Below are 72,089 nucleotides of genomic sequence, written 5' to 3'. Positions count from 1 at the left end.
GACCAATTGGATCCGAATCCCTAGCAGCGAGGCCCAGGCATCCATACATTTATATCAGTCTCTACTGGGGAATCTAATACATGGTGAACATTGAAAACCACTGGCTGTGCTGGTCTCTAAAGTAGTTCCAGCTCTGTTTTTAGGATTTGATTACAACAAGCCCAGTGCTCTTTCCACAATGTTTTGCACATTTTACTTTTAGGAAACTGAGTATCTCACACCAAAATAGAGCAGACCCCAGGAATAATCATCCTAAATCTTTTGCCTTCCAGCGTATCCAAGTTTCACAAGAGAAAACCTTTTATCCCTGTTCTTAAGGCAGAAGGAGTGACTTTACATTGTCCCAATGCTACTCTTGGGGGGCTGCCCATGTACCCAGAATTAACTGACATGAAGTCCATTCTTCATACTGACCAAAATGAGGAATGAAAGAGGGACAGGAAAAGTCTTTCTCTGACTTACAAAGGAAAGGAAGCACAGCTCTTCTGAAATATAGTGATGGACACTCCACAGCAATCCAGTCCATCTATTAGTTTAACTTATTATCATGTGCCAGGAACCGTGCGAGGCATTGGGGATCCAATCATGGCTCAAACACATGCTTCCTTGCCCTCGTGGCATGTCAGCCTAACGAGGGAGAGTTTTACAAACACTTTGAATGAAAAGATCTAAGTTCTATCAGAGAGTAATAGGCTGTAGGAGGCCAGGGAGGGGACTGGATTATGGGGGGCGAGGACCATCCCTCTGATGAAATGACTCCGGTGCTGCTTGATGAGTTACTAGGACCAGGTCAGGGCTAGAATGGAGCCACCAACACTCTTCTACGTTTTTTCTCAAGTCAAAGACAATTTCTTTTTCTCCATTTAAAGAGGAGATCAGACAACCAGATGGGCATTTGCTCAACTGGTTTGCTATTTATACTTTGAAACATATTGAGAAATACTGAATCCACTACAGAAGGCAAAACATACAACATTTGGCAAAACCAGTCTCTTGAGGAAATTTCTCAGGAAGTGCTGGGGCCCATCTTTCTTGAACTATATCTGGTTAATAGGACTAGATTTGTGCTTTCCTAGACAGCTCTCTCCAACCATTTGTGAAACAAGGCACAGAATAAATAAAGATATTTATCTCTAGTTTACCACCTCCTGCCTCATAAGAGAAAGCCTGTCTTACGTGTTCATCCTTGAATTGGTCAAATTTCTCTCCTTCAGCACATGGGAGATGAGATCTCAGGCACTATTTCCTGTGTTTCGATTTTCAGTTTGATGATGCCTACTCTGGAGGTGATCTTTCACTTAAACAACACTGTCCCACTGGAGCTACCTATTTCTGTGGCTTTTCCACACCCAGTTGAAAGGGTAAGAGTGGGCCCATCAACCCGGAATTAGCTGCAGTGCCATCCCTAAAAGACAAGCCCAAAGTGGAGGTCATTGATTCACTTCCTACCCATGTCCTTTGGGCAGCAGACCCCAAGGACTTCAAGGATTTCACTGGATGTGACACTGCTATCAGGAGCTCTGGACAGCAGGGCCTACCTGTGGTTGGTTGTAGCCTGACACCAGTGCTTAGAACCAGGAATTCCAGCTCAAGTACAAGCTTTTTCATGTACTAGCCTTGTGACCATGGACAATTCATTTTTCTGGGCCACAGTTTTCTCATCTATAAAATGGTGGCAATGACTCCACCTACATTAGCAAGGTGTCAGAATATTAAAGGAGCCAGTTTCAGATTATCATAAGCCATGACACACTTTACAAATAGAAGGCAGGGTTATCATGATAGCCTTCTATTTATTTCTTCCCTATTCCCCACCCTTTGATTTTGCAATTTGCCCCCGTCAGGCCAACCTGTCTAGACGCCCTGTCCCTGCCAACATTCTATAAATCTTTTCCCAGAAGCACATTTTCTCCACTATCAGATTGCTCTTGCCCAGGTCTGAATTCTTTTCATCATCATTAATTTGAGGACTTGGTCCGCAAAGGTTTTGTTTTGTTTTGAAAAGAAGAGAAACCAGAAAATCATAGCAAACCCTGGGAAAGAGGTGAAACTAAGGACAGGTGGAAGGGAAGAGTCTTTGAAATAGTAATTAGGGAGGCAAAGAAGTACTGGGTAAATGTCAAGTCTACTGGTGCACACATATAACATAAAGCCAAACTGATGCACTTTAAAAAAATGTCAAAGTTGACCATGGTTGCTTGTTTGTTTAATTTTTAATTTACAAAGAGTAAAATCCCTCTTCCTGGCATACAGTTCCAAGGGTTTTGACACATGCACTACCATGGCACCCAGAGTACAGAGTTCATCACTCCAAAAGGAGTCTCTCTTGCTTCTCCTTTACAGTCTGCTCCTCCCCTGACCTTTAACCCCTGTCAACCACTGAGCCAGCTCTATGTTGCTACTAGAATTTTAAAACGGGAAATGAAAATCTCCCATCTGGTCTGTAAATGTAGTTTCCTTCCTATCTCAGCATCGCCCTTGGTCTGGAGTTTTGTTGTACTGTAGCTCATAGTAATAAAGTTCAAAGAAGAGCTATTGTTTTCTAAGCATCCCTATCATTGTTTTGGCAAATACTCTCCTGTCTGGGTGCCAGAGAAAGGTCCTGGGGGTGGGGATATATTGTGTTTGCAAAAATGAACACGATCTCATAGAAAGGCCATTTTCAGCACAGAAATTGCAACCCTGGTATAAAATTAGAATTGCTTCTCAAGGAGAAACAGCCTTTATTAAAGTAAGTACAAATTCTTTCTGGAGAATCCCAGGTTTGATATAACTTTTAATTAAGTTTCTCAAAAGCTGGAGCTCATTTATTCTTCCCTCTGTCTGCCACCTAGCAGCAGTATGCAGGGCCCCGTATTCACTGAGACCTTGCTTTGAATTCTAATTCCAATTTGAGTTTTCATATATAATTTTGGCTCATTCCATGAGTTTTCTAAAATCATTTGTTTGAATATCATCAATATCTCCCTCCACTTTCACTATGGAAATCTCTCTGGATTTGGCTATTAAGGAGTTTGAGCTATCTGTTCTCAATACTGGATTGCCATGAGTGTTTTAGAGCCAAATTAAACAAAACGAATTCCCTAAACAAATTAAATTCCAATGTGCATTCATTTCTTACCCCGACTAGAGATAAAAAGGTGATAAAATGACTTTAGAAAAATGATTCTAACAGCAATATTATGAAAAACAGGTGAGCTTTTTGTTGTTTATCTGAGGAGTGAAAGGGCCAAATACTGCAAATACTGTGAAGTTTTAACCAACTTTGAAATTCCAAAGAGAGCTTCCTTTGGCATCCAAAGTTAAAAGCAGACTATGTAATACACAGCAGGCATGTGTGGGAGGCAAAACTCACTCTGCCTTTTTTTTTTTTTTTTTTTTTTTTTGGTGGCATGACATTCCAGAGGCAAGAGAGCTCACATACTTATTCAGAATTCCCAAAAGCAAATTTTCAAAACTTAACAAGTCAATGCCACATACCTTCACCATCCTTGACCCAATCTGTATTTCATTTCTGCTAGAACTGGATCAATGGAAGTATTTATTTGCACTAGGCAAATAGAGAAGAAGTTTTGTAGGCACTTTGTACATATCATGCCTCCTTCTTTAACCCTGTGTTTATTGGCTGCAAGTTTCACTTGACTGCACAAAATGGATTCACAATTGATAACTCTGAAACATAAGGGCAATTGTGTTTATGGAAGACCATCTTCTAGCTACTGAAACTGGCTGACACCCCCTGTATAATGTCTGATTATAGAACATGCTGGGAAAGGAGCTTATTCTTCAGGTCCTATAGGTATCCATGAAAACTCTTAGAGGCCTAAATAGGAAATAATAAAACAAACATTGACACATATGCTTTTTGTTTTTAATTAGCCATACTGATAAACAGATCTTAATTATTTTCCACTGCCTGAGAGCATATGGGTAATTAGTATGATTTCCTTCTGTTTTCCAAAGAGTGCATTCTGATGGTACAATCTGTGCTTAAAAATGGAAAATAGCTTTGGATTTAGAGAAGGGGTGGTACCATAGAATCAGAGAATGAGGTATACAGAGTGCCAAATTTCTGAGAAGTGGCATCCTGCTTCCAACCGGAAATACTAGCCACATCTCTGAATACCAGGTTTAAACTCAAGTATCCTTAGAATTTTAGAACTGGAAGTGAGATGGTGGGATCTAGTTCTTCACATTTGAAGAAACTGAACTCACACTGAGTTAAGTACTTACCCAAAGTCACACAGGGAGCTAGGGAGTAGAACAGAAGAAGAACCAGGGTATCACACACTACTCCACTTAGTAACTTCCTCTGACTGTCTGAGACAGGGACCTCCTGACTTTGCCCGTGGCTAACTCTGCAACTTTCAGAGGCTAGAGGAGTCCCAGGTGCCCACTGATGGTTCTTCCTCATGAATTTAATGAACTCTGATGAATTCCGAAGAGATAATTTCCCAGCAAATACCTTCCTCATAAACAAAGCCAATCTTCCTGATGTCCTAAGGGAGTTAATGATCATAGTCAATCGTCTCCACTCTTTAAGATTTCAATAATACAGCCTTCTTTTGACCCTATAGCTATCATATTAACTATAATAATATCATATAATATGCAACATGCAATAATATCATAATAGCTATAATAATATCATAACACAGTGAAAATACCTTTATTTTCACTATTTTACTGTGATTTCCTGGCATTCATTGAGCATTTAATATGTTCTAGGTGTTTTGCTTTACACTTTAATACTTTTTTAATTTAATTCTCACAACAAATCAGCATAGTAAGCACTTGTGCTAGTCACTGGCTGCTATCAGATCCACTTTTGGTCCTTCTCCTGCTCTGTTCAGTATTACAGGGTGCTGAATCTTGCAAGTTAAATCACCCATGCTTTCTTGCCAACTTAGCTTTCACTCAGCTTTAGTAAAGAGGGACACTGGCAAAGATGAGAGCATAAGAAGAGGGAAGATGCTGGGTATTTCTGTCCATTTCCTTTGGTTTCAGGCAGCATCTCCAAGAGTAGCTGTGTCTTGTCCATTGTTCTAGCTCTTACTGGGTAGCCCAGGCTCCAGAGCTTTGGTAACACATGTCCTCCCTTTATTCCTCCAGCCCTACAGGTGGTGGGAGCTTCCTGATAGGTTGCCTCAACATCTCTGTTTGCCTTTTCAGCTCTTTCAAGACCTTTTAAATTGGTTGACAATATTAAAAATTCCCTCTGAACCAGCTCACAAGAATTCTGCAATTTGGACTGAAACCTGGCTAATAGAGTATTATTGTCCTCATCCTATAAATGAAGAAACTGAAGGTTAGAGAAATCTGTCTCACTCCAGAGAGATTACTATGGTTTAAATACTATGCCGGACATTTTATACACAAAATATTACGCGGTAATATTTTAATATTACCTCACAAAAATATTTAATCCTCACAAAAATATTATGAGGTAATATTATTATTCCTATTTCACAGATTAAAAAAATGAGGCTCAAGGAACATAAATTACCTATCCAATGTCATACTAGTTAGTGGCAGACCCAGGGTAATGCTGAGATCAGTTTCTAGATCATAGTAAGAGGATAACCAATTAATTAAGACATGTTGGAATAGGGTACCACTTCTTCCAGAATTTGAGTGGTCAAACTCTTTAGCAAGGTCATGCTAGAAAGTTGAAAAAGGAGGCCTTTGTCACATTGCCATAGCTCAGCTGTTTTACCAGAAGGCTCAGGGCCACCCAGCAGCTTTGCAAATAATCACAGGGCTAAAAGCATCTGTGTACTGCTGTTTAACAATCTGCCCTCCAGGAAAAATTAAAAAGTCCTGATTCATAGTGTTTGCCCATCTCCATAGTGTAAATATTCTCACCACGGCTGATTTTAAGCTATTGATATGATATCAACCAGCTCCCAGAATTCCTGAAACTCCACCATACTACTGGCTAAAGGTCTAAAAGGCACATGATTGGGGTGCCTGGGTGGCTCAGTCAGTTAACTGTCCGACTTTGGTTCAGGTCCTGAACTTGCAGTTTATGAGTTTGAGCCCTGCGCTGGGTTCCATACAGACAGCTCAGAGTCTGGAGCCTGCTTTGCATTCTGTGTCTCCCTCTCTCTCTGCCCCTCCCCCACTCACACTGTCTGTCTGTCTGTCTCTCTCAAAAATAAAGATTTTTTTAAAAAGGCACATGGCTAGTTTTTGTTGACGTGATTATATTAAATAAATACATTTTTAGATTAAGGATTTAAAAACTGTAAGTTGATGAATTTCTGTTTTTCAAAAGACATCATCAAAAAATGAACAGCATGCCACAACCTGGAAGATATTACATATATGTATGTATATATATGTATATAATGTGTACATATGTATACATACTCACACGTATATGACAGGACTCATCTAGAATATATAAAGAAATCTTATATAAATCAATAAGAAAAGAAACAAACAATACAGGCTTTTAAAATGGACAAAAGACTTTAACAGACCCCTCATGAAAGACTACACACTTTTTATGGCCCACAAGTATTTGAAAAAACACTCAAAGTCACTAATCGGTTGAAAATGAAAATTGAAACTACAAAGACATACTGCCATATACGCCCAGAAGGGATGAAACAAAAGTGATTGGCAGTATCAAGAATTGATGAGGATGTGGCACCTAATATCTTTATATTTTGCTAGTGATTGTGGACATTTGCAGATCTTTTTGCAATATCTTCTAAAGCTAAATATTTGTTTATCCTATGACATAATTTCACTCATGGCAACAAAAACGAGTGCGGCAAAAGACATGTATAAGAATGTTTCCATCAGGTTTATTTATAATAGCCCCAAACAGAAATGGCCCAAGTGTCCATTAAGAGAAAAATAGATAAAAAATAACACATTATAATAATATTCAACAATAAAAAGAATTAACTGCTGATGCCCCACCCCCCCAAAATTATGGGAATATCTCAAAAATATTATGAAGAGAAAGAAACCAGACATAAAATTATACATTCTGTGTGCCCCTTTTATAGGAAGTTAAGAACAGGAAAAAGTAATCTATGGGGATAAAAATCAGAATGGTCGTTATCTGAAGGGGGGGGCTGTATTATTAATTGCAGACATAAATTAGTCTTCTAGGGTGTATCACATATAAACCTTCCTCAAGCTGTACACTTGAGATTTGTGTACTTTATTATATATAAATTGTGCTTTGATTCTTTTTAAGTAATATCTGAGCCTCATAGGCATGTGCATCCTTTTAGTCTCTGGATCATGTACAGGCAAGGCTTCTCAGATGGGACAATGTTTTAACCCATCATATACTTGAACAAATGCCTCTGTACCAAATCCCAGAGTAGTCTGTTTACCATTAACACTCTCTTTATAAAAATTTTCTTACATGAACCCTTAACCTTCACAGACCCCTAATTCAACACTAGACTTATAGTCACTGAGACAGTAACTGAGATGATCTGTATAATGGGCTCAGGCAAAGGTTGTTTGATGAATTGCATTCTTTTATGTTTGTTTTGTTTTCATAATTTCCCAGTTCCTGATAATATATCAGGTTCTAAATATTTACCGTCTTCTATCTTTGGAAGGGGATCTAGACCTTTCCAGGTTACTTTAAATTTTTGGATTATTAAATAGGAACTAAGTTCTCTATTTCTTTTTTGTCTTGTCTCATTACTTTATTCCTACCCTTAAACATTTCTTAAGTCTCTAGAATATCATTGGTTACTCTTCTATATTTTTTACTTTCTGTCTACTCATCCACCCTCTTACCTCCCAAGTAATTATTCCCCAAATATTTATTCTGCATTATTTCATTTGGTTTGTCTTCTCTCTTATTGGGTATTTTGGACCTTTTTAATTTTTCTGTTCTAAGTTAATTAAAACAAAAGCATAAACTCCAGGCTAAAAAAGAGCAATTGAAACAACTATGCCATTAAAAACAAGACATAATGGCATTATTACCAGTTGTGTGAGTTTAAGAAACTTCCATTGATAAAATGTGGCCAGGGATATTTCACATAAAGTCAAGGGGCTGCTTACCCAGAGATTATCTTCAGGTTATCATTTACGATTCATTGATAGTCTTTGTATACGGTGGCTCCGCTAGCTATGAATACATCTAATTTTAGTTTCATAAGCCCAAAGTAATTTATCTTTTTTAAAAGATGAAGACTAATCAGAACTTCAAGGAACCTTAAAGGTCATCTAGTCTACCTTCTTTCCCCATATTTATATATAGTAGGGGTGGTAGGGGATGGGGGAGGAAGTTTAAAGCAGTTACATCATTTACCTGATGTTATTTACCTAGTAAGAGGCTAAGCTTGTATATAGTACTCAAGTTTCTTGCTTCTTAGCTTATTTCTACCCTTACGAGAAACTTAGCTAAATGTCCTGTTAAAAGTAAGATTCTGATATCTATCATCTGTGCCTGATGTTACCAATCAAATTGAGCTCTAATATTTTATGTACTATGATTTCAAACCTCCCTTCAAGACCACAGTTGGGCTAAACTGCTTGTTAAATTTCAAGTAAACTAGCACATCAAATAAGCCAACCAATTTGTATAAAATACCTTCCTCCTCCATGTTTGTCAACAGAAAATAAAGTGGGACTCTTGTAACTATTTGATTAAGATAATTTAATAATATTGTCATTATCATTTACATATATGTTATGCTATGGGGCATATAGCTAAGGATAAGAATAAGGCCAATAAAAACAGTGTTCAAAAGACTACAGACCAGAGTGGAGACTGCTGAAGAATGTTACGTACCATAAAATGGGTCCTTGGGATTTTGCTATCGTTTATTCCTCTTTTGTTCATTTGTTTGTTTTTGGCATAGCACATTCAAAGCAATAAGAATAAAAGGAAATTTTAAAAAAAAAGCAGAATCATACCTATAAATAGAGAATAAATTGATGATTGCCGGAAGGGAGCGGGATGGAGGTCGAAAAAAAGTGGGTGAAGGGGAGGGGAGATACAGGCTTCTAGTCATGGCAAGAATAAGTCACGGGAATAAAATGCACATTGTTAAGAATATAGTTAATAATGCTGTAATAGTGATACATCAGGACAGACGGCAGCTACACTTGTGAACACAGCGTAATGTATAAACTTTTCAATTCACTATGTTGTACACCTAAAACTAATGAGACATTGTGTGTCAACTATACTCAAATAAAAAATAAAAAAATAAATTTAAAAAAGAATAGGGGTGCCTGGTAGTTCAGTCGATTGAGTGTCCGACTCTTGATTTCTGTTCAGGTCATGATCTCATGGTTTGTGAGTTTGAGTCCTGACTCAGGCTCTTTGCTGACAGTGCAGAGACTGCTCGGGATTCTCTCTTTCTCCCTCTTTCTTTCTCTGCCCCTTCCTCACATGCTCTCTCTCTCTCTCTCTCTCTCTCTCAAAATAAACAAATAAATTGTGTTTGTTAAGAATAAACAAGGGAAATCCTTTCCTTTATGACCTAGCATGGACATTATTATATTAATAGGTGATAGGAAGAATACAGAATCGCTCCACTTTTTGTTGGTTCCAGAGTTTTCTAATATGGAAAATAATCTTCATGTTGATAAGGTACAGAGTGATAAGAAGTAGTATGATACAATTTTTAAAAATAGTCCATGGAGTTAAACAACATGAATTTGAATCCAGATTCTTCTCTCACGAGATATATGATCTTGTACAATGTATTTGTTCTGAGTCTTGCTTGATGATATCAATAGTTCCATTCCCAGAGGATTAGGTGTATAATGAGATAATGTGTGAAAGGTACTTTGACACAGAAACAGCTTAATATATGGTAAGTAATAGAGGACAGAAACCCCAATAGGTAAGAGAACATCTGAGAATTCTAATTAAGACAATCTTTCACAGCCTAGAAGAATCACATCACAATATACCAAAATAATTTATAAGAGCAATGATGTTATTGCCAGTAAACTTTGAGAAGTCATGGCAAATGACAGATGTGCCAGACAGTTGCTCCCATTTTCAAAAACGAGGGGGAAAGAGGGCTCTTAAAATTTAGTTAATTCCTACCAGCCAGCTAAATGTTTAATCCCCAGGGACATTACAGATGTGTTTTGGATTATGAAACAGATATTCTATTTGCAATTTTATTTTTTTAATGTTTATTCACTTTTGAGAGAGAGAGAGAGAGAGAGAGAGAGCACGCGCAAGCGCGCGCGCTCGCTCAAGAGTGGGGGAGGGGCAGAAAGAGAGGAGGACAGAGGATCCAAGCAGGCTCTGAGCTGTCAGCACAGAGCCCAATGTGGGGCTCAAACTCCGTGAGATCATGACTTGAGCAGAAGTCGGAAGCTTAACAGACTGAGCCACCCAGGCACCCCTCTATTTGCAATTTTAAAAGGAAGCTGTGATTGCTAAAACCAGCGTTCAGTTAAGTGCAAGTCATGCTGAAAGCAACAAGATTTCCCTTTTTTGAAGAGGCTGAAAGATTAATCAGGGAAATGCCAAAATGCCATAGACATGGTGTATCTGCATTTTAACAGGGCATGTGGCAAAGGTTTTATAAACCTTTCTTATGTTAATGTGAATTATGACTGTCCAGAGGAATCTGTTGAACTCGGGGCTTTTTTTGTTTTTGGGGGTTTTTTTTGGAAAGCAGTAGTAACATCTGAAAGAACTCGGATTGGACAGAACATGGTTGGGAAATATTAGTCTAATCTGTACTTCTTAGGCAACTTTTGGGAGACTGTGTTTATTTCCAAACACCATTTTTTAAAAAAAATATTTATTTATTGGGGGGGGGGGCAGAGACAGAGAAAGAGGATTTAAAGAAGTATCTGCGCTGACAGCCCGGTGCAGGGCTTGAACTCACGAACCCTGAGACCATGACAGAAGTCAAATGCTTAACCTCTTAACTAACTGAGCTACCCAGGCGCCCCCCACAACACCAATTTTTTAAAGAAAACCTGACAAATTCGTTTGTCCAAAGGGGGAAACTAGCATAATGGATTATATAAAGCTATACTGGAAAGGAATGATTAGCAACTGTTATGGACCAAGTATTTGTGTACCCATCAAATCACATGTTGAAAGCTTAAGCCCCAATGTTATAGTATTAGGAGGTGGGGGTCTTTGAAAGGTGATTAGTTCATGAGTGTGGGACCCTCATGAGTAGGATTAGTGCTCTTAGAAAAGAGATTCCAGGGAGCTTTCTTGTCCCTTTTAACATGTGAAAAGGCAGTGAGAAGATGACTATGCAAAGAAATGGGTCTTCCCCAGACACCCAGTCTGCCAGCACCTTGATCTTGGCCTTCCCAGGCTGTAGAATTCTGAGAAACAAATGCTCGTTGTTTAAGCCACTTAGTGTATGGCATTTTTGTGATAGCAGCCCAAATGGACTAAGAATTATGGAACTACGAAACAGACACCTTTGAGAGTAGGGCTATCCTATGAGCCAATTTTTCAATAAGTGTTATATGAGGAAGAAACTAGAATCCTTCCATTCAGTTTAAGCAGTACCCTGTATAAGTTACAGGGAGGCAGATTTGGGCTGAACATAGTTTGTGAGAGCACCGGTTAGGGATTTGAAATATTAGAATTACTTTCCCAGTCCTGACCCTTCCTTGCTAAGCATGCTTGAGCAAAGGACGCAACCTCTCAGAATCTCAGTTTTCTCATCTGTAAGATAGGCAAGCCCACAGAGGTGCTTCAAAGTTTAAAATCCTATACTAAGTTAGAAAAGATCCATATAATTCCTGGCACATAATAAGAACTTGATAAATGGAATCATAGTTGTATTTTAACAGAGTCCCCCAATAATGTAAAGGATGAAGAGTATCTGAAGGTGGAGAGTAGCTCAATAGTGAAAATGATAAAGTACAATTTTAGTCATTTAAAATAACTGAAAGCTTACTGTGGGCAGCACACATCATGGAGAGTTGTGACTCAATTCCTGTCTCTATTAGCTAGCAATCACATAGGGACTAGCAGGGGGGACGAGGCAAGTATGTTAGTAAACCCTAACATAAGGACAAATGCCATCAAAGTTGTAAGAGGCTGAAAGTTAAGAGCACAACTGCTAATCCTTTTGGGGGGAATATGGAAGGCTTCATGGAAGTGGTAGCCTATGAAGAGTAGGAATATTTTCAGTGGGTGGGGTAAGAGGAGGAACTGAAGGAGGGGCCGTTATGTGGAGAGGGGTAGGAAGGAAAGCACAGGGATACATCCAGAGAAGCAGCACAGTTGGAAGGGACACACTGGCAAGTCGAAAAGAAAATGAAACAGAAGTCTGGATGATTTGGGGGAGGGGGAGAGGGTGGTGGGCAAAGAGTGAGTCTTGGACTTAACTTGGGGTATGGTGGAGAGACAGTACACATTTTGCAGGGAGAGGAGTGACTTTATCATTACTGTGCTTTAAAAAACTGAATTTGGCAGTGGCAATAAAATTGGCGAGGATCTGTGTGACTCCTAAGGCACAAAGGCCAGGAAGAAAATAGCAGAGTAGGTCAACAACAACAGCAACCAGAATCTCAAGTAGGATAGAGGCCCTGAGAATGGGGAGGAAATCCTTAATGAAACATAAATGAAGGGCTGACTGTTGGAGAAAATTTGACAAGGGACGCAGGTGATGGTCTCAGGTGAAGAATGAGTTTTAATTAAAAGCAGGTTTTAGTAGGCACTTTTGAAGTTAAGGTCAATGACATTTCTTCACAGCTGAATACACCCTTACTAAATATTTGTTTAGTAGATGAATATGTAAATGAATGATTTGGATTGAGTGCTTAAGAAAAGAGCAGAGGTGGTAATGAAGAACTAGAAGCTTGTGAGAGTCAGTTTGAGGAAGACAGGGCTGGTTGGATAGACTGACAGTTGAGTAGCGTATATTTGTATGTGTGTAGCCCTAGTTGCTAAGTTAGCGCCTGGTGGTCAAATCCAGCCCAGCAACTTGTTTTTGTGCAGCCCATGAGCTAAGAATAACTTACATCTTTCCATGACTGGAAAAAATCCAAAGAAGAGTAATATTTCATGACATGTGAAAATGACATGAAACTCAATTTCAGTGTTTTTGTTTGTTTGTTTGTTTTGTTTCTCATCCAGAAGGGACCAGCTTGCATTTTATGGGAGCAATAACAATGTGCTAAGCATAACGTACTTGTTATCCACATAATTCTCACTAAAACCCTATCAGATTTTAATTCATTGTTCCCAGTTTACTGATGAGCAAACAGAAACTTGTCTTTCAGCCAAGGATACATAGTTACACACTACACCCACATGAATCTGCTTTTCCGGGTTTCCTACTTTCTCCTAGGATAAAAGCACAGTTCTAAAAGTAGTGAGACCATGAGTGCTTATAAAAGAGGGTTTGTTGAATGCTTGAAGGGCAGTTTTGGAGCTGAATCAGAGCAGAGGAATGGCTTAGGCAGATACATTTCTAAGAGAGGCATATGAATTCACTCATTAATTCTTACAACTCTTCCATGAGTTGGATACTATTATTAACATCCTGTGCTGGAGAAGGAGTGGTCTTCTTCAACACCACTTCCCAAACAAAGCTCTGGCACATGAACACTCTAACACTGTGGGTCTCTGATATGTACACCACTAGGCTGCGAGAGGTTCATCTAACCCTAAGTATCTAAAATCTCATGTTCAGAAGAATTTAGGGAATGACTTTTATGGACTTGGCTTTTATCCCTTCTCCTGCATTTTATGCCCTAAGACTACTCTCCTTCCCCTGATTCTTCCCCATACTCCAGCAGGCTTCTCACACCTTCCAATTAATAATTTCCAGGTCCCTCCAGGATGGTTTCTGCTAAGGAGACTTCCTGAATCACAACAAACCAGCATTTGAAGAAACGCAGTGGAGGAGTGTAAAAAGTTCATGTTCTGAGAAGGGTGAAGGCAAGAAATTCTCCTGTAGAAAGCATGGAGGCGGACATCCATCTTCTGTCAAAGATTTCAGCAGGGGTATATTTCTGAAAGTGGTTTGTAGCCTTGTAACTGGCTGTTTACCCTGTGTTTGTCGCCTTTGGCCCTTAAAGCAGCCACTGTCCCACTTGGAATTCACTCCTGGCAAAGGCTGACAAAACAGGAAGTGATTAGAATGGGATCAGTTTTTATGACTTTCTGAACTTCAGACGTTTAAAAACAAGTTGTAACAGTGAATTTATTGCTTTGCTTTACCACCTCCATTTCTTATAAAGGAACACTGCAGGGGTTAAAGTATCAGCTCAAAGTCCTGGACAAATAACTGACGTAAGAATGTGATTTGCACACCAGCCTTCGTTGCATGTTAAAACTCAAAGCAGGCTTTTCTGGCATGGGGCGGGGGGGGGGGGGGGGGGGGCGGGGGGGAAGTGGTGCGAGAAGTGGGGGTAGGAATTGGTGGGGGTGAGTAGAGAGACAAGGAACTGGGAAGAGGAGGGGAAGTTAAAGCTTCTCCTCCTTTTCTGCCTTCCATCAGAAACCAAACATGGCATCTTCCATGAGGAGCCTGTTTTCTGACCACAGCAGATACGTTGAATCTTTCCGGAGGTTTCTCAGCAGTTCCACGGAACACCAGTGCATGCAGGAATTCATGGACCAGAAGCTGCCAGGCATAATAGCAAGGTAACAAAAAAGGACGTTTTTGTCAGAGCCAAGCCTCGGGCTCTTTCTATGCGGTGATAGATGGGTCGAGCCCAGCCCTGCAGGCTGGGCGAGGGGATAAGAAGGAGCTACTGATAGCAGCTGCCGCCTGGCGCTCCTCGCCCCCCTGGCGCCCCTTCTCCTGCGGCGCTTTAGTTAGACGCTCGCTTTCAACGTTCACAGGCTCTGATTTGTGCAGTGTTTCCAGCCGAGCCGAGATAAGCGTTAACCATTTGAAGGCACATATCCATATGTTCATTTGGGAAAAGATACGATCTTTGAGCTCAGATTTTTCAGCCCTCCTCCAGATTTTACGTGTCTCAAAAAAAAAAAAAAATCCCAAACGGAGAGTCTAGTATTCTTTTCATTAGAATCAAATATAAATAATTACCAACTCCTGTTTGCCCCTGAGGATTGAGTGAGTGCTTCTCAGTTCTCCTAATGTCCATTTAAATTCACTTCTGCACTCATTATTATAGTTATCACTCCAAAAAAATTGTCTTTTCCTTTCAATTTAATATTAGCAATGTGGTTCTTAAAAAAAAAAAAAAAGCATTTTTCCATTTTCAGTGAAACTCACTAGTTCCTATCCTTCTTGCAGACTTCTTTTTTTGGTGATTAATGTGTTCAATTTGTGCCAGAGCTGATAAGCATTACGAGAGTAAAAGATTCCACATGCCAAAGATAATCAAATCACCTATCTGGAGGTGGATTGCTGTAACTTACTCTGCTTCAGGAAATAATGATAGAAAACTGGGAAGAAATGACTGACTGTGGATCCAATTTACAACAGCAACAGAAACTGATATTTTATCTTTTGCTGGATTTCTCTATTGTAGGCCTGACATTCTTTCACCAGGACAGTACCTCTGCCTGATCAGAGCAGGTATTGCTGGATGTGTAGGGGATTCCATTCCCCTATTTTTCTTTTTACTGTTAAATTTTTTTTTAATGTTTATTTATTTTTAAGAGAGAGAGACAGCCTGACAGAGTGTGAGTGGGGGAGGGGCAGAGAGAGAAGGGAACACAGAATCCGAAGCAGTGTCCAAGCTCCAAGCTGTCAGCACAGTCATGGGGCTCAAACTCATGAACCTCAAGATCATGACCTAAGCTGAAGTAGGATGCTTAGCCCACTGAGTCACCCAGGCGGCCCTCCCTTTCTGTTTTTTGTGGTTCAGTTTTTACTTTTTTTTACGTTTATTTATTTATTTTGAGAGAGGGAGAGAGTGCATGCTCCAGTAAGCAGGGGAGGGGCAGAGAGTGAGGGAGAGAACCCCATGCAGGCTTTGCACTGTCACTGCAGAGCCCAACACCTGGCTCAAACTCACAAACTGTGAGATCATGACCTGAGCCGAAACCAAGAGTCAGACACTTAACCTACTGAGTCACCCAGGTGCCCCATGGTTCAGTTTTTAAATGTTTTTTTTAATAGAGTATTATATAATTTATTTCTAATTAATAAGTAATAGATAATGATGCCAAAATCAAAGCATACAGTACATTAAGATAATTAATTCTCTAGGAACTAATAATTTACTTTTTTGGGTCTTTTTGCTCATTTATAAAATTAAAGGTAATGACTTAATTTCCGAATTCTTTTGTAGTACTAAAGGTCTGTGTTCATGTCTGTAGTTTATCCACATCCTTGGTTTTCTTCGGTCATCAGTGGCTTGAATAGGTACCATGGATGATTATAACATAATGAATGATGACCCCTATCTTCACAGAGTATACAATCTAGTTGGAAATCTTGAATATAGAATTTCTGAAAGACTGTAGAACTTTCAAAGGCATAATTAAATTTGCATTGCAGTGGTAAAAATTCTGAAAATATTGCAGTGGTAAAAATTCTTAGCCCTACTCACTCCCATCTGACTCCCATTCTCCAGAAGCAACCACCTTCAACACTTTGAAATATTTCAGTTGTTTCTTATGAAATTTTCTTTCCTAATTCTAAATAATATGTTATTCTTGTCTTTCTTAATTTTACTGCATTAAAATAGCTAAATACGCACATTTCCTCCCCTATCATGTCAGTATATTTATTTTTTTAATTTTTTTAAAAAAATTTAATGTTTATTTCTGAGACAGAGAGAGACAGAGCATGAGTGGGGGAGGGACAGAGAGAGAGGGAGACACAGAATCCGAAGCAGGCTCCAGGCTCTGAGCTGTTAGCACAGAGCCTGACGCAGGGCTCGAACTCACAGACCGTGAGATCATGACCTGAGCCGAAGTCGGTCGCTCAACTGACTGAGCCACCCAGGCACCCCTCATGTCAGTATATTTATGTCAAAATTTTTGGTTAAATAATTTGAATGTTTATATCATTTTGCCTATGTACATATTATTCATAATTGAATGATGGGTTATACTACAATCACATTTCCTTTCAGGTATTTTTTTGTTTTTCCTAGAGATAACTATTGTTTTTATTTTAGTTTCTTTTCTTAGTTTTCCATATATCTACTGATGTGAAAATGTTGGGGTTTGGGAAGGAACAGATAAGAAAGAATTCTTGAGACGTCTTTGGTGCAAAAGGTGTTTTTTAAATTTTTAGTTATTTAATTTTTCATATTTACTTATTTTGAGAGAGAGAAAGAGGGGTGGGGAGGGGCAGAGAGAGGCGAGAGAGACTCCAGAGCAGGTTCCATGCTGTCAGTGCAAAGTCCTACACAGGGCTTGATCTCACAAACCATGAGATCATGACCTGAGCCAAAATCAAGAGTCAGACACTTAACCGACAGAACCACTCAGGTGCCCCAAAGAATGTGGTTTTATTAAAGCACAGGACAGGACCCATGGGCAGAAAGAGCTGTACAGGGGTTATGAGGAGTGGCTGATTATATACTTTTGAATTGGAAAGGGGTTAGAGATAGCATTAAGTATCTAAAAATTTGGAAGCAATGTTTCCAGGACCTTGAGGAACTAGCTTTTGTTAGGAAAAGGTCATTTACTACTATTTAGTTAAACCTTAGTCAAGAGACCCTTCAGATGTATATCAAAGGGCCATCTGCTTGGAGGATGATTGCTAACATATATCTGGGGAGAGTAGAGAGAAAGGAAGCTTCCAAAGGAATTTTTATATGTTAAAGGAGACTTCTAGAATCCTGAAGTTCAGGCTAATGTTAAGCCAAGGCTGCCTTTTGCCCTTAGCAAAATATTAACATCGAGGTAGCTAAGCTCCTTGAGGAAGGTCACTCTGTCTCAAGGACATGTCAATGGGCTGTAAGTTGTAAGGAAATTTAATTTTTTTCTTTTGTTTCGTTCTCCACATCACTATCACTACTTATACCCCAAGCAGAAGTATTAATCCTCTCAATACAGTCCAGCAGATCAAGACATCTGTTAACTTTTCCCCATGGGAACATCTATTCTGGAGCTCTGTTCATTTTTTCAGTCTGTGGCGATTTGCTCTCTGTCTGCTATACAATTATTAATAAGATAATTTATTTCACCTTCTAGATATTCTCTTCCCTTCTCTGAAATATTGGATTCCCTAATTCTAGATCTCATGCCATTCTTTTCTTGATTTCTTTTGGATTGGAAACAATCCCCTATCTGTAGGTGAAGCATGGGGTGGGGAGAATTCCAGTATAGCTGTAAATAATAAAGTTTTTTGTTGTTGCTATATGTAATGCATTTAGAGCCTTGACTCTAAAGTCAAGTAGTAAGTAGTAAGTGGTAAGTTTTCAATAATTATTAATCATTACAATATATGAAATGGGATAATAATAGTGTCTAACTCATAGAAGAGTTGTGAAGTTTCAGAGTGAAATCACTTAGCTGTGCCTGGAATAATAATAATTGCTAATACGTGTTGAGTGCTTGTCACGTACAGACATATTTCTAAGAGATTTACATGAATTAAATAATATAATACAACTCCTCCTTAAGCCAGCTACTATTATTACAGTCCTACACAGTAGATGGTATTATTATCCTATTTCATAGGTAATAAAGATGCAGAGAAATTAGATAATTTGCTCAAGGTAACATATCAGTAAGCTGGGATTTCAACCTTGGTACTCTGCTTCATAGCTTCCCTGTGCTATCTACAATATAAAGCAGTTTTAAGAATTAACCAAGAGCATAGATAGAGATGGGTGTATCAGGACTATGATTATGAATGGGAAGATAATTAGAACTAAGAAAGGCAACTCATTCATATGTGCTCTTGACTCTATCCTTTCCAGTTTTCTTAAAAACCTTGCTTCAATCTCTGTTTTTGTCATACTACTCTGTGTAGGCTCTTTCACTTCAGGGGGAAAAAAAATCTAAAGTGCCAAGAAACAAGCACTACTCTTTCAGTTCCTGCTTCCTCTTCCCATTCTTACTCTTTTGTCCTATGTCAACAATCTCTAGCTTCTTCCTCTTTATTTGGTTTGCTTTTAATCTCACTGCCATCAGACTTATGCCCTCAACCTTCTTTTAAAACTATTATCAAAGATATTCATATTGCCAAATTCATTGGAGATGATTCCTCCTTTATTTTTTGGTAGTACACTCGGCTACTGTTGACACTACCTATGGCTTTCTCAGAGTTTCTCTAATTCTATCCTCTATGAGCTTTATTGTTTTCCTCTTTGTCCCCTTTGTGGGTTCCCCATAATGCAGTGACTTTTAAAAGTTGACATTGCATATCATCCCACTGATCATCTAATTCTTTGTAATATGCTTGGGTGATAAAATCTAGTCTCCTAGTTTTGACCATTAGCTTTATGATGCTAATTCTCCAGAATACATCACCAACCCTGATCTCTCTCCCACTCAGCTTAAATCTTGCATATCCAAATGTCTGTAGATACATATTTATTAAAAACATTCTTGAGGGTTTTTATCAAGAAAGGATGCTGTATTTTGTCAAAGGCTTTTTCTGCATCTATTGAGAGGATCATATGGTTTTTATCCTTTCTTTTATTAATGTGATGTATCACGTTGATTTATTTGTGGATATTGAACCAGCCCTACAGCCCAGGAATAAATCCCACTCGATTGTGGTGAATAATTCTTTTAATGTATTGTTGGATTCAGTTTGCTAGTAGCTCGTTGAGAATTTTTGCGTCCATGTTCACCACAGAAATTGGTGTGTAGTTCTCCTTTTTAGTGGGGTCTTTGTCTGGTTTTGGAATCAAGGTAATGCTGGCCTCATAGAATGAGTTTGGAAATTTTCCTTCCATTTCAATTTTTTGGAACAGTTTCAAAAGAATAGGTGTTAACTCTTCTTTAAACGTTTGGTAGAATTCTCCTGGAAAGCCACTCAGCCCTGGACTCAAGAAAGTAGGGAAAGAAACACCCCATGATAATAAAGACCATATACAAGACCCACAGCTAATATTATCCTCAATGGGGAAAAACTGAGAGCTTTCCCCCTAAGGTCAGGAACACAACAGGGATGTCCACTCTCACAATTGTTGTTCCATATAGTGATGCAAGTCCTAGACTCAGCAATCAGACAACAAAAAGAAATAAAAGGCATTCAAATCAGCAAGGAAGAAGTTAAATTTTCACTCTTTGTAGACGATATTATATTCTACATGGAAAACCCAAAAGACTCCACCAAAAAACTTCTAGAACTGATAAATGAATCCAACAAAGTCACAGGATATAAAATCAACATACTGAAATCTGTGGGCATTTCTATACACCAATAATGAAGCAGGAGAAAGAGAAATGAAGGAATCAATGTAATTTACAGTTGCACCAAATACCACAAAAAACCTAGGAATAAACTTAAGCAAAGAGGTAAAAGATCTATACGTTGAAAACTACAGAAAGCTTATGAAAGAAATTATAGAAGACACAAAGAAATGGAAAAACAATCCATGCTCATGGATTTGAAGAACAAACATTTTTAAAATGTTGATACTGCCCAAAGCAATCTACATATCCAATGCAATCCCTATCAAAATAATACCAGCATTCTTCACAGAGCTAAAACAAACAATTCTAAAATTTGTATGGAACCAGAAAAGACCCCAAATAGACAAAGTAGTGTTAAAAAAGAAAAAGAAAGCTGGAGGCATCACAATTCCAGGCTTCAAGCTGTATTACAAAGCTGTAATCATGAAGACAGTATGGTACTGGCACAAAAACAGATACATAGGTCAATGGAACAGAACAGAAAACCCAGAAATGGACTCACAAACACATGGAAAACTAATCTTTGACAAAGCAGGAGAGTATCCAATAGAAAAAAGACAGTGTCTTCAGCAAGTGGTGTTAGGAAAACTGGACAGCGACATGCAGAATGAACCGGGGTACTTCCTTACACTATAAACAAAAATAAACTCAAAATGGTTGAAAGACCTAAATGTAAGACAGGAAACCATCAAAATCCTAGAAGAGAAAACAAGCAACAATCTCTTTGACCTCGGCCACAGCAACTTCTGAGTATACCTGTCTGCAGAGGGAAGGGAAACAAAAGCAAAAATGAACTATTAAGATCTCATCAAGATAAAAAAGCTTCTGCACAGCAAAGGAAACAATCAACAAAACTAAAAAGCAACTAACTGATTGGGAGAAGGTATTTGCAAATGACATGTTGGGTAAAGGGTTAGTATCAGAAAATCTATAAAGAATTTATCAAAATCAACACCCAAAAAACAAATCATCTAGTGAAGAAATGGGCAAAAGACAGGAACAGATACTTTTTGAAAGAAGACATCCAGATGGCTAACAGACACATGAAAAGATGCTCAACATCACTCATCATCAGGGAAATACAAATCAAAACCACAATGAAATGCCACCTCACACCTATCAGAATGGCTAAAATTAACAACTCAGGAAACAACAGATGTTGGCAAAGATTCAGAGAAAGGGGAACACTTTTGCAGTGCTGGTGGGAATGCAGACTGGTGCAGCCACTCTGGAAAACAGTATGGAGGTTCCTCCATAGAGGAACTACCCTATGACCCAGCAATTGCACTACTATTTATTCCAAAGGGTACAGGTGTGCTGCTTCGAAGGGGCACATGCACGCCAATGTTTATAGAAGCACTATTAATAATAGCCAAATTATGGAAAGAGCCCAGATGTCCATCGACCAACAAATGGATAAAGAAGATGTGGTGTATATATATACAGTGGGATATTAGCAATATAAAAGAATGAAATCTTGCCATTTGTAACAACATGGATGGAACTAGAGTGTATTATGCGAAGCAAAATAAGCCAAAGGAAGATAAATATCATATTTTCACTCATATGCGGAATTTTTTTTTATTTTTTTACTCACATACAGAATTTAAGAAACAAAAGAGATGAACATATGGGAAGGGAAGGAAATATAAGATAAAAACAGAGGGAAGCACACCACAAGAGACTCTTAAATAAAGAGAACAAACTGAGGGTTGCTGGAGGGGTGTGAGGAGGGGATGGGCTAAACGGGTGATGGACATTAAGGTGGGCACTTTTTGGGATGAGCCCTGGGTTTTATACATAAGTGATGAATCACTAAATTCTACTCCTGAAATCATTGTTACACTATATGTTAAGTAGCTTGGATTTAAATAAAATTAAAATGATTAAAAAAACGGGGCGCCTGGGTGGCGCAGTCGGTTAAGCGTCCGACTTCAGCCAGGTCACGATCTCGCGGTCCGTGAGTTCGAGCCCCGCGTCAGGCTCTGGGCTGATGGCTCGGAGCCTGGAGCCTGTTTCCGATTCTGTGTCTCCCTCTCTCTCTGCCCCTCCCCCGTTCATGCTCTGTCTCTGTCTGTCCCAAAAATAAAATTAAAAAAAAAAAATGATTAAAAAAACAAAAACAAAAACAAAACATCTTACAAAATATAAACTTGTCATCAAAGTATATTCTCCAGCTTCCTTTTTATCACCATGATTTTTGCAGTTATCCAAGCTTGAAATTAATCCGTCACTGTACTCTAACTTTTTTCTAATACCCCCCACCTTTTTTTATTAACATCAATCAAAAACAAGTCAATGTTACCTCCCAGTCCATCAATTCCATTCCATTTCTAGTACTAGAACCAAAATACTGGGCTCTATTTTTTTCTTTATTTTTATTGTTTTAAATGTTTATTTATTTTGAGAGAGAGTGCAAATGGAGGAAGGGCTGAAAGAGAGAATCCTAAGCAGGTTCTGTGCTGTCAGTGCAGAGCTTGATGCAAGGCTCAATCTCACAAATGGTGAGATCATGGCCTCAGCCAAAATCAAGAGGCAACAGTTAACCAGCTGAGGCACCCAAGTGCTGCAAGTATTTTATTCTTTTTAATGCAGTTGTAAATGGGATTGCATTCTTGATTTTTCTTTCTGCTAGTTTGTTGTTAGTGTACAGAGATGGTATAGATTTCTGCAATTAATTTTGTATCCTAAAATTTTACTGAACTTATACTTTTAATAGTTTTTTAGTGGAATCTTTAGGGTTTTCTATATATAGTGTCGTGTCCTCTGTAAATAGTGGCAGTTTAACTTTTTCCTTACCAACTTAAATGCCTTTATTTTTTTTTCTTGTCTGATTGCTGTGCCTAGGACTTCAGTATTGTGTTGAATAACAGTTGTAAGAGTGGAAATCTTTGTCTTATTGCCGACATTAGAGGGGAAGCTTTCAGCTTTTCACGAGAGCATGATGTTAACTATGGGTTTTTCCTATTTGGCCTTTATCATGTTATGGTATGTTCCCTTTAAGCCCACTTTGTTGAACATTTTTACCATGAATAAATGTTTAACTTTGTCAAATGTCTTTTTTTTGCATCTAATGAGATGATAATATGATTTTTACCCTTCATTTTGTTAATGTGGTATATCATGTTGATTGATTAGCAGATATTGAATCATCCTCATATCCCAGAATAAATCCTACTTGAATGTGGTGAATGATCCTTTTAATGTATTGTTGAATTCAGTTTGTTAATATTTTGCTGAGAATTTATGAATCTATTTTGGATCTTGGCCATTTTGTTTTGTCTTCTTTTGTTTTTGTAGTGTCTTTTTCTGCTTTTTATTTTGGTATTAGGGTAATGCTGGTTCCGTAGCATGAATTTGGAAGCATTCCTTTCTCTTCCCTTTTTTGGAATAATTTGAGAAGTATAGGTATTAGCTCTTTAAATGTTTGGCAGAATTCCCCAGTGAATCCTTCTGGTCCTGGACTTTTGTTTGTTGGAAGTTTTTTGATTACTGATTCAGTTTTGTCGATAGTAATCTGCCTGTTCAGATTTTCTATTTCTTCCTGATTCAGTCTTAGAATCTTCTATTTCTTGGTGTATGATTTGTTGGTATATAATTTTTCATAGTAGTCTCTTATAATCTTTTGTATTTCTATGGTGTCAGTTGTAACTTCTCATTCATTTCTGATTTTATTTGAGTCCTCGCTCCTTTTTTCTTAATGAATCTGGCTAAAGTTTTATGAATTCTGTTTATCTTTTCAAAGAATCAGCTCTTGGTTTCACTGATCTTTCCTATTGTTTTTTAAGTATTTAATTTATTTATTTCATCTCTGATCTTTATCATTTCCTTCCTTCTACTAATTTTGAATTTTGTTTATTCTTTTCCAAGTTCTTTTAGGTGTAAGATTAGATTGTTTGAGATTTTTCTTGTTTCTTAAGTAGACAAGTAGCACTATAAACTTCTTAGAATTGCATTTGCTGCATCCCAAACACTTTGCACTGTCGAGTTTCCATTTTTATTGTTTCCAGATATTTTTTTTTATTTCCTCTTTGATTTCTTAGTTGATCCATAGGGTTTTTAGTAGCATACTGCTTAGCCTCCATGTTTTTTTTTCCCATTTTTTTTCTTGTAATTGATTTCTACTTTCATATGGCTATAAGAAAAGATGTTCAGTATGATTTCAGTTATCTTAACTGTATTGATACAAGTTTTGTGGCCTACCATGTGCACTTGAAAAAAAAGGGTATTCTGCTGTTTTTGAATGGAATGTTCTGTATATATCTGTTAAGTCCATATGTGTCATTCCAAGCCATTGTTTGCTGATTAATTTTCTGCCAGGATGTTAACTGATTCATTGATGTAAAGGTGTTGTAAAGTTCCCTATTATTATTGTATTACTGTTAATTCTTTATGTCTGATAATATTTGCTTTATATATTTAGGTGTTTCTATGTTGGGTGAATAAATATATATAGTTGTTAATTGTTTTTGTAGTTCTGTTCTTTTTCTCTTGCTCTATTGCCATGTGATTTGATGACTTTCTTTAGTGTAAAGCTTGGATTCCTTTCTCTTTATTTTTTGTGTATTTATTACAAATTTTTGGTTTATGGTTACTATGAGACTCATATATAACATCTTATGTATATATCAGTCCATATTAAGTTTATGGTTGCTTAAGTTCAAACACATTCTAAAAGAAAAACATTTTTACACCCCCCTCCACATTTTATGTATATGATGTCATATTGTATATCTCTATTCTGTGTAATCCTTAACTAATTTTTGTAGATATAATTATATATATATATATATATATATATATATATATATAATTTATTTCACTACTTTTGTGTTTTATACTTCATTTTAGCTTTATTTGCTTTTACCAGTGATTTTTTTTTCCTTTCATAATTTTCTTACTTCTAGTTATGGCTTTTTATTTTCCTTGTTAAGAAGCCCCTTTAACATTTCTTGTGTGTCTGGTTTAGTGGTGATAGACTCCTTTAATTTCGGTTTGTCTGGGAAATTCTATATCTCTTATTCAATTTTTTTTTTTTTTTAATTTTTTTTTTCAACGTGTTTTATTTATTTTTGGGACAGAGAGAGACAGAGCATGAACGGGGGAGGGGCAGAGAGAGAGGGAGACACAGAATCGGAAACAGGCTCCAGGCTCCGAGCCATCAGCCCAGAGCCTGATGCGGGGCTCGAACTCACGGACCGCGAGATCGTGACCTGGCTGAAGTCGGACGCTTAACCGACTGCGCCACCCAGGCGCCCCTCTCTTATTCAATTTTGAATGTTAACCTTGCAGGTAGAATATTCTTGGTTGTAGGTTTTTTCCTTCTGGCCTGGAAAGTTTCTGGTGAAAAATCAGCTTATAGCCTTACGAGATTTCCCTTTTACACAACTGTTTTCTTTTCTCTTGCTGCTTTTAATATTTTCATCTTATCTTTAATTTTTTTATATTGTAATTATTATGTATCTTGAGGTAGACCTCCTCTGATACATCTTGTTTGGGGCTCTCTGTGACTCCTGGAGCTGTTTCCTCCCACAGGTTGGGGAAATTTTCAGTAATTATTTCTTCAAATAAGTTTTCTGCCTCTTCTTTTCCTTCTGGCACTCCTGTAATATGAATGTTAGCACACTTGATGTACAGAGGACCTTAACTTATCCTCATTTTTTAAAAAATTATTTTTTCTTTTTGCTGTTCAGCATTGGGGCTTTTCACTATCATGATTTCCAGATTGATCTGTTCTTCTGCATCCTCTAATGTGCTGTTGATTCCCTCAAGTATATTTTTCATTTCAGTTACTGTGTTTTCAAACTCTTATCGTCTGAGAGTTTCAAAACTCTTATTGGTTCTTTTTTACATTTTCTGTCTCTTCACTGAGGTTCTCATGGAGTTCATCCACTCTTCTTCCAAATCTAGTGAGCATCATTATAAACATTACTCACATTTCTTCATCAGGTAGTTTGTTTAGTTCTTTTTCTGATGTTTTGTCTTCTTCTTTTGTTTGGAATGTATTCCTGTGTCTTTTAATTTTACCTGATTCTCTGTGTTTATTTCCACACATTAGGTAGATCAGCTATATCTCATAGTTTTGAAAGTAGTGGCCTTGTGTAGAAGGCATCCTGAGGGAGCCAGTAGTGCAATGCCCCCATTCACTAAGGGTACTCTAGGGGTATCCCCTCTGTGGGATACATATGTATTCCTGTTGTGACTAGGCTGAAACTACTATGGGCACACTGATGGGTGGAAATAGCCCATAGCCTGGCTGGCTGAGAGACCAAGCTATGGCTTCTGTGGGCTCACTGGTCAGTGGTATGAGCTCCCAACACAGCCCGCCGAGAGGCCCAGCCACAATTACTGCAGTCATACTGGCAGGTGAGGCTGCTCCCAGTATCCTTGGCACAGAAGTCACTTTGGAGGGGAACTGATATCAGCTGGGGTTGTCTTCTGGGTGTGGTGGGCTGCTTTGGGTGTATGAGCCGCTTTGTAGGGGTATCTGGTGGGGCAGGTCTGGTGGGGCATGCCGGGCAGTGCAAGCAGTAGATGGAGAGTGTCATCATTGGCTCCTACCAATATCCAGCAAGCTAGGCTGAAGAAGGGCAAGAAAAATGATGCCTGCCAGCATTTCCACTCCTGGAGAAAGCTTCTAAAGGTCCCTGCTCCTCCAACACAAATCCTAAAATTAGTCAAGAAACTTCCTTCCTATATGGTTCAGGCACTTTTCAAACTTCAGTCTCTGTACTGGGTCTCTGATTGAGTGATATTAGGAGCAGAGTCTTGGAGAGCCTGGGTGGTTCAGTCGGTTAAGCATCCAACTTTTACTCACATCATGATCTCACAGTTTGTGAGTTTGAGCCCTGCATCAGGCTCTGTGCTGACAGCTCGGATCCTGGCGCCTGCTTTGGATTCTTTGTCTCCCTCTCTCTCTCTGCCCCTCCCCACTCACACTGTCTCTCTCTCTCTTTCTCTCTCTCAAAAATAAATAAACATAAAAAAAAAAAAAAAAGAGCAGAGTCTCAGTTTCCTATAGCCCTCCTGGCTCTCCTGGAGTTGAGTCCTACTGATTTGCAAAGCAAGATGCTATGACAGCTTGTCTTTTTGGTATAGGTTCCATGACAGGGGATGCCTCAGGTGGGGCTTGATCTCCTCACTCCTCAGGAAGGATCTCCATGCCTTTGATGTCCTTCCAGCCTGTAGTTGCCATGCTAGGGTGTTGGTTCCCTAACACATCTCTGCCCCTCCTACCCTTCTCCAAAGGGCTTCTTCTTTATGTCTTTAGCTGTAGAAAATATGTTTTGCTAGTTCTCAGGGTGAGTTGTATTATGTCATTGTGACCTCAGTGTGTCTGTGGGAGGAGATGAGCTTGGGGTCTTCCTACTCTGCTATCTTTCCTTTCTCTTAATATTGGGCTTTATTATCTCACATTTCAACTTCAAAGCAAAGTAGTGTCTTATTCATTTTTATATCCTCAATGCTAAATATAGACACATAATAAATGTTTAATAAACATTTTTTCATTGAAAGGAAGTTAGCAAGGAAGAAGGAAGGCAGATATACAGTATGAATCTCCTTAGCCTTTTTCCCATCTATAACGAATGGCTTATTAGATCACTAGACTCAAAGGCCCACTTTTTCTGTTCTTACTCTCCAAGCAATCTCTAAACAAATGGTGTTTCCTATTTCTGAGATGTTTATAGTAATGTTTCTAAAAGTCTTCCAATCAAGATCATTAATGAGTGGGACATATTTTCTAAAGATTTCTAAAGACACTAGTGTAATCACTGACATGAGTGTGACCTTTCATGTTGGCCTAGTTTTTGTTCACTATAAATTTTTCTCTTCCACTAGAGTTGATAATCAGATTTTACAAGGCACATGACAATCTTTTTCTTAAACTATATAATTTTTTTTTCAGGATTGGAGATACAAAATCAGAAATTAAGATTCTAAGCATTGGCGGAGGTGCAGGTATGAATAACACATTTTTAAAATTTGTATTTCACCCCAAACATCATGCTTTTTGATGGCATATTGTTCATTCTTTAAGAAAACTATTTTTCTTTGCTCCTGGAAGAGATTATCTTATTAAAACTAGTAAGAGCAGGATCACTTCAACTAAGATTAAGGCCCCCATCGTTTTATAACACTTAGGACTTAAGTCTCCATTAGTATCCAGAATATGGATAAGATATAGCTTTTTAATTCTTTTTTATAAGTGGAAAACCACATAGGATGGCTTTGAGGATAACTTTTGTGCAAAATGATCTAACTGTTCACAGTAAAGGGAAATTTCATTAGACATTCCTTAAGCTTATGCTACTTAAGTGAGGTCCATGGACCGCTTGCAGCTTTGCAAACTTACTGGACCAGGAGGAGGTGAGAATGCACTGGAATGAAAATCAGTGCACAGCTCCCTTCATTGAGGAAGTATCACTATGGGGGAAAATATGTTTAATGACATAGTTAACTTATACTGTTGTGAACCAACTCTGAGTTGCACTGGCTAAAACTATTTCCTTCCTCTGATTCAGTTCCAAAACTGCCCTCCAAACATTCAGCACACTCCCAAACCCACTTTTATAAGCACCTCATGGTCTCTATACTCTTTGACCTGCGCTTTCATCCTAGGAGAAAATGGGAAATCCGGAAAAGCAGATTGATGTGGGTGTGGTATGAAACGTTGTGCCCTTGGCTGATACATAACTTCTGTATAATCATCAGTAAAATGGAAACAATGAATTATATCTTATAAGGTTGTAGTGAGAATTATATAGATAACATTTATATCATGGTTAGCACATTGTTACTACACCTGTAAGGTACAGGCTGGTCCTTCAAAAATAAAACAAAAAATTTCACGTGCAGACTTTGCCTCATATCAAACTCCTGAGTAGCATTTGTTTTATTTTTAACTTGCTAGTCATCTGGAGATCTGATTTAATATATCAATATATAAAATAGAGTTACATATATTATTCACATATTTATATCTTTCTTTATTTTCTTTTGACTGAGCAATGGCTTAGTATTGGTTACTTCTTGGTAACAAGTCAACAGTACACTACAACTTTTTATATAGTGCCAAGTGTTAACCTCTTTAGTTTCTTAAGTACTCTAGTGACACATGAATGAGTTAAATTGTGGCCCATGTTTACACAAAGATAACCAGGAGCCCTCTAATGGAATAGAATTACTAGTTTTATGTAATCATTTGTTCATTTTTTTCATAAAATATACTGTGTGTGATATAATGTAATGAGGGCTAACTCTTAAAATAATTTTTCTTTATTATCATCTTTCACCAAGAAAATAAAAACCAACAAGGACAAATAATGAAAGATATTATCATGAATGATATTATAGAGATTGTTTAAGCTAAAGTACCCTCTCGTTGCCTACTGATATTCTAAGTCCTAAGGATTATAAAAGGGAATTCGTTTCACCAAGACAGTCCTTTCCAGTGAGTTTTGCATATTAGTTTCAGGCATCCAACAGTCACTGAGACTATCGTTTGATAGTGTCACTTGTGCTTGGACAAGAAGTGAAGCCCCACAAGGAAAAGTAATTAAAAACAATCTCTATCATGGCCAAGTTAATTGACCTTTTAATATAAAGTTAATTGAATTTCTAATGTAAATTTATCCAGATGCTTATAAGCTATCTAGAGAAAGGAACATTTGGCCCGCACAGTGATTCCTTACATAAAGGTGCACATAGGAGCTAATATAGAGAACTTACCAAAACAAAGGTAGCAACACTTGGAGTTTTTCTGACTGAGCGCTAACACTGTATTAGTAACAGGCTCTGCCTTGGATAGAATATGGGTGCCTTTTAAGGTTATTCTTCCTAAGAAGCTGATCAGAAATAGAAGAAGAACTCCAAGGGAAATTCAAATTATAGATAGCTTAGTTTTCTCTGCTCCAGTAAATAAGCTACATGAAATTAAAATTGATTTATTTAAAATTCCTAGGTCTACATGTTCCTGGCATGAAAGAAGCAGTGTGTTGTAGGGAAAGGACCCGGTTAAGTTAGTTTGAGTGCTCACATAGAACAGGGAGATGCTTATCTGATAACCTGTCATTGCCTAACTGCAAGCACTGTGCAAAAGAACAATGTATCACTTTACAATGAGATACCTCCTGTCTTTGCCTCAGAGAAATGGTCTCCCCACATGTTCCGCAATCTATAGCATGCCTGAGAGTTTTGCATTGTCCTGTGGCTTCAATATCCTTTCAAGTCAGTCACTGAATTCCAATCCATGGCAAACAAGATCATTGGCCCTATCTACTACGTGTGCTCAACAATGTATCTTTTTTTTTTTTTAGTTTGTTTATTTTGAGAGAGAAAGAGAGAGAGAGAGAGAGAGAGAGAGAGAGAGAGAGAGAGAGAGTGAGAGTAGGGGAGGGGCAGGGAGAGAGAGAGAATCCCAGGCAGGCTCCACAGTATCAGCACTGTTAGTGCAGAGCCCTATGTGGGGCTCGAGCTCGTGAATCATGAGATCATGGCCTGAGCTGAAGCCAGATGCTTAACTGACTGAGCCACCTAGGGGCCCCTCCCATAACGTATCTTACAAGGTTCTACTTCGTTTTTAGCTTAGGGACCTCTCTGGTTTCAGTGTTTAAATGTTCTCTTCCTGGTTGTCCAGATACCTGCAGATCATTTTCTGTATATCTTTGGTGCAAATATTTCCTCTGCATTCATAATGGTGCTACCACTTCTTCCCATCACAACAGAAAAACAAATCAAAAACAAACAAACTAAAAACCTCTCTAAATGAAATTGATGCTTTTATATCACTTAAGGCTCATGTTCTTTGACAGCCTATCTTTATTTTCAGAAACATAGGGGCAGGAGCAGGGGGTACATATACACCCTTTCTGTCTTCTGCCTCTCTTCTGTAGAGGTTGGTGATTGTGTATAGAGAGATTCCATAGTTTAAGAGAATGTAACAGTTTTGAAAAACGTGTTTGGTTTTTCATTTCAGAAGCTGAGAAATTATTAGGGCTCTGAGCACTTCAAAAGAGAGGAAATTCATGGCAAACTTTTAATCTTTTTAATGCCATTTTTAATCTTCCACATCAATTAAATACAATTGACAAATCGCACTGCTAGCCATAGATTATATATTTAATATTAGGAAAATGTATGAAATACGTATGTGAACCCAAAAATAAAGAGAGAAAATCTGGAGAAAAACATCATGAAAGGTAATACAGACCATGGAGCTTTTACAGAGCCCAAATGGGAAGTATAAAGTTGTGTTGTGTACATTGCATGAGTTTGTGCTTTAATGAAACACGAGGTATCTGGAATTGCTTTATTCAAGGTCTTGAAGTACTCACACTATGTTCACTTCAGCAGTTGTTTTTAGATATTGAGAACAACTGCACTGTATTCTAAATCTCGTAGAATATGCTTTTTGGTACATCCTCAATATTGATAGTTCTTGAAATTAACCACCCAATGGAGCTTCATTATTATTTGTTTTTTAATGAATATTGTGTCTTTATGTTACATAGTACATGGAGAAAAGGAAACCCATATTCTTTTTTGGTAAAGGAGAATGCTAGTTATTTATAGTGCATGCATTTATTCCTGGAAAAATGTTCCAAAAGGCAGTAATGGGCAATGTATTCTCCTTGCCTTGGGCTCTGCTTAAAGGAGAATCTGTGTTCAGTTCCTATGTTCAAACACCAGAAAGTTTTATAAGGATTAGACAAAATGATAACTCAAATAATCTAATTTTACCTAGCTTTCTACTTCTATTTTTATTAACCTTTTGTGTACTAACTCAATTGCCATAACATGTATAATAGTATATATGTTAATAGATAATTTTCAATCAAGGTAAAACTCACATATGAAATACAGGTAGTATGAATGCTCCCATAACATTTTTTTGGTAATAATTTTGATGACATATATTGAGAGCAGTTAGGTAGTTTTATTGTTCTGCCACATACAGACATTGGCATTCCTACAGAGGTTAAAAAAGAGAAAGTTTGGAGACCATCAACATCTAATTTTAAAGATGTTGAAACCTGAGAAGCACCAAGGCAGAACAAAATCCAAGTCTCTTGACTTTAGTCCAGTTCAACAAATTATATTAAACAGATATAAAAGTTAATTATTGACTTGGAAAAGGAGATATTAGGTATTTAGTAATAACCAGCTATTTGAAAGTTTAATCTTTTCAGATTATTGATTTTGCCTCTGGTCATAAATGACATGTTAAGGTGACACAGAAGTTTAATTTTTTAAGCTAGTTGAATAGAAGTGAAACAAATATAATTAGGGCAGGAACTAAACAATCCAGTGCGTCAGGTTAGAAGCCAGGAGGTGGCAAGAAGCAAAGATTAATGTTTTCCGGTGATTCAGAGTAAGCCAACAGTCTGTATTAGCAAATTAGGAATAACTGGGGAAATGCAGAGAATCAGGGATTTTTTTTTCTTGGCCCAGAGAATAATTTTTTTTAATGTGCATATTCCCATCTTCATATATTTCCTGTTGATCAAACTACAGAATATTTGCTGCTAAAGAACCAATGATTGTAAGAGAGAAAGATTTCTTGATTCAATATGAGAATTTAGTAATGATCAAACCTGTCCAGAAATGAAAGCACACATCTTGAGAGATAAGGTATTATCTGTGACTCTAGGCAGCAGCCTAGGCCAGAAAGTTACTTTTCAAACATGCTGTGGAAAGGACTTAAGCACTGATTTCTTGGATGGTGGGGCCATTAAAGGTGCTTTTGGTCCAGAAAATCTATGGTTTCATGAGTAACCTTCTAGAAAAAGGTAGGCATTTCTCCAGAGTGGGATGGCTAACACTGTGTTTGGCTATATTAAGGAGGTGGAATTTAACTGTGACTTGTAGATACCTAGATAATTTTTAATCTGTATTCTTATTGCTTATAACTTGAAATGAGTAAGTACCATTTTACTAATATGCAGCATGCTAGCAGTTAACTCGATAGAAGGATAGAGACTCTACTGATTGACTAGAGAATTTAGGACCGTCTACTTTGTGTAATCATAGTTTGGGGCTTCAGATATAAAGGCATTTTTTAAAGGCATCTATAACTATATCATTCAAAAATAAACTTCTCCATATATAATTTAAACAAAATAATTAACCCCATTGTATTGTATTTAAAACTTTCAGTGAACATAGAAGTATTGTTAACAACAGATACATTACCAATTTGAGAGAAGCAAACTAATGCTACAACATTGGAACCATTGGCATTAAAGCCAGAGTAAACAAGAGTGTTTTGACTAATTCAATAAGGCTTGAAACAGGAAAACAGGATAATGAGCAGAGTGAAGACAAAACTACCATTATTTGCAGATTAAATGACTGTATACTCAGAAAAGCAAATAAACTCAGTTGGACAGCCTTAGAATTAAGAATTCAGTAATGGCTTGATACAGGTAAAATAGATAAAAAGAAGTATGACAGATCCACATTCTTTTTTGTTAACACATGAATGTTTTCATTCACAGTTTGGAGTATCTACAATGTACTTGGAAGTCCTTAGCATGTGCTTATCTGTAATTTCCCTGAAGAAAAAATTTGTATCTTGCCAGTCCTTTTATGACACTTTAGGACAATCTCTTAATTAGTGAATAGGCTTCCACTTGACACTTACTGTTGAATAAAACTTTGTGATTTAATGTACATCCTCATGCAACCCTGGTGCAGGGGGTCTGTTATCATCTTCATTTTATAGATAGTAAGCCTAAAAATATAGAGAGACTGCGGTCAATGCACAGGGTCTTCTGTAGCTTTGTCTCTATTAGCAATAACAGACTGATAGAAATGATGAAAAAATGTTGGATTAGTTAGCTAATAATTATATTTAATACAAAAATAAGCAACCTATTTGGAGAAAAGTTCAAATTTTTTACTGAGAACAGTTTGAGAAGATTTAAAGAGCCAATATGCAATACCAACGAGATGATAGGGATATGGAAGCTTTCATGTACAAAAGGTAAAAACATGAAATGAAATGAAATTTTCCTGAAAGAAATGTGACATTATGTATCAAGAAGAGCTCTGACGTTCATCTAAAACACACAGGCCTGGTCATGCTGGTGGTGAAAATATTGACATACTTAATAAATAGCCACTCCCCTGCTGTCCTAACACACCCTAGCTGCTGCTTCAGCCCCTCCTCATGGACTCCTGGACATCCCTGCATCCATTCTGTACCCCTGCCCCCTTACCCCCCCATCTCCAAGTGCTCCAGCAATTAGATTGGTCTTATCCAATGAGAGGGCCTCTAAGAATGTGCGACAGGTCATCAGTCTGCATCCTTTCTCAGCATCTGGCACCTTTGTCCTTAAGGTTTTTTTTGTTTTGTTTTTTTATTTTTAATACCACCAAAGATAAAGGGTCTCATTCTAACCATTAATTCTGGTCCTTGGAATTAAACTGAAAAAATTAAGATTTTTTTCACAAAAGTCATGGTTTATTGTCAGGTTCTTCATAATAGTGAAAAATTTAAAACTAACTATATAGTAACTATATGTAAAAATGTATTTACATATATAAATTTTTTATATATTTCCACAAATAAATGTGTACATTTATATAAATTTATATTGTATTTATATTATAATATCAAAGATAATAATTAAATCAATCATTCCACATACCCATTTTAGAGGATATAGTGTTGCTGCCACAAATAATTACTCATTTAAACAAATTTTTGATATATTAGTGGTTTAACCCTCAAGTAAGAAAATCAAAATAACTCATATGCATAATAATCTCACCTGGGTAGAATAAAGAAAATTGTTTGTTTAAAAGTGAAAAAAAAAAAAAAAGGAAGAACTTACAAGGAAATAAACCAAAATGTTAACTTTTGTTTTCTCTGGTAGTGAGACATTTATTTTATTTTCTATTTTATACCTTTGTCTATTTCTCAAGTTTTCTACAGTAGTTATTTATAGCTAGGTGCAGGAAAAAATAAACCTAGTTAAAACTATAATCTTATAGTTGACGAGACATGATGGTAAAGAGTAGACTGACTTCTGATAGCAACTTTAGCTATGTGGCTCATGTCCAAAGCACTGCTCCCACACATATGTTTTCAGGACAGTTTTCCTTTGGCCATTTTTTACCCACTGGCAATAGCATTATACCTGTATAAATATCTGAAGAACTATCTCATCTGTGTTGTAGATTAGCAGAGATTTTCTTCAGAGTACACAGATTCTATCATGCCTACTCGAAGTACAGGTTAGCCATGATGATGAGGTAAGGATGGACAAGAAAGAAGGTGGCTGTCCACTGTCTCTTCCTTAAGATTCTTGATAATACTGATTATTTCTTGCTTTTTATTCCATGAGGACAGCAGGTCCTCAGTCTCTACTCATAAAGGGTATAAATCACTGATAATTTTCCTCAACATTTGTGTTCTAACAATCATTAATGTTGCAGGCTCTTATGAGAGCTTATGAAAGTTATTTGAGAGAGAGAAGAATGAGAAAGCATGCATGCGTGCCAATATCAATGAAATCACACCATATACCTGATTATCTTGGACTGTCTTTGCCAGTCCAACTACTTTCATCTTATAAATCCTGTCTTTGGGCTTGAGGAAGGTAGGAGAGAGTTGGCACTTCATTAAGGGTAACTCAGTATAACTTTTAAACATGATAATATTCTATAGATAGAACTTGCTACTTTCTATGTATGTGCTAAAGTAGCAGTCAAATATCTATATGTTTAAAATTTAAAAATTAAAAGGCAAAATTCAGTCTTTTATGTGAGCTGTCTATTAAATATCTCTACACTTCAATGTTCAACACCCTTTGGGAAATTTTCTCTAAGTTTGTATTTCATACAACATTTTGGTAGCATGGCTTTTCTTAGGCTTCCTGCAATTGCAAAGCATTCAGGCAGTTTTGTTCCTGGGCTAACAGCCAGAAGACACATGAAAGCAATGGCAATGCCCTTTTGACTCAGAATTTATGTTTATAATCCCCTTCCTGAGACCCTATGGCTATTTTAATATTCTACTCTCATATTTCCATACTGACAGAATTGTCTCAGTGGTAAATACTCAATACTTACCCAGGAAAGAGAGAAAGAGAGATTGAGAGAGAAGGGGAGAGAGATGAGGTAATCTTGTCAACAATCTTCTATCTTTCCCATTGCTGCTCAAAATCAGATTGTTCTTGCTCTGGTTGCAAACCCATAGCTGAAATTATTTTTCATCACTAAGCACAGAGTTATCTGGGCAATTTTTCTCCCTACAAACAATTTTATTTGTGCTCGATATTCTGGTAGAGAGAAAAGGAAGATAATAATCTTAATGCAACATATAATAGAATAAAATTTTTCCTACTGATAATCTAAAGAATTCACACGTATTTCGATATGAGAAATGAAGCAATAATAGACGGAAATCAAATGGCAAGAGATATCCCCACAGTTATTAATACTCCATTTTCTTGATCTGCAGATTTTCTCATTAGGGGAAGACCCAGGGTTCTCAAGCTGGGATTTGTGTTTCATTTGATGTAGGCTAAGATAGAAGAACAAAGCAGACAATATGAATATGTGATGTGCACTCTTCCAAGTTGTCATTTTATTATGGGGTTGCCCATTTAGAAGACAAATCTTCATTCCCTCATTCCCAGCCTCCTTCAACTTTCTCTTAAGTGTCACTTTTTCCATGAAGCCTACTTGACCATGCAGTTGAAAATCACAAACTCCCCACTATGGCTTCCCCTCCTTCCTATTTGCCTTGATTTTCGCCATGGGGCTTATCACTATCCGCAACAGTTGAATGTTTTCATCTGCATTATTCATTACTATATACCCACTGATTAGAACCTGGCAGTTAGTAGATGCTCAAAAATATTTGTTGAATTAATGTATAATAGTTTCAATTTATTGAACAATTACTATATAATTATGAACTGAAGTAAATTACCTCCATATAGTGCCTTCAACCTTTACAATGACCCAGTAGCATGAACAACATTATCCCTAATTTACAGATATGTACTTTAAAGGGCAGAGATATTAATAAATTTGTATAAAGTAATTCTGGTAAATACTAAATTTGAGCTCAGTTTTGTCTGTCCATAACCTCTAACTTTTCTTTTCATTTTTTTCCATTTTTAATCAGCTGACCTTGGGTTTAGAGCAAAAATACAACATTCCTCTGCTATCTCAATATATCATGGAAGTTTAGGGTGAGAAAAGATGTCTAGAAGATGAGATTCCCTCCTTTCCTTGTTTTTGAGCTTTTTATAAGTTCCACTGTCATAGGTTTCAAATATATATCCCTCTAAATATAGGCATGATGAATTTAAAATATGGCTCATGTGAAATCAAGATATTTGACTGTAAAATTAAGTAAAGCATTTAACATAGCCCAAAAGGAACCATGAGAAGTTATTTTATATTTATGGCTGATTTGAGGGGCAGGGTGGTACAAAGGAAAGAGATTTGCAAGGAGGGGGATTTTAAGAAATGACTTTTCATTTAACTTTGTAAATCAAAATCAGCAAGTTTTGTTTGACAAAAAATAACACAGGAAGAAGAGAGAGAGAAGAGGGCAGAAAATTTATGTGAAGATATAATAGCTGAAAACTTCTGTAACCTGGGGAAGGATATTCAGATCTAAAAGCACAGAGAACTCCCATCAAAATCAAGAAAGACAGATCCAATACCAAGATATATTGTAATTAAACTGGCAAAATATAGTGATAAGCAAAAAGTTTTTTAAAAGTAGAAAGACAAAAGAAGACAATAACATGCAAGGGAAAACCCATAAAGCTAGCAGGAGATTTTGGAGCAGAAAGTTTCTTAGCCAGAAGGGAGTGGCATGATATATTTACAGTGCTGAATGGGAAAAATCTGCAGCCAAGAATACTCTATCCAGCAAGGCTATCATTCTGAATACAGGAGAAATAAAGAGTCTCCCAAACAAACAAAAACTAAAGGAGTTCATGACCACTAAACCAATTGCAAGAAATATAAAAAGACTCTTTGAATAGAAAGAGGATACCAAAAGTAACCATATAGAGCTAGGAAACACAAAAGCAGTAATAATCAATATTTCTATAAAAAGTCAGTCAATGAAGTCACAAAATAAAAGGATGTAAAATATGGCAACATATACCTCAAACATGGGAAGGAGAAAAGTAAAGAATGGGTTCAAACTTAAATGGTTATTAACTTAATATAAACTGCTATATGCAGAAAAGGTTATATACAAACCTAATGGTAACCATATGTTAAAAACCACTAATAAATATCTAAAGAATAAAGAGAAAGAAATCCAAATATATCACTAAAGAAAATCATCAAATCATGAAAGAGAGAAAGACAAAAGTTCAGAGAAACTATACAGAAACAATCATAAAGCAAATAATAAAATGACAATACATATCTATCAGTAATTATTTTGAATGTAAATGGACTAAATGCTCCAGTAAAAATACTTAGGGTGACAAAATGTATAAAATTCCAAGAACCACCGATATCCTGCCTATAAGAAACTAGTTTCAGACCTAAAGACACATGCAGACTGAAAGTGAGGGGAGGGAGAAACATGGATATCAAAAGAAAGCTAGAGTAGCAATACTTATATTGAACAAAACAGCCTTTTTAAAAATGTTTATTTATTTTTGAGAGAGACACAGAGTGCAAGTAGGGGAGGGGCAGAGAGAGAGGGAGACACAGAATCCGAGGCAGGATCTAGGTTCTGAGCTGTCAGCACAGAGCCTGACATGGGGCTCGAACGCATAAACTGCAAGATCATGACCTGAGCCAAAGTCACATGCTCAACCGAGCCACCCAGCCACCCCAAAACAGACTTTAAAACAAAGACTCTAACAAGAGATGAAGGACACTATATAATAATAAAGGGGAAAATCTAAGAAGAAGATATAACAAATTGTAAATATTTATGCACCCAACATAGTAGAACCCACATATATAACTGTTTTATATAACAGTTAATAACAAATATAAAGGGACTAATTGATAATAATACAAGAATAATAGGGGACTTTAACACCGCACTGACATCAATGCACAGATCATCTAAACAGAAAATCGACAAGGAAACAATGACTTTTATTTATTTTTTTTTTTTTTTTTTTTTTTTAAATTTTTTTTTTCAACGTTTTTTATTTATTTTTGGACAGAGAGAGACAGAGCATGAACGGGGGAGGGGCAGAGAGAGAGGGAGACACAGAATCGGAAACAGGCTCCAGGCTCCGAGCCATCAGCCCAGAGCCTGACGCGGGGCTCGAACTCACGGACCGCGAGATCGTGACCTGGCTGAAGTCGGACGCTTAACCGACTGCGCCACCCAGGCGCCCCAACAATGACTTTTAATGACATACTGGAACAAATGGATTTAACAGAGATATTCAGAACATTCCATCCTAGAACAGCAGAATACACATTCTTTTCAAGGGCACATGAAACATTCTCCAGAATAAATCACATAAAAGGCCAAAAAACAAGCCTCAAAAATTCAAGAAGATCGAAATCACATTCTGCATCTTTTCTGATTAACACACTATAAAACTAGAAGTCAACCGAAAGAAAAAATCTGGAAAGACCACAAATACATGGAGGTTAAATAACATGCTACCAAACAATAAATGGATCAAACAGAAAATAAGAGAAGAAATAAAAATGTACAAGGAAACAAATGAAAATGAAAACATAACAGTTCAAAACCTTTGGGATGCAGCAAAAGCAGTTCTAAGAAGGAAGTTATGGCCTTACAAGCTGACCTCAAGAAGCAAGAAAAATCTCAAATAAATAACCTAACCTTACACCTAAAGGTGCAAGAAAAAGAACAACAGACAAAACCTAAGACCAGCAGAAGGAAGGAAATAATAAAGATTAGAGCAGAAGTAAATTATATAGAAACTAAAACCACAACAGAATGTACCAATGAAACCAGGAGCTGGTTCTTTGAAAAACCTCAATAAAATTGATAACCCCCTAGCCAGACTTAGGAAGCAAAAAAGAGAATGACACATATATATAAAATCACAAGTAAGAGAAGAGAAATAACAACCAACACCCAGAAATACAAATAATTATAAAAGAATATTATGAAAAACTATATGCCAACAAAATGGACAACCTAGAAGAAATGGATAAATTCCTAGAAACATATAAACTACTAATCCCCCCCAAAAAAAGAGGTAGAAAATTTGTAATAACCAGCAAAGAAATTGAATCAGTAATAAAAAAAAAAAACTACCAATAAACAAAAGTCCAGGCCCAGATGGCTTCACAGACAAATTATAGCAAACATTTAAAGAAGAGCTAATACCTAGTCTTATCAAGCTATTCCAAAACAATAAAAATAAAAAAAAGCAAAGAAAACTTTCTAATTCATTCTATGAGACAAGCACTACCCTGACACCAAAACCAGATAAAGACACCACTAAAAAGGAGAACTACAGGCCAAATGTCACTGATGAACATAGATGCAGAAACCTCAACAAAATGCTGGCAAACAGAATCCAACAATACAATAAAAAAAAAAAAAAATCAACACAATCAAGTGAAATTTATTCCCAGGATGCAAGCGTGGTTCAATATTCACAAATCAATCAGTGTGATGCATCAATCAAGAGAAATAATAAAAACCATAAAAACCATATGATCATTTCAATAGATGCAGAAAAAGCATTTGGCAAACTACAACATCCATCCATGATAAAAATCCTCAACAAAGTAGGCTTAGAGGGAACAGACCTCAACATAATAAACGGCATATATGAAAAACCCACAGCTAATATCATGCTCAATGGGGAAAAACTGAGAGCTTTTCCCGCTAAGGTCAGGAATAAGACAAGGATGTCCACTTTCACCACTTTTATTCAACATAGTACTGGAAGTCCTAGCCACAGCCACCAGACAACAAAGAAACCTTAAAGGCATCCAAATCAATAAGGGAGAAGTCAAACTTTCACTATTTGCAGATGACATGATACTTTGTACAGCAAACCCTAAAGATTTCACCAAAAATATAGCTAGAACTGATAAATGAATTCAGTAAATTCATAGATACAAAATCAATGTACAGAAATTGATTGCATTTCTATATGCTAATAATGAAGCAGCAGAAAGAGAAATTAAGAAAAAAATACCACTTACAATTGCACCCAAAATAATAAGATATCTAGGAATAAACCTAACCAAAGAGGTGAAAAACCTTTACTCCAAAAAATATAAAACACTGATGAAAGAAATTGAAGAGAACACAAAGAAATAGAAAGACATTCCATGCTGATGGATTGGAGGAACAATATTGTTAAAATGTCTATACTACCCAAAGCAATCTACACATTTAATGCAATCCCTATCAAAATACCAAAAGCATTTTTCAAACAATTAGAAAAAAAAATTCTAAAATTTAGATGGAACCACAAAAGACCCCAAATAGCCAAAGCAATCTTGAGAAAGAAAAGCAAAGCTGGAGGCATCACAACTCTGGACCTCAAGTTATATGAGGTCCAGTGTAGTGATCAAAACAGTACAGTACTGGCACACAGTGCCACAAAATAGACACATAAATCGATAGAACAGAATAGAGATCCCAGAAATAAACCTACACTTATACGGTCAATTAGTTGACAACAAAGGAGGCAAGAACATACAAGGGGAAAAGAGTGTCTTAGGTAAATGGTGCTGGGAAACCTGGACTACATGCAAAAGACGAACCCCTTATTACACCTACATAAAATTAAACTCAAATGGATTAAAGGTCTAAATGTGACACCCGAAATCCTAAAACTCCTAGAACAAAACATTGACAATAATCTCTTTGACATTGGTCTTAGAAATATTTTTCTGGATCTGTATCCTCAGGCAAGGGAAACAAAAGTAAAAATAAACTATTGTGACTACACCAAAAGAAAATCTTTTGCATGGTGATGGAAACGAAAAACCAAACAGGCAACCTACTGAATGGGAGAAGAGATTTCCAAATCCTATATCCGATGAGGGGCTAATATCCAAAATATATAAAGAACTTTTACATCTCAACACCAAAACAAACAAATAAACAATTCAATTAAAAATGAGCAGAGGATCTGAATAGACATTACTCCAAAGAAGACACATAGATGACTAACAAACACATGCAAATATATTCAACATCACTAATCATCAAGTTAATGAAATTCAAGACCACAATGAGATATCACCTCACAGTAGTCAGAATAGAGAGTATCAAAAAGACCAGAGGTGGCTCAGTTGGTTAAGGTCTGACTTTGGCTCAGGTCATGGTCTCACAATTCGTGGTTTTGAGCACTGTGTCAGGCTCTGTGCTGACAGCTCAGAGCCTGGATCCTGCTTCAGATTCTGTGTCTCCCTCTCTCTTTTTCCCTCCCCTGCTTGCACTCTGTCTGCCTCTCTCTCTAAAATAAATAAACATTAAAAAAAAAAAAAGACAAGAAATAACAAGTGTGGGCAAGGATGTGGAGAAAATGCACCTGGGTGGGAATGTAAATTGGTGCAGCCACTGTGGGGAACATTATGGAAGTTCCTCAAAAAATTAAAAATAGAAGTATACATACAATCCAATAATTCCACTTCTGAGGATTTACCCAAAGAAAACAAAAGCATTAACTTGGAAAGATATATGCACCCCTATGTTCATTGCAGCATTATTTACAATAGCCAAGATATGGAAGCAACCTAAGTGTCCATCAACTGATGAATGGATACAGAAGATGTGGCATACACACACACACACACACACACACACACACACACACACACACACACATTACTCAGCCATAAAGAAGAATGAAATCTAGCCATTTTGCAACAACATGGATAGACCTAGAGGGTATTATGCCAAGTGAAGCGAGTCAGTCAGCAAAAGACAAATACTACATGATTTCACTTATAAATGAAATCTAAAAAACAAAACAAACAACCATCGGGTGCCTGGGTGGCTCAGTCGGTTAAGTGTCCAACTTCAGCACAGGTCATGATCTTGCAGTTTGTGAGTTCAAGCCCTGCATTGGGCTCTGTGCTGACAGCTCAGAGCCTGGGGCCTGCTTCGGATTCTGTCTCCCTGTCTCTCTGCCCCTTCCCCGTTAGTGCTCACTCTCTCTCTCTCTCTTTCCCCCATCTAAAAAATAAATAAACATTACCAAAAAAATTTTAAAAATAACAAAACAAACAACCAAATGAAGTAGAAACAGACTCATATATACAGAGAACAAACTGGTGGTTGCCAGAGGGGAGAGGGTTGGGGGGTATGGACAAAATGGGTAAAGGTGAGTGGGAGATACAGGCTTCCAATTCTGGAATGAATAACTCACAAGAATAAAAGGTAAAAAGGGTAATAATGAAAAATAACCTATAATTCCATCACCCTGAAATAACCAATGATTGTAAATTGGTGTGTATGTTTCCAAACACTGTATATTGAAATGAAATACTCTGTAACATTTTGACATGTTTGGATTTTACCAATTTTGCTAAAATTTCACATATTAACCAACTGAGAAAATCAGTTACATCAGAATAACATGCACAGACTCCAAAGAAGGATGGTATGTTGAAATAGAGTTGTTTAATCATTATAATTTTTCCATTTGTCGCAGGAAACTGCAGATTTTCTTCCAAAACTTTAAGGGGAAACACATAATAAGGCTTTAGTTAACCCAAACAATTGTTGGCATTTATTTATCTAAAGGTTAGGATATTAAAAATAGTCTACTGGGGCACCTAGGTAGCTCAGTCGGTTGAGTGTCTGACTTTGGCTCAGGTCATGATCTCACGGTTTGTGGGTTCAAGTCCTGCATCAGGCTAATGTTGTCAGTGCAGAGCCTACTTCAGATGCTCTGTTCCCGGCTCTCTCTGCCTGTCCCCTACTTGCACTCTCTCTCTCTCTCGAAAATAAATAAACATTAAAAAAATAAGTAGCCTACTATTGTCAGAACTATAATCAAGCAATGCCTAATGAGAGATCATATGTAAAAGGAAACTGACTTTGAGATAGACATGCATGCCTTCTTCCCCTTAAATGCTGTGTTTTGGAACTCAAAGTTAAGATTCCCAGGAGGCTTTTCAATGCACAATACAAATGGGCTACTGGCTTCCACATTTCTTTTGTTTACCCCTGAATTTGCTGACAATTTCTGAATTATTTGATTGATTCATTTCTAGTTTACTTTTGGCACATTAGTCTGGCTTGTGTGCTCTCTAAAAGCATTTATAGGGTGCTTAATGCCTGATACTGGAACACATTCATAATGTTACAGCTCCTACTCAGGAGGACTCAGTTAAGAAAGAACAAATGGTCTCCTTCTCTCTCTCTCTCTCTCTCTCTCTCTTTGTTTTTGTTTGTTTGTTTGTTTGAATCTCTTTACTGCTGGCTCATGATACTATAGGGTCTGATAATCCCTCACATGCTTTTCAGTGATTGATGATCAAATCTGCTCAGTTGTTCAATCTAGCATTTTAGAGTCCTTGATACTTTTTAACAAACTCATTGGAATCAAGCCTTTGCTAGTGAATAAAATAAGTGAAGTAAAGCAATAATTTATATCAGGGCACACAAGGTTTTATCTTTGTTGCCAACTCTAGTCAAATGATGGGTAGTTTCTGTCTGAAGGATTTTGATGCTATCCCAGACTCTGTGGGAAAGACCACCAATGCAATTGGTCATGTGTAGAAGAGTTCAAGATACATAGGAGTTAGATGATATAAGGAAGTGAAGGGAGTGGATTCCTGGCAGAGAAGCAAACATGGGCAAAAGGCTAAAGGCATGGAACAGCATGGTATATATGGAGGGCAGAGAGAAGGGTAAAAATGCAAGAAATTCAAAGTTCCTAGAGCTAAATTTTCAAAATATGAAGCTGTGAGAGATGAGAATAAGGAATCAGGCAGGGTGGTCCATGCTCAGTTAAGGAGCTTGGACTTTATCCAGTTGATTAGTCCTTAGGTTTTAAGCAGGGAAATGATGGGTTTGCTTAGCATAGAGTTTTGAATAATTGTTGTAGTGGTGGCTTTGGAGGGACATAAAGTTCAGCAAAGATAGGGTGAATTTTTAGGGTATTTTTTGCAGTATTCCAAGACAGATAATTTTGGCCTGAACAAGGATTGCTAATAGGAGTAAAAAAAAATAAAGAAACATTTGGCAGGAAAATTTACACATGGCTAGGGAAGGATGAAGCAAAGAGCAAAGCTTGAAAGACTCGATGGATAGTGAACAGCACTGGTGATTTGTTAAAAACATAAAGAATTGCTAAGTGTTTAGGCTAGACTATAGGACATAATACTGTAGGTCATCTGTTACTCACTTTTTGTTGAAGATGTTCATATAAATCATTTAAAAAAATTTTTTTTTAACGTTTATTTATTTTTGAGACAGAGAGAGACAGAGCATGAACGGAGGAGGGTCAGAGAGAGAGGGCGACACAGAATCTGAAACAGGCTCCAGGCTCTGAGCAGTCAGCACAGAGCCTGACGCAGGGCTCGAACTCACATACCACGAGATCGTGACCTGAGCCAAAGTCGGACGCTTAACCGACTGAGCCACCCAGGCGCCCCTATAAATCATTTTTTAAAATGCATGTCTCCTATTTCTAAGAGATACCAGAAAGCAAACTATGTAGGGTATGAGATCAAGGAATATTTTATATTTTGGGTGATCTCTACATCTATCTGTCTATCTATCTATCTTTTGCAATAAGAAAAAAGAGTCCATTATAAATAATAAACATAGCACAGAAAATAAGTGTCCCCATACCACCATAAGCATGATGGTATTACTTACTGTCAAACTCAGGACGCTTTTATTAATGAGAGTTGTAGTGAATGAGTAAAGAATTAAAATTATTATAAGTTTTAAAAATATTTATTGATATTTTTATTATAAAACTTCTTTATAAAATAGTTATGTATAAAATACTATAAGTACAATGAAATACTAAGAATACTATAACTATAAAATAGTTATTTAAAAAACTATTTACAAAAATAAAACTCTAACAATATTGGTTTAAAAATAATAATTAAAAAAAAATCTTAGAATAAGAAACAAAACCAGATGGAACACCAGCACAATAAGCATAAAGTGGAACTGTCCCTGGCAAACAAGAAGTCTGGTTACTCAACTTATGAAGTCAGAAATGGACTTTATGTGCTAATTCCTGATGTAATAGTTTCATTATCTCCTTTTGTTGTTCACTCATTTCTGCTAGGGATCCAGCAGTGAATGCACAAATGTTCATGGGCTCACATTCTAGAGGCTGTCATGTAAACCCATGCTTTCCATGTTTCAGTTGTAATTCTAGCATTGTCTCTTCCATCACTGCCCTAAAAAGAGACACTGGCTGGCTCTGACTGTAGTAGAACATTCTGCTGGTTGGGAAAGTAACAATATAGGAATATACTGTGGATATGTGCTGGATACATTCTGCCATTTGGGCAGATCCAAAATGTTGGGGTCCACCTTAGGAGAAGCAGCTCATCAAGGCCCAAGAGGAAATTACTGCAACCTTCTGAGTTTCAAGGGATCCTCAGGATTGATGAATCCTCAGAATTTTTTTGTTTAAAATATATGGCTAGTTTGATAGAGGCAAGAATAGAATTTTGGGCCTCTAATTCTTTGGGGCAAGGTGGAATCTGTTTCTCATTAGTCCACAGCTTTTTGCTCTAGTTATTATTTTTTATCATTCAAAAATAGTTACTGGAAAGAAGGGAAAACATTTCTTATGCCCTTTTAGTATTTGGTGCCCTCCTCTTTCTTAGTATGAAGTAGAAGAACTAACACTTCAGAGTCAGAAAAGTGTGCCTTAACTTTAGGCATATTAATATCCCCTGTGTGTCAAATTACTCAAATCACCTTATGTGGTTGGGAATAATATTGTGAGTGATAACATTGTGTGCAGGATTAAGTGAGATGATCCAAGTAAATTGCCTAGCACAGTGTTTGACAAATAGTAGGTGGCCAATAAGTGGGAGCTAGAAGAATTATTTTTTTTTCTTTTTTTTTTTTTTTTTTAAATTTTTTTTTCAACGTTTTTTATTTATTTTTGGGACAGAGAGAGACAGAGCATGAACGGGGGAGGGGCAGAGAGAGAGGGAGACACAGAATCGGAAACAGGCTCCAGGCTCCGAGCCATCAGCCCAGAGCCCGACGCGGGGCTCGAACTCACGGACCGCGAGATCGTGACCTGGCTGAAGTCGGACGCTTAACCGACTGCGCCACCCAGGCGCCCCTAGAAGAATTATTAAGGAAAGTATAAAAGGCTTCATGTTGGTGAGGCCAGAAAACTGTCACATAGGCTCCTTTATCCTCCATTTCAGCTTCCTTCCAGCTCCTTCCCCTCCCAACCCGCACCAGCTCCTATTACCAGTACTTGGGGCTTTCATAATACGGTTAAACTATCCTCTTTTCCTGGTCTAGCATCTTTTGTTCTTGATTTATCTTCCTCATTTCCCTCCTTCCAGATTTCCTAGTCTTATAACTTATGCTTTTGCTGCTGCCTGCTATATCTAACCTTGTAAAGGTTCTGTTAATGTCATTTATGCCAAAATGTTAAAGACTAACATCATTTTCATATGCTAGTCTTGCCAGCACATAGGTCTACTTTAGTAAAGGTCAATATCATAACCTTAGAGAACAAATGCAGAACATAAGTTGGAGGTATCAGCAATAGGGACAGAGGAGATATTTTCAAAGAGAGGCATGGCACTCAAAGATAACAATAAAACTAACGAACAGCTAACATTTATTGGGTGTCTATTTTGCACTGAGTTTTTATATGCATTGCCTCACTGAACTCTCACAACTAATAAATTCTGTACTATTATTATTGCTATTTTTCTGATGAGGAAAATGCAGCTTGAAAGGGTAAAGCAAATTGCTGAAAGTTATATACACCTAGTAAGTAGAGAAGACAGGTTTGGAATTCAAGTCCATCAAACATCACTATCTCTCACATGCAATCACTTACAAGCTAAATTTTCATGAAGACAGATGGCTCTGTGCTCTTCCTATCATTTGCTAGAGCCTAGTGCAGTGCTTGACATATAATAAACAAGTAATTGTTGGTGCATGAATTAATGAATAGGTATCTATTCTATCATAGCCTCCTCTTCATTTACCTCACTAGAATCATCTTTTGCTTGGAGGCTCTCCCTTGTCCAATATTCCAAAACTCTGAGCCTCCAGTAGTCCATGTACACCATTCCGTTTCCTGATTTCATATCTCTAACTTGCTATCCTATCCACCTGCAATTCTTCCTTTCCCCAGAGGTCTCTCAGTTAACTTCCACCGAGCCTGTAACACAGAGCTCAGGAATGGTCTACTTCCATAAATCTTTCCATTTCTCTGACTTCTCCTCCTATCCTCTTCCTCACTGTCTCCTTTCCTCTTGCCACCATGGCCCAACTTGACAGGGTTCCTTCCATGTCTGTGTCTTCCACTAGACCATGGTGTATTTGAAGGTAGATGTCTGGCATATTTCTGTATAATTTTTTTGCACCTAACATATTTTTCTTCTGACACTTCTCTAAAGTTTATTTATTTGTTTTGAGATGGGCGAGGGGTAGAGAGAGGGAGAGAGAGAATCTCAAGTAGGCCCTATGGTGTCAGCACAGAGCCAGACGCGGAGCTCAAACTCATAAACCATGAGATAATACCTAAGCTAAAACCAAGAGTCAGACACTGAGCCACCCAGGTGCCCCTCTTCTGACATATTTTATATGGTTCTGGCTTAGCCAAGTGTATCAATTCTAAGGTGCTTTTTTTTCATATTTTAACATCTTTGAAATTGGGATACATCTTTCAGTTGATGGAAACTTAAAATTATAATTGACAGTGTTTTTTTCTGACTTAGTAGAAAAAGAAGAGTTGATTGAGTCCTATAATCAATGGCAGCTTCGAGTTAACATAATGCAGTACTAGATAATAAATAAAGGTTATACGAATGAAGGAATGAATAGCAATCATAGCCCTCCTCAAATCATATTATTATTCTAGTTACAACCTAGCACCACAGACAGTGTGGCAGGGCCACAGTTGAGCATCGTTCTTTACTTATGCTGAACTTTCCTAGTACAAGTAAGACAGGCAATAAACTACCTCAAATTATTCCTAAGCATTTCTTTCTGGAATTACATGATTTGTTCCATATGCTTGTCTTTTAGGTGAAATTGATCTTCAAATTCTTTCCAAAGTGCAGGCTCAATATCCAGGAATTCATATCAACAATGAAGTTGTTGAGCCAAGTGGTGAGCAAATTGCCAAGTACAAAGGTACCTGTAACCCATGGTGTTGTATGTCAAATCCTATCCCAAATGGCTTATCATTCCAAATATGTCGCCTCAATCATTAACAACATAATTGCTGTGATATATTCTTTGTAAGCTTACTGGGAAAAGAATGTATTTAATTTTTTTTCTTGACAGACATGACTAACACCTCAGAAACATGAACAGTGAATAATTAGACTTCCTTTTTTACCGACTTTTCATCTATTCCCTGGTTATCAGCTATTATCGTTGATGTTTTTTCTTAGAGACGTAGTCATTAATTCATTAATAAATATTTAAACAGAATCCTTGCTCTTAAAGAACTTGTGTTTAATGGATTATAACAGGAGTCAGCAAACTTCTCTGAAAAAACACACAGTCAACATCTTAGACATAGAAGGCCACATGATCTCTGTCACCACTAATCAACTCTACTAATCAACTCTGCACAAAGGCAGCCATAGATGATACTGATAAACTAAGTGTTCATATGTTCCAATAAAACTTTATTTATAAACATTAAAATTTGAATTTTATATCATTTTCACATATCATGAGGTATTATTCTTCCTTTGATTTTATTCAGCCATTTTAAAATGTAACGACATGAGATATAAAGGATAGGCATAAAGTCAGGAAGTACAGTAGTATATATATTTTAGCTTGTAGTCCATTTAGAAATAGGTGGTGGACCAGATATCGTCCACGGACCATGGTCTGCTGACTCCTGGGTTACAGAATCATATCACTTGTTTTCCATTGATAAAATTCACCAGTTGATTCCTCATCAACACAGAGATAATGTAACCTATGTCTGATAAGTGTTCTCATTATTTCTTACTGACTCTTTCTTTCATCTCTAATTTCATTTAACACTAGAAAAAAAATCAGTATGAACTCTGGTCTTCCAGAGCTACATAAAAAAGAAAAATGTGCTTTATATCTGTTATGTATATAACATTGATTGCATTAAAATTCGAAATGGAAATGGATTCTGCATTTGCAATTAAAATTGATGGTGTGCCACCTCTTCCCTGTATTTTAGAGCTTGTAGCCAAGACATCAAACCTTGAGAACATAAAGTTTGTTTGGCATAAGGAGACATCATCTGAATATCAAAACAGAATCACAGGGAAAAAAGAAATTCAGAAGTGGGACTTTATTCATATGATTCAGGTAAGAAATATTTATTGTTGTATATTCTCAGAAAGGAGATTTTTCAGAAATATGTATGAAGAGTGCCTAATATTATACCTTTAGGAAGAAAAATGAAAATCTGATTTCTGATTTTACAAGTGAACATTATCTGTCCAAAATGAGGATAAAAATGTTTATAATACTAAGAGATTCACTCTAACACTCAAAAAGCTAGTTTTTTATACGTGAATTACTTTATAGTTTTTTTTTTTTAATGTTGGTTTAATTAACTTTGTAGGATTGAAAGTTCATAGGTAGGTTTGAGGACAGTAGAGTGTAACATATCCTAGCATAGTTCATCAGTAGTTCTACTGGTCTGGATGGGACTCTGATGTCTCAGAGTTTTTCTGAATCCTCTTGCTTTTGTCTTATGTTGGTGACCTGGCTAATGTGCATGTAACTGAAGGGGCATGTTAGGTGATTTGTCATGTCAGTAAAGTTTACTAATACAGTCAGCCATTCAGTAGGAATTTATTTCCATAATCCAGCACTGATAGAGTATTTCTTAGAAATACACTAGAGTATGTCTTGGAAAGGACATGACTATTCATTATATGGTATGGGGACACAATTACAAGAATCACTGATATTTCTGGATAGCATATGGGTGTATAATCTTTGGGTGTTGACTACCATTAGAAAATGTGTGTACTTTAGAAATACCAATATTAACAGCAAGAGACTTCTTTCTTTCTATAGTCCATAAGTTCAGTCATCCCAAGGGAATAAACTTATAAGAAACCCAAGGAAGAAATGACTCTAACATTGGCATATCCAAGCAGTCCTACACCTCTGCTCTCCTAGCTGACAAAATCTTTTACCTATAAGGGAGCACGTAAATTGTCCAGCAAGCGTATAATGTTTCTCTATCAGACTTACTTTCCTATTTCCTCATATATCTATTTCATACCTCCTTCTCTCTCCTTACACTTCCTGTAACCCCTCCCTCATGATTCATTCCTAACTGATGACCTTACTTCATACTGTATAGTGAAAAGTGAAATCATTAGATGGAAAGTCATCTTTTACCCTCCAAATTTACAAACATAGCTGCTCCTGTACCTACCATCTTTTTCTTTCATCTTATTATAAAAGTGTCTTTTTATCAAAAGCCAATCTCTCCACTTGTGCTCTGGATTCAGTTCTTTACCTGTTATAAAATGTTACAGCTTTAGAGATCATTCTCCCATTTCTCTCAAAATTTGCACATGTCTTCTTTCTTAGAGCAACTCTGCTTGCTCTGCATTACTATACTATTCTATTCTTCTATCTTCTTCTCTGTCTACTCTGCATTTTATGGGTTATATTTTTGTCTCTTCATTGCTCCCTATAGTCTTAACACTCTCATGACATTCTTTCAACTTAATACTCACAGTTAACTTCAGAGATCTCAGTGTCTATTAGATCAAATTTCAAAGAATCTGTTATGGGCCACCTCCTCTTTTTTAGCCAGGTCACATCATAGACTGTTAGGCATCTTATGGATTAGATTATGTATCTGGGTATCTCTCCCCCTGTGAACAGCATGGAATGACATGAGACTAAATATGGCCCCGAAGCAGCATTGGCCATGTGCAGGTCCATTTTATCTCATTCATTCATGTGAGAGGGACACAGTTTAAGTTGTATTTGCTTTATGCAGTAAATTCTGTCATGGGCATCTACATAATATATTGAATTCTTGTCCAAGAGAGATGGAGATGAGATATAAGAAGTAAGTGTCTGTGGGAGTAGATTCCCAGGATGCAAGCTCTGGGGAAAATTTTCCACCGTCAGTGTATTCCAAGCTCTACCTGTATTGAATGAAAGGGCCTCTCCCTGTGCTTCACCAGATATAGTCCAGAGTTATTTAAAAGTGGTGGGTGGACCCCTAGCACCTTGTGACCAAGCATGTAACCTCATGCTTTATTCAGTCCATTTTCCTAGAGAATCTGTCAACATCAGAGCCTGCCATATTTCCTGTGATTTTAAAAAAGCATTTGTGAGCATATGGTGAAGCCAGTGCAAAGGGCTTAATTTTAAAGCAACGTTCCATGAAATGGGGTCTGTTTTTATGGTGCCAGCACTATCTTCTCCCATAAGAACTATAATTCACAAAATATAGAGTACGCATAGAATCAATGCCCCCATGTGGAGAGGAGACTAAGTATCTCCAGCTATAAATGTCTGTGTTATTGAAGCCAGAAAGAGTAAATTTAAAACAACTTGGCTGTAATTGAGCAAATAGCATAGTTTTCCCTTTTCCCTAATATTTTATCACATTATTACTCTCTCTTTCCATATAACCTCTTTAATATTTAAAGTGTTTTGTTGAGTAAAAATCTACTCAATTTGAACATCAAACTTTCTAGTGAATATCTAGCCCAAGTAACAAAGACATTGATATAGAAAAGTGTCTAATTTCTCTTTTCCTTCATTTCTAGATGCTGTATTATGTAAAAGATATCCCAGCTACCCTGAAATTCTTCCATAGTCTCTTAGCTACCAATGCTAAGATTCTCATTATTCTTGTGTCAGGTAAATTTTTTACATTCATCCTGAATTTTTAAACAGCAAAAGTGCATATGTGCTTGGATATATGTATTTGAAGGCAGCTGCTATATTTTGTCTTTGTTATGAAATTCTTGACTTGGCTTCTGATCATAGTCAATTAATACAGTATTCAGAAAGTCCTTCACGATGGTTCTCAATACAGGGAGTTTAATGGAATTAAATGTCTATTTACTCCTTTCTCTTGGGGAAAATTTGTCTTTATTGTCTCTATATAAATTCTTCTTTATATAACATGGAGCAAATAGCACTAATAGGAATTTTTTTTTAATGAGACCGAAAATAGTAAATATTTCTGTTTACCTCCTTTTTGTTTCTTGAATATCTCTTTTCCTTCTATGGTGTTTATTAATACATAAATACAGGCTTAAATATTTGGGATGCTTTCATATTTGATTAATTTGCATTTCTAGAGCTATTGTCAATATTGTTCATGATAGATTTTCTCAAATAACCAAAAATTGTTCACTTATTTTGTGTTATTATTTTCCAAAGAAGGCATTTGATCATGTCATGTTGCTCCCACTGTTTAATAAGTACCACACAGAAAATGTAAGCAAACATGTTAATAAATGAAACACTGACACTGTCGAGTTCATTAATTCACTACTTATTTCATTCAGCATTCTTTGTGGATTGTGCACACAGTGGGAGTCAGGTTGATTCTACATATACAAGAGTCTTTATCTTCCTAAACTTATATCAGACCCCATACTCAAAACCATAACTCACAACATTCATCTATTCTTAAATATGAGGAATGACTTTAAAGATGGCAAGCTTGCCTGTTGCTTATAATCCTAGGCATGAACTCATGTGGCAGTTTTGCAAATGAGAGCTCCGCCATACAATCTCTTCCCCAAAGGAACATTTTGATAAACTATTTTTATCTCTGGTTGGTTAAAAATACCCATTTATGTGGGAGAGTTCTATCTTCCCATTTAGAAGGGCTTATGTAAACCGGATGCTTCCTACTAACCTCTCTCCAAATTAAGACACTTGGATAAAGCCTTTATAGTACATTTAGGAAATGTAAAAATTAGTTGTCACCATTGAGGGCAGTCTATTCTTGATAATCTGTGTCAATAGTGAAGAGAAAGTGTTACAGACAGAAACAGCAATTTATCCAGAAGTCATGTATGTTTGATTTTAGGATATATTTCATATCAATAGCATATCCACTCTTATTTATATTTTGTTTACTCTTAAATATTTTCAGAAGTGAAGTATTTCAACGTCAGAAAGCAGTTTTCTATGAGTCTGTTTCTACCAATAGGAAAAAAACAGACTAAGGTTTAGAAAGTGGCATGAGTAGTCTACAAGCAACTGAGAATTGACTAAGTGCCCTTACAAATACAGTATTCTGCTCACTATCTCATGAATATATTAATACAATCCATGGCTTGTTGGCATCAAGAAATATGCAAACCAAAACAGGCACAGTGAAATGTATGACGACACATGCAGCAAGAATGCTGAGGCACTTCCTATCTGTGTGAACTTGGTCTGTTAGCCTTCGTTTATTCCAGGGCTATTTCTGGATAATCATACCTACATTACATTGCATCTATGTATATATGTGGCTCATATGTACTATGTGTATGTACATTAATGGGGAAAAAAATCAAAGAAAGGGAGTAAAGACTCAACTATCAGTGAGCTTTTTCTTAAAAAAGTATTTTGAATCAAAAGTTACTCAGTCTGTGTAGTTTGATTTTACTAAGTTTGTATTTTACTACCTTTTTTTTTATGCAGTAAACAACTCTTCATTACTGTACCAAGCATGGGAGACAGGTATCCCAAAGAAGAAAAAATTGTTCACAGATACTGTTCCTAAACATAAGAATGTAACAAATAACAAATGTCCAACTATTAAAGGGACTCTAAAGACCCCTACCTTTATCACATACACTTTTTTTTTCTTTTTTCTTTTTTTGTGGCTAGCAGCTAGGTTTGAGAATGCTCAATGGGTCATATGAGGTGACTGAGCAACTTACCCCCTCATCCCTGTATAAAAACCATTGCTCTAAACTGCCCTTCTCAGTCCAAACTATGATTCTTGAAGCCCCACTCTCCATATTTGCGTTATGAAAACATTCATTAAATTTGAATATTGCCCTAAAACTTGGAACACACGCACATCAAAATAGTTCACATTAAGTTCTGTTCTTATCTAGCTTCTTGCAGTCACTTTCTAAGTAGACTTTGCTTCATAATTACCTGGAAGTGAAAAAGCCTGTTTGCATATTATCCTTGTTTCAGGGCAGTACTGTCATCCATAGCTACACTTCAATGCAGAAAATTGATTGCTCATTATAGACAGATTCAGACAAGCCTGGAACTAATCACTAAATTAAATTTCTAAGAATACTCATCTAGATAATATCTACGCAGATAATGGTATTTCTGGATTATTATCTTGCTCCAAAGGGTTGTCTTAAATATGTTACATAACTAAGGCTTTTTCCTGTCTATTTCAGTCAGACAACTGACCTGTTACTAAATTGACAATGTATTTCTCTGAATAGACTGAATTACTGTTTTCTGAGTACCACAGACACCCACCTTTGCAATTTATTAGATCATAAGATAATGAAATATGGTGTCAGTTTCTAGATTTAATTATACAGAGACCTAGGATGGCTATATGCACCATGTGTACCAAGGTATTATGTGCGTTCAGCCATATTCAAAACAGTACATAGCCTGTGTTCTCAGTTCCTTGTTGGCTGCACAGTATAGCTGTTGTGTAGATTTGGTTCATGCAGCTTGTATTGAGTTCTTACAGTCAGTCACTGGTAGGCTATGAAGGATGCAGATGACTTTTTTTCTGCCTTTGAATGGCTCCTAACTAATGGAGGATTGAGACATGGAAATACTTGGAGCAGTATGCTAAGTGTATTATCAGAGACATATGGGGAGTTTCAGGAGAGCTCCTTGAGAGCAGGAGTTCTGTCTCTTTGGCACCTAGAAGACAGACACTCAATAAATATCTGAATTGAACTGAATAAATTATTTTTTTAATGTTTTTATTTTTATTTTTTGAGACAGAGGGAGACAGAGCATGAGCAGGGGAGGGGCAGAGAGAAAGGGAGACACAGAATCCGAAGCAGGCTCCAGGCTCTGAGCTGTCAGCACAGAGCCTGATGCGGGGCTCGAACTCACAGACTGTGAGATCATGACCTGAGCTGAAGTTGGACGCTTAACCGACTGAGCCACCCAGGCGCCCCCTGAATAAATTATTTAATAACAATTTATTAGAGCTGCCTTATAATATTCTAAACTACTAGTTCTGAATGTCTTTCTACAAAAGAGAGTATGTTTTAGCTAAAACCTACTACATGATGGACATGGAATCAGAGGATATATTAAGTTCTGGAGATCTAAACATATGTTTAATAAACAGGAATAAAAGACTCAACAAAAAAGCTACACATACACACATACTCGCACACATACTACAGTGTATGCTGAAACAGGCAGACAAAAGTGATGAAGGGTAGGCAAGTGAAACTCATTAGGAAAAGAAAGAGAAATTGATATCGTAATTAAATGACAGAGTTTACTGGTCATCCTGTTAGAATACATGTTGCTTGAGGGAAGAGAGACTTTCCTCTGTGTTCCTTAGTAGCCCAGCTCAATAAATATTCATTTAATTATAACAAGCAGAAGTTCCTGGTTATACAAAGATAAAATATTTGATTTGGATATGAAAAGGAAGAGAAATAAGGACAAAGTGGATTTTTAAAGTGAGTATCTCACACTAAAATAATATCGGGGGCACCTGGGTGGCTCAGTCAGTTGAGCATCTGACTTCAGCTCAGGTCATGATCTCACAGCTCAAAGGCTCCTGCGTTCGGGGCCCCTATAGGGCTCTGTGCTGATAGCTCAGAGCCTGGAGCCTGCTTCAGATTCTGTGTCCCTTTCTTGCTCCGCCCCTCCCCGACTCACACATGCACTCTCTCTCTCTCTCTCTTTCTCAAGAATAAATAAACGTTCAAAAAAAATTTTTTTAATGATATCAGTAGCACAGTTTTCTTCAAATATAGTAACCAGGCATTAGTTGAGAGAGTTGCTAATTAAAAGGCAACTTTTCTGGTTAAGGAGTATTAGCCAGAAGGAGACAGTTTTGGGTTTTGTTTGTTTGTTGTCCTTCCCTCTCCATACCTGACTAAGGAAGGAGGCAAATCATGATATGTTATTTTTAATACAATGGGGAAAAAAGAATCTCATTTATATCATGTTGGAGACAAAAGTAACACCATATGTTGTGCCCACCAAGAGCCATTATGATAACGCATCAGTTAGAAACTGTATAATTGCTCAGCTCAGAAATGGCACCAAGTCACACAACACTGACATCAGCAAATTTTCTGCAATCAGTGTTTGGATTGTTTTATTTTTTTTTTCCTCTGGCAGGTTAAAAATAAAAAATAATGATAATAGAGCCTCTCCTCAACCACTGAAATATTTACTTTCTTGTGAAGTCTTATTGGTAGGCAAATTCTTATTTGGGCAGATGATCACTCTCTTTGGAATGAAAGAATTTTTAATACATAATTGTGACCCTAATTTTTTTCCCCACTGGACTGAGGTTTCTTTTTTTTTTTTTTCCTGCTTAATTCCAGTTGTACCTTCTAGAGAATACCCTGCAATTATTGCTCCCTCTTCTGAAGTATTAGTAGAATGTCAACTATCTAGACTCTTTAAATTTTACCATTTCCTGCCTTGGAGAGTCTCTTTTGTTGACGTCAGTTAGGAGACTTTAGCCTAGTCCATGGATGAAGGCCAGGGGTCTTTAAGCATCCAATAATTTTATGCAGAATGTATGCATATATATTGTTTGTGTACTTTTCTGGAGAGTTAATCATTTCATTAGACCACAAAAGAGGTTTGGGAACCAAAATACCTTAAGCCTTTGAAATCTTCACTGATAATCCTGGAAGCTCACAGAAAATATAGGCTTTCCCTTACATTGCTTTGGCCAGGTCCAACTTAATTTCCTAACACTTCAGCGATGTTTATTTACTATGTGCCTGTCATGGTTCTCAGTATCTTTACTTATTCTTGCCCCAATTCTATAAATAAATTCTATTATTATCCCTATTTTGCATATAATAAAACTGAGGCAAAGTTTCATAAAGCTAGTCAGAGGAAGAGCCAGCCTTCATATTTAGGCAGTTGGGCTTTAGAGACCTTCTTAATTACTACACTGTATCAACTGTGTATATAACATCCCATTATTACATGCATGTATTAGAGGCTCCATAAATAATAGATGCTCATTTGTGTTAATTTATTAGTATTATAGATTTCCAAAGAGCAAGCTTGCTTTTTTCAAGATTACAACCAGTGAAAACACATTATCAAACTAATTCCATATAATATTCATTTATTTTGTAAGTACTTATTACTCATCTGCCACGTGCTTAACGTGCAGCAATTCACTTCAATTATCTCATTTAATAACTGTAGTTCCATGTGAGGTGAGTATGGTTATCCCCACTTTACAGATGAGAAAACTAAGGTTCTGAGAGACTAAATAATGAATCTCATCTTATTCATGAAGTGTGAAAAGTACATTCCAACCTGTGTTTCTCTCTCAGAGGCTGCATCTTGTAGCTTCTACACTGGGCTGGGTTTTCAATTAAACATAATAAACATTGCTAAAACATCTTCTAAAGCTGGCAACAAAATTTCTAAGAATCAGCCTCATTTTTGGCAGTCCAAGGCAGCATCTTAGAAGTGGAGACATGAGAGGCTACCTCATCTTCCTTTTGAGAAAATCATGATTGTATTTATTGTGCTCTTTCTTTCTATTTCAGTTATTAACCTTAGATCCTCTCCTCTGAATGCAAGGCTCACATAAACAACTACCTTCCTCCAATCACCAATGGAATATCCAATAGAGATATCGATAGATATCTCAAATTTACATTTCTAAAACCAGACCCTGATGATACATTTTAGACTGCTCCTACTTCAATCTTCCCATTTCCAACAATGACAGTTCTCTCTTTTCAGGGGCTTGGGCCAAAATCATTGGGGTCATCACTGACTCTTTGTTTTCACTCACACCCAGTATCCAAATTGTTGGCAAATCTCACTGGATCTAGAAGCATAATAATAAAAAAAATAATCGAACCACTTCTCATCACCTCCAACTTACTATCATCTGTCACCCAGATTATTGCATAGCTTCCTTACTGTTCTCCCAGTTTCTGCCCATATTCCCCTATAATCTATTCTCATGTGTGTGACCAAGTGAACTTATTAAAATGTAAATCAGGTTAAGTCACTCTAATGTTGTGTTGTCCAATATGAAAGCCACATTTGGCTATTGAAATTGGTATTTAAGTGAGCTGCAATGCAATAAAACTTAAAAATCATTTCCTTGATCACACTAGCTGCAGTTCAAATGCTTCTTAGCCACAGATGGTTAGTGGCTACCATACTGGACAACACAGATATAGAACATGTTCATCAATACAGAAAGTTCTATCAGACAGCACTACAATGGCTTCATATCTCGCCCACATGATTTGGCACCTTATCTACTCCCCCGACCACTCATCCAACCTGTCTCCTTCTACTCTCCCCCTCGCTCACTCAATTCCAATCTCACTGGTTCCCTGACTAGTGTTTAACACGCCAAGCATGCTCCTGCCTCAGGTCCTTTGTAGTTGCTCTTCTCTCTATCTAAAGTAGAGAGATTATTCCCTCTGATATCTACGTGGTTTGTTGTCATGGGGTGCCTGGGTGGCTCAGTCGGTTAAGCATCCAACTTTGGCTTAGGTCATGATCTCACAGTTCATGAGTTCAAGCCCCGCATCAGGCTCTGTGCTGACAGGTCAGAGCCTGGAACCTGCTTTGATTCTGTGTCTCCCTCTCTCTCTGCCCCTTCTTGCTCATGCTCTGTCTCTTTCTCTCTCAAAAATAAACATTTAAAAAAATAATAATAATACATGGTTAGTTGTCATGTCTCTGCCCAAATGTCACGTTATTACAGAGACTTTCTGTGACCACCCTATATAAAACAGCAATCCATCCAACTCTTTGACCTTCCTTATTCCTTGCTCTAATTTGTTTTTTATTAGCACTTAGAAGCATCTGATATGTGATTTATTTACTTGTGTATTTAACTTTCTTTCTCCCTGCTGTGTACTCCTTAAATTAAGCTACCCAAAGGAAAGAATATTTCTTTATTTGACTGATTTATTCTAAACATCTACTATACTGCCTGCTAAAGTAGGTAAATGAAAATAAGAATAAATGAAAGCATGAACTTTGTTCTGTCACACAGGAACCAGTGGCTGGGACAAGCTGTGGAAAAAGTACCGATCCCGCTTACCCCAATATGACCTCTGCCAATATGTTACATCGTCTGACCTCTCTCAGATGCTGGACAAATTGGGGATTAAGTATGAATGTTATGACCTTCTGTCCACCATGGACATATCTGATTGTTTTATTGATGGCAATGAAAATGGTGACCTGCTTTGGGATTTTTTGACAGAAACCTGCAACTTTAATACAACAGCACCACCTGATCTCAAAGCAGAAATTATGAAAGATCTGCAAGAGTCTGAATTCAGTATAAAGAAAGAGGGAAAGGTTCTTTTTAATAACAGTCTGAGTTTCATAGTGGTTGAAGCATAAATATCAATTATGAAACTGTATTCAAAAAGTTGTATTTCGAATAATGTTGATCACTTATTTCTATATTAAAATTACAAACACATCTTCTAATATAAATAGACAATTTTGTCTTATATATAAAACTTAGAGAGTTCCAAGAAATTCTCAGATTTCCATGAAGAATCATATATGATACTGTTGGTCTTACCCCATTCCTTCTCCAGGTCAAGAGGCCACATTCAGGCTAAATATAGGATAAGCTGGAAAAATGAGCCAACTAAGTTTCACTGGCCTATTGACCAGAAAATTCTTTCCATTTGTTGATTGTACTGGAATTTACCAAAATTTTAATAAAACATGTGCTGTAGATTCTTTAAATACTAAGAAAGTATATATTTATTGATATATAAGAAAAAGTATATGTTTATTGATTTTTCCCCTTTTGTGAAGAATTGTCTGTGCACATACCTCTAGTAGTTTCTATCTTGTTGTTATTGATTACTAAAAATTAGCACCTTAGGATATTACAAAATTAATTCTTTTTCATGTGTTCTGTTTCCTTCCATTTTGTTTTCTCTTTTATCTTTATTGTTTACCTTTTTATCTTTGATTTTATAGTGTTTTGTTTTTTGAAAAGCTGAAGTTTTTCTATTTTATTCAGTCAGCTTTCAGAGTTTTTTCCTTTCTTATTTTCTGGGTTTCTGACACGTTTTAAAAGGCCTTCTTAAACCAAGCTTTTGGAATATTAACATATTTAATTACAAAAAATTACAATTTCACTTTTTTTTCTAAAAATAAATCTTTGTGTAGGAAGCTGGGAAGATTGCAGAATAGAAGGACCCTAAGCTCCTGTCATCCCATGGATACAACTAGGTAACATTCACATTAGCATAAATAACCCAGAAAATGACCCAAAAACTGGTAGAACAAACTCCACAACTAAAGGTAGAGAAGAACGCATATCAAGGAGAGTGGGAAGGGTGAATGCAGTGGAGAGCTCAAAGGTCCCTGGCTGTCTGAAGTTTGGAGGGAGTCAGGATCACAGAGAAAGGTGAGAAATACACTGTCACACTGGGAAACCTGCATGGGAAAGGTGAATCCTCATAATATTTGGCTTTGAAAGTAAGAGGGGCCAAATTTCATGAGTGCTTATAAGCAGAAGGGCTTAAAGCCTGGAATTTTAAAAATTAACAAGCTCTGCTCCGGGAGAGCCCAGTGAGCTATAGGAAACTGAGTCCTCACCCCTAAAAAGATAGCACAACAAATAGCCCATGGAAATACAGCATTGAAGCAGCAGTTTGAAATGCACCTGGCCTATGGGAGGGAGAGTTATTTACTGATCACAGAGCATGTCCCAGAGAAACAGATTTCCCTGGGAAACTCCTCCAGAAACAAAGAAGCTGGCAGGCACTATTTCCTCCCCCATGCCTCAGCATAAACACTTGGCCACCTTCAGAAACTAGCAGAGTTCACACTCCTTACCTAACTTGCTTACACCAAGCACCTCTCCATATGTCAGCAGATCCGCTCTTCCCAGTCACTTGCATGTACTGCATGCCCTTCCCTAGAAGACTGGCATAAACCTTGCTAACACTGAGTCTCCCAATCTGCATGTTTTATGGGGGCTTGTTCCTGGCAGTGGGTCATCTCTGCATAAACCTTGTCCACATGCGCTTTGCAGAGCAGCACTGGCCAGTCCTGTACTGGCCAGCTGCTGTACGTACCCTACGGAAGATGACCAGCACCAACTTCTTAAAAGTGTATGCCCCGCCCATTACTTTAAAGAGTAGGAGATGTATCTGACTTTCCCAACACAAAGAAAAAGACAGAGAGTTAGACAAACTGAAGAGACAGAGAACATGTCCCAAGTGAAAAGAACAGAACAAAACCACAGTAAGAGACCTAAGCAAAATGGATGTAAGTAATATGCCTGATAGAGAAGTCAAAGTAATGATCATAAAGATAGTCACTGTACTATCCTATGTCCTTATAAGTGGAGGACATCGGTGAGACCTTTAACAAAGAGATAAAAAAGAACTAATCAGAGATGAAGAACACAATAAATGAAATTAAAAATACACCAGATGAAATAAATATCAGGCTAGAGGAAACAGAGGAACAAATTAATGACAATGAAGACAGTAACGGAAAAGAATCAAGCTGAGCAGATGAAAGAAAACCAACATACAAAATGAGAATAGACTTAGAGAAATCAATGACTCCATCAAGCATAATAACATTTGCATTACAGGGATCCTTGAAGAAGAGACAGAAAAGAAGGCAGAAAATTTATTTGAGGAACAAATAGCTGAAAACTTCCTGAATCTGGGGAAGAAATAGAAATCCAGATCCAGGAGATACGGAGACTCTCCAACAAAATCAATCCAAGGAGCTCCACACAAAGACACATAGTAATTAAAATGGGAAAAAGAAGTAATAAGGAAAATATTTTTAAAGCAGCAACAGAGGACATAAGGCTATCAGTGGATTTTTCAGCAGAAACTTTGTAGGCCAGAAAGGAGTGGCATATATGCAAAGTGCTGAATGGGAAAATTTTACAGCCAAGAATATTCTATCGAGCAAGGCTAGCATTCAGAAAAGAAGGAGGAATAAAGAATTTCTCAGACAAAAACTAAAATACTTTATGACCACTAAAGCAGCCCTACAGGAAATGTTAAAAGGCACTCTATGTACAAAGGAAAGACCATAAGAGTATGAAAAGTAGGAAACACAAAGCAGTAAAAAATATATTTGTAAAACTTAGTCAAAGGATTCACAAGATAAAAGGATACAAAATATGATACTGTATAACAAAAGTACTAGGGAGAAAGGAATTAAGAATAGGTTTAAGTTTAAGTGACCATCAATTTAATATAGACTGCTATATACAGATGTTATGTACAAACCTAATGGTAACCACAAATCAAAAACCACTAATACATATGCAAAGAATAAAGAGAAAGAAATCCAAGTGTCTCACTAAAGAAAGCCAGAAAACTGTGAAAGAGAGCAAGAGAAGGATCAGACGATAAAAAAACCTACAAAAACAAACACAAAACAAGTAACAAATTGGCAATAAATGCATATATATAAATAATTATTTTGAATGTAAATGTAGTGAATGCTCCAGTCGAAAGATTCAGGGTGAAAAAGTGGATAAAGAAAACAAGATCAATTTATATGTTGCCTACAGGAGACTAATTTCAGACCTAAAGACACCTATGGATTGAAAATGAGGGATGAAGAAACATTTATCATGCAAATGGATGTCAAAAGAAAATCAGGGTAGCAATACTTATATTGGACAAAATAGACTTTAAAAAGAGACTGTAACAAGAGACAAAGAAGGACACTTTATAATAATATTAAAGGGAACAATCTAACAAAAAGATATAACCATTGTAAATATTTATGCCCCCAAGATGAAGGTACCCAAATACATAAAACAGTTAATAACAAACATAAGAGAAGCAATTAATAGTAATACAAATATAGAAAAGGACTTTATCAATCCTTAACAACACTTTAACAATCCTCCTTAATCAATGATGGACAAATCATCTAAACAGAAAAACAACAAGGAAACAGTGGCTTTGAATGATATAGTGAAATGTATTTAACAGATATATTCAGAATGTTCCATATGAGGAGGCCATAAAGCAAGCCTCAACACATTGAAGAAGATCAAAGTCATACTATGCAACCTTTCTGACCATGACCCCACGAAACTGGGATTCGACCACAAGAAAAAATCTGGAAAGACCACAAATACATGGAGGTTAAATAACGTGCTACTAAACAATGAATAGGTAAACCAGGAAATTGAAAAAAGAAAAAGTTCATGGAAACAAATGAAAATGAAAACATAACAGTCCAAAACCTTTGGGATGCAGCAAAAGCAGATCGAAGAGAGGAGTTTACAGCAATACAGGTCCACCTTAAGAAACAAGAAAAATCTCAAATAAAAAACCTAACCTTACATCTAAAGGAGCTAGGAAAATAACAACATACAAAACTCAAACTCAGCAGATGGAAGGGAATAATAAATATTACAGCAGAAATAAAGAATATAGTAACGAAAACAAAACAAAATGAAACAAAAACAAAACCAACAACAACAACAACAACAACAAACCCTAATAGAACAGATCAAAGAAGCCAGGAGCTGAATCTTTGAAAAGATCAAAAAAATTGATAAATTTCTGGCCAGACTCATCAAAAAAAGAGTTGGGGGGTGGGGGGGAACCAAATAAACAAAATCACAAATGAAATGGGAGAGGTAACAACTAATACCACAGAAACACAAACAATTGTAAGAGAATATTATGAAAAATTATGTGCCAACAGATTGGACAACCTAGAAGAAAGGGATGAATTCCTAGAAATATATAACCTACCAAAACTGAGGCAAAAAGAAATAGAAAATTTGAATAGACAGATTACCAGCAATGAAATGGAATCAGTAATCAAAAAACTCCAACAAACAAAAGTCCACCCAAGATCAGATAGCTTCACAGGCAAATTCTACCAAACATTTAAAGAACATTAATATCAATTGTTCTCATGCTATTCCAAAAAAATAAAAGAAAGAAAACTTTGAAATTCATTTTATGTAGCCAATATCACCCTGATACCAAAATCAGATAAAGACACCACAAAAAAGAGAAGTATAAGTCAATATCTCTGATGAACATAGATGAAAAAACCCTCAACAACATACTAGCAAACAGAATCCAACAATACATTAAAAAAACATTCAACCCAATCAAGTGAGATTTATTCCCAGGATACAAGCGTGGTTCAATACTCACAATCAATGTGATACATCACATCAATCAGAGAAACGATAAAAACCATATGATCATTTCAATAGATGCAGAATTAACAAACTGCGACATCCATCCATGATAAAAATCCTCAACAAAGTAGGCTTAGAGGGAACAGACCTCAACATAATAAAGGCCATATATGAAAAACCCACAGCTAACATCGTGCTCAATGGGGAAAAACTGAAATCTTTTCCCTTAAGATCAGGAATAAGACAAGAATGCCCACCCATTCTCACCATTTTTATTCAACATAGTACTGGAAGTCCTAGCAACAGCAATCAGACAACAAAAAGAACAGAATTCAACTTGGTAAGGAAGAACTTTCACTATTTTCAGATGACATGATAATTTGTATAGAAAACCATAAAGCCTCAATAAAAAAAAACTATTAACTAGAAGTGATAAATGAATTCAGTGAACTCACAGGTTACAAAATCAATGTACAGAAATCTGTTGCACTTCTATACATTAATAATGAAGCAGCAGAAAGAGAAATTAAGAAAAAGTCCCATTTACAAATGTACTAAAAACAATAAAATATTTGGGAATAAACCTAACCAAAGATGTGAAAGACCTGTACTCTGAAAACTATAAAACACTGATGAAAGAAACTGAAGATGACACAAAGAAATAGAAAGACATTCCATGCACATGAGCTGGAAGAACAGATACTGTTAAAATCTCTGTACCATTGAAAGAAATCTTCAGATGTAATGCAATCCCTATCCAAATATCAATAGCATTTTTCAAAGAACTAGAACAAACAATTCTAAAATTGTATGGAGCCAGGAAGGACCATAAATACCCAGAGCAGTCTCAAAAAAGAAAAAAAATCAGAGGTATCACAATTCCAGACTTCACATTACATTACAAAACTGTAGTAATCAAAACAGTATAGTACTATCACAAAAACAGACACATAGACAAATGGTACAGAACTGACAAACCAGAAATCAACCCATAATTATATGGTCAATTAATCTTCAACAAAGGTGGCAAGAATATGCAATGGAAGAAAGACAGCCTCTTCAACAAATGGTGTTGGGAAATCTGGACGGCAACATACAAAAGAATGAAACTTGACCACTTTCTTACACCATACATAAAAATAAACTCAAACTGGATTAAGGACCTAAATGTGACACCTGAAACCATAAAAATCCTAAAAGAGAGCACAGGTAGTAATTTATCTGACATCAGCCATAGCAACATTTTTCAAGATATGTCTCCTGAGGCAAGAAAAATAAAACACAAATAAACTATTGGGATTACATCAAAATAAAAAGCTTCTGAACAGCAAAACTGGTTGGAAACAACCAACAAGACTAAAATATACCCTACTGAATGGGAGAAGATATTTGCAAATGACATATCTGGTAAAGGGGTAGTATCCAAAATATATAAAGAATGTATACAATTCCACACCAAGAAAACAAAAACAAAAACAAAACAAACAAAATCCAATTAAAAAATGACCAGAAGACATGAACAGATATTTCTCCAAAGAAGACTTACAGATGGCTAACAGACACATGAAAAGATGCTCAACATCAATCATCATCAGGGAAATGCAACTCAAAACTACAATGAGATATCGCTTCACACACACATTTAGAGAAAAAGGAATCTCGGTTGAACTGTTGTTGGGGATGCAAACTAGTGTAGCTACTGTGTAAGACGGTGTAGAGTTTCCCCCAAAACTTAAAAATAGAACTAACCTGAAATCTAGTAATTGCACTATAGGGTATTTACCCCCAGATACAAAAACACTAATCCAAAGAGATACATGTACCCCTATTTTTATAGCATTATTTGCAATAGCTAAGATATGGAAGTAGCTCAAGTTTCATTAATTGATGAATGGGTAAAGTAGAGGTGATGTGTGTGTGTGTGTGTGTGTGTGTGTGTGTGTGTGTCTGTGTGTAACACACAATGGAATATTACTTAGCCATCAAAAATAATGAAATCTTGCCATTTGCAACAACATGGATGGATCCAGAGATTATAATGCTAAGTAAAATAAGTCAGTCAGAGAAAGACAAATACCATATGATTTCACTCATATGTGGAATTTAAGAAACAAAACAAATGAACAAAGGAAAAAAAAGTAAGAGAGAGACAAACCAAGAAACAAACTCTTAACTATAGAAAACACACCCATGGTTGCCAGAGGGGAGGTGGATGGAGTGGGTGAAATAGGTTAAGGGGATTAAGAGTATATTTATCATGATGAGCACTGAGTAATGTATAGAATTGCTGAATCACTATATTGTACACCTGAAACTAATATTACACTAACTAACTTGAATTTAAAGAAAAAAAATTAATTAAAAAAGGAATTTACATAAGTATAAAGTGAGAGTGAAATGAGAACAAGCTTTTTACCCTCAAAAAGATAGGTAGCTATAGCAGCATGATTTACTTGGGGAAAAAGAAAAAACTCTGCCGACTTAAAATGCACCTTGTGTTATTTATTAAATTTCCAGAAAAACTTGAATCTATTTCAATAGAGTCTCTTAAATTCCTCTAGTATCTCCTCTGAGACCAAGAGCCATCCTTTGACAGTAAGATTCCAGGGGATTTTTGGAAACTTATTTAATGTTTTAAATTTTATCTTTAATGGTAAACATCCATCATTCTTATATAAAAAGCATGTCTCTTTAAATAAGTAAATAATTCAGTAATTTATAATTAAGAAATCAAGATATATTTAAAGTAAGTGAATAATACTCGTCTATTAGATATAGAACAAAAGTTAGGTTTTACCGAAGGGCTCATTACCCTCATTCTTCCAGCAACGAAGCCTTCAACATAGTGTGGTATTCACTCTTTCATATTACAGAGCCACCACTTAATGCTGCATGATAGTCAGTTAAAAGAGTTAATATCCCTCCCTAATATACTGAAGTGCATAGCCTTTTTTTGCTAATAAAAGACCAACCTTTGTTGTTCATTATAAGTAAAACTGACTTGCCCTGTCCTTTTTTCTTGGACAACTTCATCAATGTTTTCTGAATTATCAGTGACAACAAATGAAACGACAGTTATCCAATCAGGTTTCTCATATGAACCCTGAACCATTAATCATACTGATATGTACTACTGACAAAGGAAGTCTGTGAAGCAGGCATAATTGATGGATATGGGCCATGATGACCTTGAACAATTTCCCCAAAAGGAGAGAAATCAAGACTCTACTGAGCAAATTATGGCCTTCTCTGAAAATCACGCATGCAAAACAAAACAAGAATAGAATTAACATCCTACTTATAGACAGAGAAGAATAGCACTCCTGTAGATGGATATTTATTAAAATGCATCTCATCTCTCACCCCCATAAACAGGCCTTGCTATAAATAAATAAATAAATAAATAAATAAATAAATAAATAAATAAATAAATAAATTTTCACTTGCTTAAATTTATTAATGTCATGGAAATATTTGAGCCTTAAAAAAAATAATCCTCATTACTACCTACCATATAGTGGTGCAAATTTATTTAGGTACAAGGGGTGAAATTTTTGGCTTCTGCCTAAGCTGCATGATACTACAAGGATTTAGGGGCAGTCATATATTGACTTCTCAAGTGTGTTCTTGTGGTTCAGAAAAAAGTCTGCAACATGAATTAGGAATATTGTTTTTTACAAAATTATACATTTCCCAGTGGTTAATATGGTGCCATGCATATGGGTACTAAATAACAGGTATTTAGTGAGTTCTTTCTTTCTCAAGCATCCATCTTGTACCTATGTGTTTATATTCTTTTTCTTTGACCTATGTGTTTATATTGTTACTATAAGCATAACTCAAGAACCCATTAAAATTGTTTGTCGCTCTTAGCATAAACCTTAATTTATTTAAACTAGTTCTGACACATTTTTATTTTGTTGTTAGGGAGTATTGCCAAAATCCAGAGAAAACATTAAGTGGAGCACAGTATTACAGGGCCTTGGTAGTTGCTTATTATAGAAATTGGCAACTTTCTTAGTAAAAAAATTCTGCCAGTCTGGGGAAAAAAAAGTAATAATTTCTGGTGTATATCCATAAAAACAGATAAAAACGTCACAAGGAATACTACATCTTCAGTCAGTGAAACTGCACAGACTTAAATGTATATTTAATGTATTTTAAGTGTTTGCTTAATAAGGATAGCTTACACAGAATATTTTGTCATTTTACATGCATATTTACATGTGTTTAGCCCATCAGAATGTTATTTCTAAGAAAACAAGGACCTCTTTGCTAAGCCCCACAGGGGAATTAATGCATAAAATAAATAGTCTTGATAGACGGTGAGGCAGAACCAGACTTCTGTGTAAATCCCGGTTCTGTTCGTTAGTCACTAAGTGATCTCAGGTGACTTACTTTCTCTCTATTCTCATACTTTTTCACCTTCAAAATGAAGATAATCATAGTTTCTACCTCAGAGGATGGTCATGAAGATTCCAGGAGTTAAGCTACATAAATATGCTCATAAAGTGGCAGACTCAGGTAATTTCAAAAATATTAGCAGTGATTATTATTAATTGCTCATAAAAATTCAATATAAAATGCACAGAAGATAAAAAAAAATTAGGAAAATTATGACTGAGGCTAGAGAGCTAGTACCTAGAGAAGACAACCTAATTCTTGACCTTGACTAGAGCTGAGCTGGTACTTCATGAAGTCTACGGTGCCATCAGGGCTGGACCACTCTAGCCCCACTTTGGGATGTCTGCCTGTCTGATGCTGTAAGTACCTGTGCTTTGTACTATCTGAAGTGGTCCCATCTCAACCCTGTCTGGGTAGACCAATGGGTGACACAAAAAGGCAACTCACCAGTTGGCCAGAAATTGATTGGAGTGGTTTCTCTTAAAAAATATGAAATTGATCCTCTAATAATTCTTCTCTTAAAAATTTTTGAAATTATAAACCTGGGGAGATTTATTATGTCACTTACTCATGAAATATACATTCAACCAATATTTTTTTGTGTAAGGCATTGTTTTAAGCAAGAGAGTACTGCAGTGAAGAAAAGAAAGTGCCCAATGCCACTAGCTTGATTTCTAGTGGGATGGCAGACAGAAAAATAGATACATGTCAGATAGGGATAGGCACTATTAAGAAAATAAAAGTCAATAAGGAGAAAAGACTGCCAGAAAGTACAATATTAGCTGGAGTGCTCAGGGAAGGTCTCCTTAAGGGGGTGAGATTTGAACAGAAGTTTAAATGAAGTGCAAGGGCAAGCCATCCAAAGAGCTGGAAGAAGAGCATTTCAGAAAGAAGGACATGTGAGTACAAAGGCCCTGATGTGGGAATGAGCTTGACATAGTCAAAGGACTGTCAGGAGGGTAGGTGGCTTTCTGTAGTAGCTGAGATGAAAGGTCTTGAGACAGAGTCAATCCAGAGTAGCCACTGTGGGCCATGTGGGCCTCACAGGCCCTCATAGGATGTTGGTTAGAAAGACAGGAATGGGGCACACACAGGAAATGAGAGATGCCAGGAAGGTAAAATCACATGGCATTTGAACAGGAAATGAGCTTTGTTTGTCTCAAGTAATGTTCCTTGCCATTTCCAATCCCTGTCCATGTCTTTCCTGAAAACAAATACCCTTTCCCTCGTAGTATCTTCGTGGGTGTCTGCTTCTTGCTGCCCAGATGTCCTAGACAGAACAGCATATAACATCTCATGTGATTCTCACTTAATTGGAAATATTGGTGAATATTATCCCATTTTGAAGATGAGAAGGCTGAAATACTAATAAGTTAATTTAGCCCACTTCTCAAAGCAAGTTTGTAGCAGGGGGTAAGCTAGACTCTATACCTTCTAACTTCACACTATGTGTCTCTACCGTGGACAAATTAAGTTAATGATGCTCTTTTATCTTAGATGCAGTTTGTCATAAAAGGTAAGACTTCATGGAACTAAATTGCCTCTGCTCCCAAATGTCCATCTGAAAATTGAAGGGGATCTTATTGCAGAAAGGAAGAAGCATCAGAGATTCAGAGGGTAGTATAAAAAATAATGACCTCCTTGAATGGTAAAACAGCACTCTTTCTAAACACTATGCTTCACTAATAAATTTGTTTTAATCAAGTCCCAAACACCTGGGTTCTCCCAACCATTTGCTTGATTTTTACCTTCATTTCTCTACCTCTATTCCTACCAGGTCCCAGGCATCACCAATTTCATGTTTAAATTATCCGTCACCCATATCCTAGCTCCCCTATGATTCATACACCATACAATACACATCCATAGTACACAATCAACTAATGCAGTGTAGTTAAAGCTACGGGTTGTGTAATCCATTTCTCAATGTGATATACACCGTGAAGAGGCAACTGCAGTAAAGGGGTAAGGGTTGA

The 72,089-nt window shown here is 36.7% G+C and overlaps 1 protein-coding gene across 1 annotated transcript; it reads left to right on the top strand.

The window, feature by feature from the left end:
• The first annotated feature begins 14,330 nt into the window (after positions 1–14,330).
• On the top strand, positions 14,331–61,289 carry HNMT (histamine N-methyltransferase). The gene is made up of 6 exons (XM_058715423.1): positions 14,331–14,590; positions 28,155–28,207; positions 49,422–49,529; positions 50,572–50,702; positions 53,147–53,240; positions 60,577–61,289. Exons 1-6 carry the CDS (start codon positions 14,454–14,456, stop codon positions 60,930–60,932), a joined length of 879 nt encoding a protein of 292 aa, XP_058571406.1. The 5' UTR covers positions 14,331–14,453; the 3' UTR covers positions 60,933–61,289.
• The last annotated feature ends 10,800 nt before the right edge of the window (positions 61,290–72,089 follow it).

Source organism: Neofelis nebulosa, chromosome 2, assembly GCF_028018385.1.
Source record: "Neofelis nebulosa isolate mNeoNeb1 chromosome 2, mNeoNeb1.pri, whole genome shotgun sequence".
Classification (NCBI taxonomy): domain Eukaryota; kingdom Metazoa; phylum Chordata; class Mammalia; order Carnivora; family Felidae; genus Neofelis; species Neofelis nebulosa.
The sequence above is the reverse complement of the archived record's forward strand: the minus strand, read 5'-3'. Positions and strand labels throughout refer to the sequence as shown.

Excerpts from the sequence above, each read along its gene's own strand:
- HNMT (XM_058715423.1), top strand. The coding sequence starts at position 14,454 with ATGGCATCTTCCATGAGGAGCCTGTTTTCTGACCACAGCAGATACGTT. Across the intron at positions 28,208-49,421 it reads AAGCATTGGCGGAGGTGCAG|GTGAAATTGATCTTCAAATT; the intron begins GTATGAATAACA and ends CTTGTCTTTTAG. Across the intron at positions 50,703-53,146 it reads ACTTTATTCATATGATTCAG|ATGCTGTATTATGTAAAAGA; the intron begins GTAAGAAATATT and ends CTTCATTTCTAG.